The sequence below is a fragment of the Triticum aestivum genome, chromosome 3A (genome assembly GCF_018294505.1).
Source record: "Triticum aestivum cultivar Chinese Spring chromosome 3A, IWGSC CS RefSeq v2.1, whole genome shotgun sequence".
In the NCBI taxonomy this organism is placed as follows: domain Eukaryota; kingdom Viridiplantae; phylum Streptophyta; class Magnoliopsida; order Poales; family Poaceae; genus Triticum; species Triticum aestivum.
The window spans coordinates 47,383,397-47,444,344 of NC_057800.1; the positions used below are offsets into that span (position 1 = coordinate 47,383,397).

The following is a 60,948-nucleotide window of genomic DNA, read 5'->3' on the forward strand; positions in this document are numbered from 1 at the left end:
ATACTTGTATGTGTCGTACTACATAGGTATGGCCTGGATCGCTCTCGGCATAAATGGGAACTTAAGATTCTGTTGCCTGAATCTGTGCCCGCACCTTGGTTATTCCTGCTGATGACCAGGGCTCGGTTTTCGGCAGCGGTAATACTGAATCTCGCTGCTCCTGGCTCGCTCCAGCACGAAATTCTCAGTTTCATCCGTACTTGTGGGTGATGCTGTGTGAGCAAATAAGAAGATATTCTTACATGTTTACAGTACAAAGGTATATTTGCTGAGACTTGATAGAGGATCTTTCTTGACTGACATGTGGCTGAATTATTAGTGATGATCAGAGCTCAGTTTCCACAGCGGTAACAAAATCTCGCTGTTTTGTGGCTCAACTCGGGATGCATTTCTCAGTTTATCCTGACCTGTGGGTGATCTCTGGGTTGATGCTGTGTAGCCCCACATTTGCAGTACAAGGATACACATCCCCCTTGACTATTCCTTTCTTTGAAACATGATAATAGCAGTATATATTCTGCATGTGCATATATTCCGAGGATTGGGTTCATAATAATTTGGACAGCTGCTTCTCATGAGCAGAGTCTGTCGATATCTCGCTGTTGTAGTCACTGCCCTAGGCATCTCAGCATACCTGTATGTATTGTGCATTTGTGCTACTCCCTCTGTTTACTTTTATAAGACCTTCAAGATATTTCAGACAATGTACAAAACAGCCCATTTTGAGCTGTCTGAAATGACTTACAAAAGTGAACGGAGGGAGTATATACGACCCGGATCGCTCTCGGCATAAATGGGGACCTAAGATCCTGTCTGCCCGAGTCTGTTCTGGCGCCTTGGCCATTCAGATCTCAGTTTTCGCGCTTAGGTTTGCGGTTTTTTCCTGACTTGCATTGCATGTGGCTGGCAGTGAGCCATGCTGCTTCACCATTTCACCGGCTGCACGCGGCCGGTGGTGTTGTAGAATGACTGTCTATGTCTCCTTTGTGTCCTCTTTGTGGCCAAGCACCAGCAGCAGCAGCGGCGAAGCAACTGGTGACGGTGTCAACAAGTCGCCTGTCCGTCCTTGGCGCCCAACCCCCTTTTTACAAACGCAGACAGAAAGAAGAAAACTTGGTGCCTGCGCTTCTAGGTTCTCTTATCATCTCGTACGACGGACGAACGAGGTGAGGCCACGAAGTGGATCCGTGGGGCTTCTGTCAGCTGGAAAGTAGTGCCTTTTTATGCTTTCAGATGGGCACTTACGCACGAGAGAAATGCTTTGCATATTTCGCTGCGAGTGCACACGCAGAGGTGCTCATCAAATCAGAATTGCTTTTCCCCCAGCGGCTGACCTGAATTGAGCCAGCGAGTGGCAGGCCGAAAACAAGTGGTGTTACGTGTGACCCTCCCCACGGGTGGTGAGGTGCTCAATTACACGGTTGAAATGCACCCTAGCTATGTGTGCCACTGCCAACCCTTCTTCCTCCTCGTAGATGAAACGGTGTGTGCTCATAATATTCCCCGACGCGTAGGATGAATAAATTCCACGTGCTCTTCTGTAAATACTGCCCCCTCCAATTCATATTAATTATCGCTGACTTTTAGTACAAAGTTGTACTAAATTAGCGACAACTAACATAGATCGGAGGGAATAATGCATACTGAAATTCGTAAAAGAAAGAGGGGGACAAAAAATCTGAAGCGGGCGTATCAAGCCAAATTTGATGTTTGATTATTTGCAAAAAAAAGAAGATGTAAGGGCATATTTATCCCTAAGGTGTTTTGGTGATTGATGACAATGCGTTTGCGGACTAATCGTGTGCCTTGAGTATCCCAGACATTTCATCGCTAGGCACAAGACGGTTGGGTGCCCCTCGAAAACTGTTGAAGACGGCGTCTTCTTTACGGTTTTTTTGGTGGATTTGAGTCGTAGGAAAGCCGTACTATTAAGAGGGGGTCCGCGTCGGAAAGGTTTGGGTGGAATCATCACGTACACGTTTCTTCCTAGTCCCCTCCTTTCCCTTGCACCTTGGAGCTTCCTCCGTTGTTATCTCGTCACCTTGTTTCTGGCTGATGTGTTGGCTCGCGGTAGTACTGCTCCCAGGTGAGCGGTACTACCTTAGGCACCAGCGGTAGTACCGCAGGTGCCCATGGTAGTACCGCTCCCCTGGAGCTACACTACCGTGGCCCACCAGGCTAGTACCGCTCCCCCGCGGTAGTAGGGGCGGATGTAATTTTTTACATCCGCGCCTACCACGGTAGTACCGCATTCCTTTCGCGGTAGTATCGTGCTTAGCTGTCAGGCGGTAGTACCGTCCATCTGCGGTAGTACTGTGTCGGGTTTTTACTTCTTCCGTTTTTCAGCGGAAGTAAGTACGGATGTTTCCTTATCCACACTCTTCCCAGGCTAGGGGGTTCCTGCCTTGCGGTAGTACCGCAAGGGGGAGCGGTAGTACCGCGCCCGCGGAAGTACCGCCCTCAGCACTTGTGCTTCAGGTCTGCCCTAGTTGTTGCTGGTGCAGTGGTAGTACCGCAGGCCTGCACGGTTGTACCGCGTGACCTTGCGGTAGTACCGCTTGGCAGCAAGCGGAAGTAACGCGTGGCCCCATGGTAGTACCGCTGGCCTGGTGCGATAGTACCGCTGGCCGCGGGCTGGTAGGTGGATAACAGTTGGATCTTTGTCCCTCACTATAAAAAGGGTCCCCTTCTTCCCCGTTGACTTATCTCTTCCAACCCTAAGCTCCATTGTTGCTCTAAGCTCCATTTTCGCCCGATCTCACTCCCTAGCCAATCTAACTTGTTGATTTGCTCGGGAGTGGTTGAGAAGGCCTCGATCCACACTTTCACCAAGAGAAATTTGATTTCCCCCACTAATCTCTTGCGGATCTTGTTACTCTTGGGTGTTTGAGCATCCTAGACGGTTGAGGTCACCGCGGAGCCATAGTCCATTGTGATGAAGCTTCATGGTGTCGTTGGGAGCCTCCAATTGAGTTGTGGAAATTGCCCCAACCTTGTTTGTAAAGGTTCGGTCGCCGCCTCCAAGGGCACCAATAGTGGAATCACGGCATCTCGCATTGTGTGAGGGCGTGAGGAGAATACGGTGGCCCTAGTGGCTTCTTGGGGAGCATCGTGCCTCCACACCGCTCCAACAGAGACGTACTTCCCCTCAAAGAGAAGGAACTTCGGTAACACATCCTCATCTCCACCGGCTTCACTCTTGGTTATCTCATGCCTTTACTTGTGCAAGCTTATTTGTGTTATATCTCTTGCTTGCTTGTGTTCCTATCCTTGTTGCATCATATAGGTTGCTCACCTAGTTGCATATCTAGACAACCTACTTTGATGCAAAGTTTAAATTGTTAAAGAAAAGCTAAAAATTGTTAGTTGCCTATTCATCCCCCCTCTAGTCAACCATATTGATCCTTTCAATTGGTATCAGAGCCTCGTCTCTATATTAAGGACTTTACCGTCCGAAGAGTATGGTTGATACCGTAGACGGTGTGGAGGAACACTCCGGTGTGAATCCGATCTCGTCTATGGGTGATGGGGGAACCTCGGTCTCACGTGAGGAGTTCAATGTGGCCTTGGAGACATTTGAAAACCTCCATGACGACCGAGGTTGAAAGCATGTTTACTAAATTCCTTGAAGGGCTTAAACTATCCACCGCACCGTTGAAAGTGGGTAACCCCACGACAAGGTGACGGATGCTACCTCCGATAAGGGGGAAGCTAGTAGTGAAAAGGCTCCTTCTTCTAGTGGTAAGAATGGCACCGGTATCTTTGCTCATGTGGAACCACCACTTGTTTATGGTGGACCGGTTCCTTCCACTCATTTGAATCATGCCGGTCCTTCCCCTAAGATTGTGAAAAATGAGGACTTTGATTCTTGGGTTTACCGCTTTAAACGTCATTTAAATCATGTGAACACTAATCTTTGGAGAATCATTGAATAAGGTTTCTATCCGCATGATCCAAGCAACTTCACTCCTCGAGAAGCCGCGGATAATCAATTCAATGAAAATGCTCTCTTCATCATTCAAGATGCAATTCCACCCGAAGATCTACCTCATCTTCGGCCCTTCGCCTTGGCCAAAGACGCATGGCTTTGTGTTGTCTCTCTCTATCGAGGAAGCGCAAGCATTCAACGCTCCAACTATGAAATGGTGCAAGATGAGGCCGATGAGTTTGCAATGAAAGAAGATGAAGAACCTCGTGAGCTTTATCGAGTAACCAAACTCGCGGTCTCACTCCGAGATCACGGGAGCAAGGACACGGATGACAATTGGATCAAGCGCAAATTCCTCAAGGCAATGATGCCCTACCACAAGGCCATGTCCTCCGTCATTCGTCAAAGGCCGGACTTCCACACTTTGACCTCAAGCGAAGTGTTGGATGAGTTTGTGACCATGAACATTTTGGACAAGACCGCCGACAATGCGGTGCTTCGTTACCAAAGGGCAAAGAAGCCCAACCTTGCATTGAAGGCCAAGCTCTGCGTTGAAGAAGAAGAAGAAGAGGAAGAAGAGGAGAGCAACCCCGAAGATACAAAGTATGCATATCATGAACACATGGCACTCGCTTCAAGTCAATTTTGGAGCAAGAAAAACTCAAGGCCAAACTTTAACAAAAACAACTCAAGTGGCACGAAGAGCAAGCAGCGTGTAAGGACTTGCTACAATTGTGGCAATGTGAGTCATTTTGTTGCGAAGTGCCCATATGAGAAGAGGGAAGACAATGGTGGCAAGCTCATCCGAAAGGACAAGGCCAAGTCGTTCCCCAACAAGAGCAATTTCACCAAGAAGACTCCTCCCTAGGAATTGGTGGTACAAGAAGAGTACAATGAGGATGATGACGATGATGAAGATGGTGAGTCGGCTGCCATGGCCTCAGTTGCCATTGCGACGACTCCACGGGTGTCTCTCTTCGACTCACCCAATGAGAGCATCACCGCCAAGTGCCTCATGGCTAAAGCCACCAACAAGGTAACCCCCAACATCAAAACTACCATCATTAATCATCCTTCTTCGACGGATAGCATTGATGAACATGAGGGAGCTAATGTGGAGGCGAATGAGTTTGAGGCCTTCTGGGCAAACTTAAGGGTAAATCCAAGAAGCACTTTGTTGCTCTCTTGGAACAACTTGGTGAAGCCAATGACATGATCGAGGCTCACGAAGATACCATCACTAAGATGGAATGGCATAGTCGTGACTATGCCGATGAGATTTCGGATCTTTCCAATGCTCTTGAGGAAGAGTGTGGTCTTCGTTTGGCTCTTGAGGAGTCACACAACGTTGATCATGCTAAGTTAAAAAAAAGATTATGATCATGCTCTCATTGTTTCTCATGTGCTAAACTCCGAGAAGGCCGAACTTGAGGTTGATCTTGCTAGACTCAAAGAGCAGTTTGATCTACTTGACAAGGCTCACAAGGTCTTGAAGGGTGCTCATGCTAGCCTCAAAGAGTCTCATGATCAACTTCAAGTAAAGCTAACCAAGGAAAAAGCCACTTTTCCTCGTATGATGTTAATTGATAATGCAAATGCTACTAACCCGTGTTGTGAGCATGTGCATCTTGTTGAGGAGAACACTAAGCTAAAGGTGCAACTTGAGAGAGGTCTTGCGACTTGCATACTGATACGTCTCCAACGTATCTATAATTTTTGATTGCTCCATGCTATATTATCTACTGTTTTGGGCAATATTGGGGTTTATTATCCACTTCTATATTATTTTTGGGACTAACCTATTAACCGGAGGCCCAGCCCAGATTTGCTGTTTTAGGCCTATTTCAGTGTTTCGAAGAAAAGGAATATCAAACGGAGTCGAAACGGAACGAAATCAACTGGAGAAGTTATTTTTTGAACGAAAGCCATCGGATAGACTTGGACTCCACGTCAGGAGATACGGGAGGTGCTCACGAGGGTGCCCCCCCTAGGGCGCGCCCCCTGCCTCGTGGGGCCCCCGTAGCTCCCCTGACGTACTTCCTGCACCCATATATATCGTCGTACCCTAAAACTTCCAGAACGAAGAATAGATCGGGAGTTCCGCCGCTAGAAGCCTCCGTAGCCACCAAAACTCAATCGGGACCCTGTTCCGGCACCCTGCCGGAGGGGGGAACCCTCACCGGTGGCCATCTTCATCATCCTGGCGCTCTCCATGACGAGGAGGGAGTAGTTCTCCCTCGGGGCTGAGGGTATGTACCAGTAGCTATGTGTTTGATCTCTCTCTCTCTCGTGTTCTTGAGGTGATACAATCTTGATGTATCGCGAGCTTTGCTATTATAGTTGGATATTATGTTTCTCCTCCCCCTCTTCTCTCTTGCAATGAATTGAGTTTCCCTTTTGAAGTTATCTTATCGGATTGAGTCTTTAAAGATTTGAGAACACTTGATGTATGTCTTGCCGTGGAAATCTGGGGTGACAATGGGATACCACGTGCCACTTGATGTATGTTAAGGTGATCAACTTGCGGGTTTCGTGACATTGGGAACCTATGCATAGGGGTTGGCACACGTTTTCGTCGTGATTCTCCGGTAGGAACTTTGGGGCACTCTTTGAGGTCTTTTGTGTTGGTTGAGTAGATGAATCTGAGATTGTGTGACGCATATTGTATAATCATACCCACGGATACTTGAGGTGTCATTGGAGTATCTAGGTGACATTAGGGTTTTGGTTGATTTGTGTCTTAAGGTGTTATTCTAGTACGAACTCTAGGGCTGTTTGTGACACTTATAGGAATAGCCCAACGGATTGATTGGAAAGAATAACTTTGAGATGGTTTCGTACCCTACCATAATCTCTTCGTTTGTTCTCCGCTATTAGTGACTTTGGAGTGACTCTTTGTTGCATGTTGAGGGATAGTTATGTGATCCAATTATGTTAGTATTGTTGAGGGAACTTACACTAGCGAAAGTATGAACCCTAGGCCTTGTTTCCTATCATTGCAATACCGTTTACACTCACTTTTATCACTTGCTACCTTGCTGTTTTTATTATTTCAGATTACAAAAACTATTATCTACTATCCATATTGCACTTGTATCACCATCTCTTCGCCGAACTAGTGCACCTATACAATTTACCATTGTATTGGGTGTGTTGGGGACACAAGAGACTCTTTGTTATTTGGTTGCAGGGTTGCTTGAGAGAGACCATCTTTATCCTACGCCTCCTACGGATTGATAACCTTAGGTCATCCACTTGAGGGAAATTTGCTACTGTCCTACAAACCTCTGCACTTGGAGGCCCAACAACATCTACAAGAAGAAGGTTGTGTAGTAGACATCAAGCTCTTTTCTGGCGCCGTTGCCGGGGAGGTGAGTGCTTGAAGGTATATCTTTAGATCTTGCAATCGAGTCTTTTAGTTTCTTGTTTTATCACTAGTTTAGTTTATAAAAGAAAACTATAAAAAATGGAATTGAGTTTGTCTCATACGCTTCACCTTTTTAATATCTTTCGTGAGTATGATGGAAAGGATAATTGTGCTCAAGTGCTAGAAGAAGAGATCTCTAAAATGTTTGGCACTAAATATTTGAATGATGAGCATGATTGCAATGTTGTTAGTACGAATTCTTTGAATATCCATGATGCTAATGATGATTGCACTAGTTATGATGAAAATGTCTCCTATAAACATGTCAATTTTTGTGGAGTAGACTGGGTTTGCAAGTGAAGGAAATATGCCCTAGAGGCAATAATAAAGTTATTATTTATTTCCTTATATCATGATAAATGTTTATTATTCATGCTAGAACTGTATTAACCGGAAACATAATACATGTGTGAATACATAGAAAAACAGAGTGTCACTAGTATGCCTCTACTTGACTAGCTCGTTAATCAAAGATGGTTATGTTTCCTAACCATGAACAAGGAGTTGTTATTTGATTAACGAGATCACATCATTAGGTGAATGATCTGATTGACATGACCCATTCCATTAGCTTAGCACCCGATCGTTTAGTATGTTGCTATTGCTTTCTTCATGACTTATACATGTTCCTATGACTATGAGATTATGCAACTCCCGTTTGCCGGAGGAACACTTTATGTGCTACCAAACGTCACAACGTAAATGGGTGATTATAAAGGTGCTCTACAAGTGTCTCCAAAGGTACATGTTGGGTTGGCGTATTTCGAGATTAGGATTTGTCACTCCGATTGTCGGAGAGGTATCTCTGGGCCCTCTCGATAATGCACATCACATAAGCCTTGCAAGCATTGCAACTAATGAGTTAGTTGCGAGATGATGTATTACGAAACGAGTAAAGAGACTTGCCGGTAACGAGATTGAACTAGGTATTGAGATACCGACGATCGAATCTCGGGCAAGTAACATACCGATGACAAAGGCAACAACGTATGTTGTTATGCGGTCTGACCGATAAAGATCTTCGTAGAATATGTAGGAGCCAATATGAGCATCCAGGTTCCGCTATTGGTTATTGACCGGAGACATGTCTCGGTCATGTCTACATTGTTCTCAAACCCGTAGGGTCCGCACGCTTAAGGTTTCGATGACAGTTATATTATGAGTTTATGAGTTTTGATGTACCGAAGTTAGTTCGGAGTCCCGGATGTGATCACAGACATAATGAGGAGTCTCGAAATGGTCGAGACATAAATATTGATATATTGGATGGCTATATTCGGACACCAGAAGTGTTCCGGGTGATTTCGGAGAAAACCGGAGAGCCGGAGGGTTACCGGAACCCCCCTCGGGAGAAGTAATGGGCCATATGGGCCTTAGTGGAGAGAGAGGGGGCTGCCAGAGGTGGGCCGCGCGCCTCCTCCCCCCTGGTCCGAATTGGACTAGGAGAGGGGGGCGGCGCCCCCCTTTCCCTCTCCCTCCCCACTTCTTTCCCCCTCCTAGTAGGAGTCCTACTCCTACTAGGAGGAGGACTCCTCCTGGCGCGCCTATAGGGGCCGGCCGGCCTCCTCCCCTTGCTCCTTTATATACGGGGGCAGGGGGCACCCCTAGACACACAAGTTGATCTTCATGATCGTTCCTTTGCCGTGTGCGGTGCCCCCCTCCACCATATTCCACCTCGGTCATATTGTAGCGGTGCTTAGGCGAAGCCCTGCGACGGTAGTACATCAAGATCGTCACCACGCCGTCGTGCTGACGGAACTCTTCCCCGACGCTTTGTTGGATCGGAGCCCGGGGATCGTCATCGAGCTGAACGTGTGCTAGAACTCGGAGGTGCCGTAGTTTCGGTGCTTGATCGGTCGGGCCGTGGAGACGTACGACTACATCAACCAAACGCTTCTGTTGTCGATCTACAAGGGTACGTAGATCACACTCTCCCCTCTCGTTGCTATGCATCACCATGATCTTGCGTGTGCGTAGGAAAGTTTTTGAAATTACTACGTTCCCCAACAGTGGCATCCGAGCCTAGGTTTTATATGTTGATGTTATATGCACGAGTAGAACACAAGTGAGTTGTGGGCGATATAAGTCATACTGCTTACCAGCATGTCATACTTTGGTTCGGCGGTATTGTTGGACGAAGCGGCCCGGACCGACATTACGCGTACGCTTACGCGAGACCGGTTCTCCCGACGTGCTTTGCACATAGGTGGCTTGCGGGTGACAGTTTCTCCAACTTTAGTTGAACCGAGTGTGGCTACGCCCGGTCCTTGCGAAGGTTAAAACAGCACCAACTTGACAAACTATCGTTGTGGTTTTGATGCGTAGGTAAGATTGGTTCTTGCTTAAGCCCGTAGCAGCCACGTAAAACTTGCAACAACAAAGTAGAGGACGTCTAACTTGTTTTTGCAGGGCATGTTGTGATGTGATATGGTCAAGACATGATGCTAAATTTTATTGTATGAGATGATCATGTTTTGTGACCGAGTTATCGGCAACTGGCAGGAGCCATATGGTTGTCGCTTTATTGTATGCAATGCAATCGCGCTGTAATGCTTTACTTTATCACTAAGCGGTAGCGATAGTCGTGGAAGCATAAGATTGGCGTGACGACAACGACGCTACAATGGAGATCAAGGTGTCGCGCTGGTGACGATGGTGATCATGACGGTGCTTCGATGGAGATCACAAGCACAAGATGATGATGGCCATATCATATCACTTATATTGATTGCATGTGATGTTTATCTTTTATGCATCTTATCTTGCTTTGATTGACGGAAGCATTATAAGATGATCTCTCACTAATTATCAAGAAGTGTTCTCCCTGAGTATGCACCGTTGCGAAAGTTCTTCGTGCTGAGACACCACGTGATGATCGGGTGTGATAGGCTCTACGTTCAAATACAATGGGTGCAAAACAGTTGCACACGCGGAATACTCAGGTTATACTTGACGAGCCAAGCATATACAGATATGGCCTCGGAACACAGAGACCGAAAGGTCGAGCGTGAATCATATAGTAGATATGATCAACATAATGTTGTTCACCAATGAAACTACTCCATCTCACATGATGATCGGACATGGTTTAGTTGATTTGTATCACGTAATCACTTAGAGGATTAGAGGGATGTTTATCTAAGTGGGAGTTCTTTAAGTAAATTAATTGAACCTAAATTTATCATGAAACTTAGTACCTGATAGTATATTGCTTGTTTATGCTTGATTGTAGATAGATGGCTCGTGTTGTTGTTCCGTTGAATTTTAATGCGTTCCTTGAGAAAGCAAAGTTGAAAGATGATGGTAGCAATTACACGGACTGGGTCCGTAACTTGAGGATTATCCTCATTGCTGCACAGAAGAATTACGTCTTGGAAGCACCGCTGGGTGCCAGGCCTGCTGCTGGAGCAACACCAGATGTTATGAACGTCTGGCAGAGCAAAGCTGATGACTACTCGATAGTTCAGTGTGCCATGCTTTACGGCTTAGAATCGGGACTTCAACGACGTTTTGAACGTCATGGAGCATATGAGATGCTCCAGGAGTTGAAGTTAATATTTTAAGCAAATGCCCGGATTAAGAGATATGAAGTCTCCAATAAGTTCTATAGCTGCAAGATGGAGGAGAACAGTTCTGTCAGTGAGCATATACTCAAAATGTCTGGGTATAATAATCACTTGATTCAATTGGGAGTTAATCTTCCAAATGATTGCGTCATTGACGGAATTCTCCAATCACTACCACCAAGCTACAAGAGCTTCGTGATGAACTATAATATGCAAGGGATGAATAAGACTATTCTCGAGCTCTTCGCAATGCTAAAAGCTGCGAAGGTAGAAATCAAGAAGGAGCATCAAGTGTTGATGGCCAACAAGACCACTAGTTTCAAGAAAAAGGGCAAAGGGAAGAAGAAGAGGAACTTCAAAAGGAACGGCAAGCAAGTTGCTACTCAAGAGAAGAAACCCAAAACTGGACCTAAGCCTGAAACTGAGTGCTTCTACTGCAAGCAGACTGGTCACTGGAAGCGGAACTGCCCCAAGTATTTGGCGGATAAGAAGGATGGCAAGGTGAACAAAGGTATATGTGATATACATGTTATTGATGTGTACCTTACTAATGCTCGCAGTAGCACCTGGGTATTTGATACTGGTTCTGTTGCTAATATTTGCAACTTGAAACAGGGACTACGGATTAAGCGAAGATTGGCTAAGGACGAGGTAACGATGCGCGTGGGAAACGGTTCCAAAGTCGATGTGATCGCAGTCGGCACGCTACCTCTACATCTACCTTCGGGATTAATATTAGACCTAAATAATTGTTATTTGGTGCCAGCGTTAAGCATGAACATTATATCTGGATCTTGTTTGATGCGAGACGGTTATTCATTTAAATCTGAGAATAATGGTTGTTCTATTTATATGAGTAATATCTTTTATGGTCATGCACCCTTAAAGAGTGGTCTATTTTTATTGAATCTCGATAGTAGTGACACACATATTCATAGTGTTGAAGCCAAAAGATGCAGAGTTGATAATGATAGTGCAACTTATTTGTGGCACTGCCGTTTAGGTCATATCGGTGTAAAGCGCATGAAGAAACTCCATACTGATGGACTTTTGGAACCACTTGATTATGAATCACTTGGTACTTGCGAACCGTGCCTCATGGGCAAGATGACTAAAACACCATTCTCCGGTACTATGGAGAGAGCAACAGATTTATTAGAAATCATACATACAGATATATGTGGTCCGATGAATATTGAGGCTCGTGGCGGATATCGTTATTTTCTCACCTTCACAGATGACTTAAGCAGATATGGGTATATCTACTTAATGAAACATAAGTCTGAAACATTTGAAAAGTTCAAAGAATTTCAGAGTGAAGTTGAAAATCATCGTAACAAGAAAATAAAGTTTCTACGATCTGATCGTGGAGGAGAATATTTGAGTTACGAGTTTGGTGTACATTTGAAAAATTGTGGAATAGTTTCGTAACTCACGCCACCCGGAACACCACAGCGTAATGGTGTGTCCGAACATCGTAATCGTACTTTACTAGATATGGTGCGATCTAAGATGTCTCTTACTGATTTACCGCTATCATTTTGGGGACACGCTCTAGAGACGGCCGCATTCACGCTAAATAGGGCACCATCAAAATCCGTTGAGACGACGCCTTATGAACTGTGGTTTGGCAAGAAACCAAAGTTGTCGTTTCTGAAAGTTTGGGGCTGTGATGCTTATGTGAAAAAGCTTCAACCTGATAAGCTCGAATCCAAATCGGAGAAATGTGTCTTCATAGGATATCCAAAGGAAACTATTGGATACACCTTCTATCACAGATCCGAAGGCAAAACTTTTGTTGCTAAGTTCAGAAACTTTCTAGAGAAGGAGTTTCTCTCGAAAGAAGTGAGTGGGAGGAAAGTAGAACTTGACGAGGTAACTGTACCTGCTCCCTTATTGGAAAGTAGTGCATCACAGAAAACTGTTTCTGTGACACCTACACCAGTTAGTGAGGAAGCTAATGATGATGATCATGAAACTTCAGAACAAGATACTACTGAACCTCGTAGATCAACCAGAGTGAGATCCGCACCAGAGTGGTACGGTAATCCTGTTCTGGAAGTCATGCTACTAGGTCATGATGAACCTACGAACTATGAAGAAGCGATGGTGAGCCCAGATTCCGCAAAATGGCTTGAAGCCATGAAATCTGAGATGGGATCCATGTATGAGAACAAAGTATGGACTTTGGTTGACTTGCCCGATGATCGGCAAGCAATTGAGAATAAATGGATCTTCAAGAAGAAGACTGACGCTGACGGTAATATTACTGTCTACAAAGCTCGACTTGTCACAAAAGGTTTTCGGCAAGTTCAAGGGATTGACTACGATGAGACCTTCTCACCCGTAGCGATGCTTAAGTCTGTCCGAATCATGTTAGCAATTGCCGCATTTTATGATTATGAAATTTGGCAGATGGATGTCAAAACTGCATTCCTGAATGGATTTCTGGAAGAAGAGTTGTATATGATGCAACCAGAAGGTTTTGTCGATCCAAAGGGAGCTAACAAAGTGTGCAAGCTCCAGCGATCCATTTATGGACTGGTGCAAGCCTCTCGGAGTTGGAATAAATGCTTTGATAGTGTGATCAAAGCATTTGGTTTTATACAGACTTTTGGAGAAGCCTGTATTTACAAGAAAGTGAGTGGGAGCTCTGTAGCATTTCTGATATTATATGTGGATGACATATTACTAATTGGAAATGATATAGAATTTCTGGATAGCATAAAGGGATACTTGAATAAGAGTTTTTCAATGAAAGACCTCGGTGAAGCTGCTTACATATTAGGCATTAAGATCTATAGAGATAGATCAAGACGCTTAATTGGACTTTCACAAAGCACATACCTTGACAAAGTTTTGAAGAAGTTCAAAATGGATCAAGCAAAGAAAGGGTTCTTGCCTGTGTTACAAGGTGTGAAGTTGAGTAAGACTCAATGCCCGACCACTTCAGAAGATAGAGAGAATATGAAAGATGTTCCCTATGCTTCAGCCATAGGCTCTATCATGTATGCAATGCTGTGTACCAGACCTGATGTGTGCCTTGCTATAAGTCTAGCAGGGAGGTACCAAAGTAATCCAGGAGTGGATCACTGGACAGCGGTCAAGAACATCCTGAAATACCTGAAAAGGACTAAGGATATGTTTCTCATATATGGAGGTGACAAAGAGCTCATCGTAAAAGGTTACGTTGATGCAAGCTTTGACACTGATCCGGACGATTCTAAATCGCAAACCGGATACGTGTTTACATTAAACGGTGGAGCTGTCAGTTGGTGCAGTTCTAAACAAAGCGTTGTAGCGGGATCTACATGTGAAGCGGAGTACATAGCTGCTTCGGAAGCAGCAAATGAAGGAGTCTGGATGAAGGAGTTCATATCCGATCTAGGTGTCATACCTAGTGCATCGGGTCCAATGAAAATCTTTTGTGACAATACTGGTGCAATTGCCTTGGCAAAGGAATCCAGATTTCACAAGAGAACCAAGCACATCAAGAGACGCTTCAATTCCATCCGGGATCTAGTCCAGGTGGGAGACATAGAGATTTGCAAGATACATACGGATCTGAATGTTGCAGACCCGTTGACTAAGCCTCTTCCACGAGCAAAACATGATCAGCACCAAGGCTCCATGGGTGTTAGAATCATTACTGTGTAATCTAGATTATTGACTCTAGTGCAAGTGGGAGACTGAAGGAAATATGCCCTAGAGGCAATAATAAAGTTATTATTTATTTCCTTATATCATGATAAATGTTTATTATTCATGCTAGAATTGTATTAACCGGAAACATAATACATGTGTGAATACATAGACAAACAGAGTGTCACTAGTATGCCTCTACTTGACTAGCTCGTTAATCAAAGATGGTTATGTTTCCTAACCATGAACAAGGAGTTGTTATTTGATTAACGAGATCACATCATTAGGTGAATGATCTGATTGACATGACCCATTCCATTAGCTTAGCACCCGATCGTTTAGTATGTTGCTATTGCTTTCTTCATGACTTATACATGTTCCTATGACTATGAGATTATGCAACTCCTGTTTGCCGGAGGAACACTTTGTGTGCTACCAAACGTCACAACGTAAATGGGTGATTATAAAGGTGCTCTATAGGTGTCTCCAAAGGTACATGTTGGGTTGGCGTATTTCGAGATTAGGATTTGTCACTCCGATTGTCGGAGAGGTATCTCTGGGCCCTCTCGGTAATGCACATCACATAAGCCTTGCAAGCATTGCAACTAATGAGTTAGTTGCGAGATGATGTATTACGAAATGAGTAAAGCGACTTGCCGGTAACGAGATTGAACTAGGTATTGAGATACCGACGATCGAATCTCGGGCAAGTAACATATCGATGACAAAGGGAACAACGTATGTTGTTATGCGGTCTGACCGATAAAGATCTTCGTAGAATATGTAGGAGCCAATATCCAGGTTCCGCTATTGGTTATTGACCGGAGACGTGTCTCGGTCATGTCTACATTGTTCTCGAACCCGTAGGGTCCGCACGCTTAAGGTTTCGATGACAGTTATATTATGAGTTTATGAATTTTGATGTACCGAAGTTAGTTCGGAGTCCCGGATGTGATCACGGACATGACGAGGAGTCTCGAAATGGTCGAGACATAAAGATTGATATATTGGACGGCTATATTCGGACACCAGAAGTGTTCCGGGTGATTTCGGAGAAAACCGGAGAGCCGGAGGGTTACCGGAACCCCCCCCCCGGGAGAAGTAATGGGCCATATGGGCCTTAGTGGAGAGAGAGAGGGGCTGCCAGAGGTGGGCCGCGCGCCTCCTCCCCCTTGGTCCGAATTGGACTAGGAGAGGGGGGGCGGCGCCCCCCTTTCCCTCTCCCTCCCCACTTCTTTCCCCCTCCTAGTAGGAGTCCTACTCCTACTAGGAGGAGGACTCCTCCTGGCGCGCCTATAGGGGCCGGCCGGCCTCCTCCCCTTGCTCCTTTATATACGGGGGCAGGGGGCACCCCTAGACACACAAGTTGATCTTCGTGATCGTTCCTTAGCCGTGTGCGGTGCCCCCCTCCACCATATTCCACCTCGGTCATATTGTAGCGATGCTTAGGCGAAGCCCTGCGACGGTAGTACATCAAGATCGTCACCACGCCGTCGTGCTGACGGAACTCTTCCCCGACGCTTTGCTGGATCGGAGCCCGGGGATCGTCATCAAGCTGAACGTGTGCTAGAACTCGGAGGTGCCGTAGTTTCGGTGCTTGATCGGTCGGGCCGTGGAGACGTACGACTACATCAACCAAACGCTTCTGTTGTCGATCTACAAGGGTACGTAGATCACACTCTCCCCTCTCGTTGCTATGCATCACCATGATCTTGCGTGTGCGTAGGAATTTTTTTGAAATTACTACGTTCCCCAACAGCAAGTACACACCAATTAGGGAAGATAGATATTGCAAGAGGCATAAGTACTTAGAAACTAAATTGTTGCAAGAAGAGCTAGATGAATGTGCTGATAGGTTCAATATTTTCCGTGCCCCTTGTGAACTTTGCAATGAACATGGTCATTTAAAGCTCCAATGCTATTTGTTTAATGATCAAGTCGTGTCCAAACATTGTGATAATCTGATTACCCTTGAGCATCATAAAGAGCTTAGCCTTCTTTTGGGTTATGAAGAAATGAAACGTATAACTGAGGGTATTCCAAAGTTGAATCTTGATAGAGTTCTTGATTTTGATCTACAGAATATTTATATGTATTGTGCGGTGAATTGCATTGAAAATCCTTATACTGCCAATTACATAAAGAAAAGAAAACAAATAGAGGGTGAAGAGAATACTAATGAAAGGGAAGAGACTTCCCAATATCCTCCTATTATTTCTTATGATGAATCAGGTAACGAGGAGGAGCCTCCTATTCAACCAATCTCATTCATAAGGAGCTCCAAAAAGAGGATTGAACCCAGACATGATGTGGTGAAGAAGAAGAAAAGAAAAAGGAAGAGAGGTAAAAAGGTATCTCTCCCAAATAAAGTTGCTCCTATTATTGTTGTGCCTCATGAAAATGAAGATGATACACTTGATGATGATCTCGTTATGCCTATTGCTTGTTGTGATGATTATGATTTGGAAGATAATGATACTTCTTATGATCTTGAAAATCTTTTTGGTACTTGCTTGGAAGAATATAATAATTGCTATACTATCGGTGCTATCTATACTATTAATGATGAGAGTGATTATGCTTATGATATGAAAAGGCCCAAGCTTGGGGAAGCTATGTTTGATGAGGATGACATATTTGAGAATATATTGCTACAATTAATGTTTGTCCCAAGCTTGGGGAAGCTATGATTAATGAAGATGATATTTTTAGTCACCCAAGTTTTGATATGCAAGTTTATAATAATGATAGCATGCCTCCTACTTATGATGATTATTATGATGATACTTATGCTATAAAAAGTAGTGATTATATTTATAAAACTTGTCATGGTTATGATTACCCCTTCTCTGAACATTACTCTTTTAATGTGGAAACAATTTATAGTATTCGAGTTTCCTATGATACTCCCACTATTCCGAATGAGAAGAATTTTGCTTATGTGGAGAGTAATAAAATTTCTATGCTTGTAGATCATGAAAAGAATGCTTTAGGTACTGGTTATATTGTTAAATTCATTCATGATGCTACTGAAAATTATTATGAGGGAGGAATATATGCTTGTAGGAATTGCAATAATATCAAGTTTCCTCTCTATGTGCTTAAAGTTTTGAAGTTATACTTGTTTTGCCTTCCTATGCTAGTTGATTATTGTTCCCATAAGTTGTTTGCTCACAAAATCCCTATACATAGGAAGTATGTTATACTTAAATGTGCTAGTCATATTCTTCATGATGCTCTTTTTATGTTACAATTCTTATCCTTTATGTGAGCATCATTGAAATCATCATGCCTAGCTAGGGGCGTTAAACGATAGCGCTTGTTGGGAGGCAACCGAACTTTATTTTTGTTCCTTGATTTTTGTTCCTGTTTAGTAATAAATAATTCATCTAGTCTCTGTTTAGATGTGGTTTTATGCTTTTAATTAGTGTTTGTGCCAAGTAGAACCTTCGGGAAGACTTGGGGAAAGTCTTGTTGATCATGCTGTAAAAAACAGAAACTTTAGCGCTCACGAGAACTGCTGCCATTTTTATCTGTAGAGTGCTATTTAGTTAATTATTTTTGCAGATGATTAATAGATAAATTCCTCAGGTCCAGAAATTTATTTGAGAATTTTATGAGTTCCAGAAGTATACGTTTGATTCAGATTACTACAGACTGTTCTGTTTTTAACAGATTCTGTTTTTCATGTGTTGTTTACTTATTTTGATGAATCTATGGCTAGTAAAAGAGTTTATAAACCATAGAGAAGTTGGAATACAGTAGGTTTAACACCAATATAAATAAATAATGAGTTCATTACAGTACCTTGAAATGGTGATTTATTTTCTTATACTAACGGAGCTTACGAGTTTTCTGTTAAGTTTTGTGTTGTGAAGTTTTCAAGTTTTGGGTAAGGATTCGATGAACTATGGAATAAGGAGTGGTAAGAGCCTAATATTGGGGATGCCCGAGGCACCCCAAGGTAATATTCAAGGATAGACAAGAGTCTAAGCTTGGGGATGCCCCGGAAGGCATCCCCTCTTTCGTCTTCGTTCATCGGTAACTTTACTTGGAGCTATATTTTTATTTACCACATGATATGTGTTTTGCTTGGAGCGTCAATTTATTTTGTTAGGGTTTGATTGCTGTTATTTAGAACATTGTTTTGCATCTTTTATTTCAATAAAAGTGGCATTGATAGCCTTTACTATGCCTATTTTAGAAGTCCACATGTTGCTGTTTGAAAACAGAAAGTTTACCGTTGTTGCAATAATTCCCTAGAAAAGTCAGAATGTGATAAAATGTTGAAACCTTTTGCATATTAATATATTATAAATTTACTACAGTGGGAATTTTATTTCATAATTTTTGGAGCTAGGGAAGTATGGATGTTGCAGCATTCTTTACAGACTATCCTGTTTAGGCAGATTGCTGTTATGTTTGCATTGTTTGCATATGTTTGCTTCTTTAATGATTCTATTTGAGGATAGGACTATTAAATATGCAGAGGCATTTAGTATTAAATGTTGAATAATAATTTTAGTGATTTGCTACAGTAGAGTATGATAAGGTTTTGGCAATGGTTTATACTAACTTATCTCACGAGTCCTTGTTGAGTTTTGTGTGGATGAAGCTTTTGAGATTTAGGGAGACCGTGATATGAGAGGAACTAAGGAGACACAAAATCTCAAGATTGGGGATGCCCAAGGCACCCCAAGATAATATTTCAAGAAGTCTCAAGCATCTAAGCTTGGGGATGCCCCGGTTGGCATCCCACCTTTCTTCTTCAACAACTATAGGTTAGTATCGGTTGATCCTAAGTTTTTGCTTCTTCACATGATGTTTGCTATTCTTAGAATGTCATTTTATTTTGCTTTGCTTGCTGTTTAAATAGAATACCAAGATCTGAAATTATTAAATGTTAGAGAGTCTTCACATAGTTGCATAATTATTCGACTACTCATTGATCTTCACTTATATCTTTCGGAGTAGTTTGTCATTTGCTCTAGTGCTTCACTTATATCTTTTAGAGCATGGTGGTAGTTTTATTTTGAAGAAATAGATGAACTCTCATGCTTTACTTAGATCATTCTGAGAGTCTTAAATAGCATGGTAATTTGCTTAAAATCCTAATATGCTAGGTATTCAAGAATAATAAAATTCTCTTATGAGTGTGTTGAATACTAAGAGAAGTTTGATACTTGATGATTGTTTTGAGATATGAGGATGGTAATATTAGAGTCATGCTAGTTGAGTAGTTGTGAATTTTAGAAATACTTGTGTTGAAGTTTGTGATTCCCGTAGCATGCACGTATGGTGAACCGTTATGTGATGAAGTCGGAGCATGATTTATTTATTGATTGTCTTCCTTATGAGTGGCGGTCAGGGACGAGCGATGGTCTTTTCCTACCAATCTATCCCCCTAGAAGCATGCGCGTAATACTTTGCTTTGATAACTTGTAGATTTTTGCAATAAGTATATGAGTTCTTTATGACTAATGTTGAGTCCATGGATTATACACACTCTCACCCTTCCACCTTTGCTAGCCTCTCTAGTACCGCGCAACTTTCGCCGGTACCATGAACCCACCATATACCTTCCTCAAAACAGCCACCATACCTACTTATTATGGCATTTCCACAGCCATTCCGAGATATATTTCCATGCAACTTTCCACCATTCCATTTATTATGACACGCTTCATCATTGTCATATTGCTTAGCATGATGATGTAGTTGACATCGTATTTGTGGCAAAGCCACCATTGATAATTCTTTCATACATGTCACTCATGAGTCATTGCACATCCCGGTACATCGCCGGAGGCATCCATATAGAGTCATACTTTGTTCTAGTATCGAGTTGTATCATTGAGTTGTAAATAAATAGAAGTGTGATGATCATCATTCAATAGAGCATTGTCCCAAAAAAAGGGAGAAAGGCCATAAAAAGGTGATAACCCACAAGTATAGGGGATCGCAACAGTTTTCGATAAGTAAGAGTGTCAAACCCAACGAGGAGCTAAAGGTAGAACAAATATTCCCTCAAGTTCTATCGACCACCGATACAACTCTACGCACGCTTGATGTTCGCTTTACCTAGAACAAGTATGAAACTAGAAGTACTTTGTAGGTGTTGTTGGATAGGTTTGCAAGATAATAAAGAGTACGTAAATAAAAAGTAGGGGTTGTTTAGATAAAGAAACAATAAAGTAAATATAGCGAGTGTGGAAAAGTGGTGGTAGGAGTTGCGAAATTGCCCCTAAGCAATTGACTACTTTACTAGACCGATAGCAAGTATTATGTGGGAGAGGCCACTGCTAGCATGTCATCCCTGACTTGGAATTCTATGCACTTATGATTGGAACTATTAGCAAGCATCCGCAACTACTAATGTTCATTAAGGTAAAACCCAACCATAGCATTAAGATATATTGGTCCCCCTTCAATCCCGTATGCATCAATTTCTATGCTAGGTTGAAGCTTCTGTCACTCTTGCCCTCCAATACATAGTCCTATCAACATACAAACTAACCCTAGGGTGTGATCCACGCACACAATCATATGATGGTCACCAAAGGACAACAACATAACCACAAGCAAATTAAATCAATCATAGCAATTCATCAACCATCGATAGGACAACGAAAATCTACTCAGACATAATAGGATGGCAACACATCATTGGATAATAATATGAAGCATAAAGCACCATGTTCAAGTAGAGGGTACAACGGGTTGCGGGAGAGTGGACCGATGTAGATAGAGGGGGGAAGGTGATGGAGATGTTGGTGAAGATGGCGGAGGTGTTGGTGTAGATCGCGGTGATGATGATGATGGCCATGGCGGCGTTCCGGCGCCACCGGAGGAGAGGGGGAGAGGGGCCCCCTTCTTCCTCTTCTTCCTTGACCTCCTCCCTAGATGGGAGAAGGGTTTCCCTTCTGGTCCTTGGCCTCCATGGCATGGGAGGGGCGAGAGCCCCTCCGAGATTGGATCTATCTCTCTGTTTCTCTCTGGTTCTGCATTCTGTCCTGGCTCTGTTTCACCATTCCGTATATATATAGATATCCGTAACTCGATCGGCCTAAAACCTTCGCCGTGATTTTTCCCCGAATATTAGCTTTCTTGCGGCAAAAGAAGAGCGTCAACCGCCTTACGGTGGGCTCACAAGGAAAGGGCGCGCCCTAGGGGGCGCGCCCCCCTACCTCGTGACCACCTCGGGCACTGGTTCGCGTTGATTTTCCTTCCGAATTTTCCATATTTTCCAAAAATAAGCTCTGTCCGTTTTTATCCTGTTTGGACTCCGTTTGATATGGATATTCTGCGAAACCAAAAACATGCAACAGACAGGAACTGGCACTGGGCACTGGATCAATATGTTAGTCCCAAAAATAATATAAAAAGTTGCCAAAAAGTATATGAAAGTTGAATAATATTGGCATGGAACAATAAAAAATTATAGATACGACGGAGACGTATCAGCATCCCCAAGCTTAATTCATGCTCGTCCTCGAGTAGGTAAATGATAAAAAAGATAATTTTGATGTGGAATGCTACCTAGCATAATCTTGATCATATGTCTAATCATGGCATGAATAGTAAGACACGAGTGATTCAAAGCAATAGTCTATCATTTGACATAAAAACAATAATACTTCAAGCCTACTAATAAAGCAATCATGTCTTTTCAAAATAACATGGCCAAAGAAAGTTATCCCTACAAAATCATATAGTCTGGCTATGCTCCATCTTCACCACACAAAATATTCACATCATGCACAACCCCGATGACAAGCCAAGCAATTGTTTCATACTTTTGACGTTCTCAAACCTTTTCAACTTTCACGCAATACATGAGCGTGAGCCATGGACATAGCACTATAGGTGGAATAGAATATGATGGTGGAGAAGACAAAAAGGAGAAGATAGTCTCACATCAACTAGGCATATCAACGGGCTATGGAGATGCCCATCAATAGATATCAATGTGAGTGAGTAGGGATTGCCATGCAACGGATGCACTAGAGCTATAAGTGTATGAAAGCTCTAACTGAAACTAAGTGGGTGTGCATCCAACTTGCTTGCTCATGAAGACCTCGGGCATTTGAGGAAGCCCATCATCGGAATATACAAGCCAAGTTCTATAATGAAAATTCCCACTAGTATATGAAAGTGATAACTCAAGAGACTCTCTATATGAAGAACATGGTGCTACTTTGAAGCACAAGTGTGGAAAAAGGATAGTAGCACTGCCCCTTCTCTCTTTTTCTCTCATTTTTTTGTTTTTTTGTTTTTATTTATTTTTTTGGTGGGCTTCTTTGGCCTTTTTTTTTATTTGGGCTTCTTTTGCCTCTTTTATTTTTTTGTAAAGTCCGGAGTCTCATCCCGACTTGTGGGGGAATCATAGTCTCCATCATCCTTTCCTCACCGGGGCAATGCTCTAATATTGGTGATCATCACACTTTTATTTACTTACAACTCAATATCTAGAACAAAGATATGACTCTATATAAATGCCTCCGGCGGTGTACCGGGATGTGCAATGATCTAGCGTAGCAATGACATCAAAAAACGGACAAGCCATGAAAACATCATGCTAGCTATCTTACGATCATGCAAAGCAATATGACAATAAATGCTCAAGTCATGTATATGATGATGATGGAAGTTGCATGGCAATATATCTCGGAATGGCTATGGAAATGCCATAATAGGTAGGTATGGTGACTGTTTTGAGGAAGGTATATGGTGGGTTTATGGTACCGGTGAAAGTTGCGCGGTACTAGAGAGGCTAGCAATGGTGGAAGGGTGAGAGTGCGTATAATCCATGGACTCAACATTAGTCATAAAGAACTCACATACTTATTGCAAAAATCTATTTAGTTATCGAAACAAAGTACTACGCGCATGCTCCTAGGGGGATAGATTGGTAGGAAAAGACCATCGCTCGTCCCCGACCGCCACTCATAAGGAAGACAATCAATAAAAACCTCATGCTCCGACTTCGTTACATAACGGTTCACCATGCGTGCATCCTACGGGACTTGCAAACCTCAACACAAGTATTTCTCAATTTCAAAATTACTCAACTAGCACGACTCTAATATCACCACCTTTATATCGCAAAACTATTGCAAGGAATCAAACATATCATATTCAGCGATCTACAAGTTTATGTAGGATTTTATGACTAACCATGTGAATGACCAGTTCATGTCATCTCTCTAAATAGATATAAGTGAAGCAAGAGAGTTTAATTCTTTCTACAAAAGATATTCCCGTGCTCTAACAAATATAAGTGAAGCAAAAGAGCATTCTACAAATGGCGGTTGTCTATGTAAAGAGAAACAGGCAATCCAAACTTCAAATGATATAAGTGAAGCACATGAAGCATTCTATAAAGCCATACTCAAAAGATATAAGTGAAGTGCAAAGAGCATTCTATAAATCAACCAAGGACTATCTCATACCAGCATGGTGCATAAAATAAAAATGAAAACTAAATGCAAAAGACGCTCCAAGATTGCACATATCGCATGAACGAAACGAATCCGAAAACATACCGATACTTGTTGAAGAAAGAGGGGATGCCTCCCCAGCATCCCCAAGCTTAGACGCTTGAGTCTCCTTGAATATTTACTTGGGGTGCCTCGGGCATCCCCAAGCTTGAGCTCTTGCCTCTCTTCCTTCTTCTCACATCGAGACCTTCTCGATCATCGAACACTTCATCCACACAAAACTTCAACAGAAAACTCGGTAAGATCCGTTAGTATAATAAAGCAAATCACCACTATAAGTACTGTTGCAAACCAATTCATATTTTGTTTTTGCATTGTGTCTACTGTAGTATAACTTTTTCATGGCTTAATCCACTGATATAAATTGATAGTTTCATCAAAACAAGCAAACTATGCATCAAAAACAGAATCTGTCTAAAACAGAACAGTCTGTAGCAATCTGAACATTCACCATACTTATGATACTTGAAAAATTCTACCAAAATTAGGAAAAATAAACAATTTGTATAGGAAGACAGTGCAAAAATAATCAGAACCATTTGACGTTCCAGCTAAAAATGTAAAATCGCGCACTACAGCCAAAGTTTCTGTCCTGCACCGTACAAACCATCAAGCAAATGTAAACATCCTAAAGGCAAACCTTGGCACATTATTTTTATAATACAATGGAATTGTACAAGGGGATAATTATTTTTGTTGAAAAGTTTCTGTAATCAAGATTCACAAAGTTGCCGTGAGCATGAACAAAGTTCAAGGAGCTCTCCCACTTCAACAGTGCTTGTCTTTCTCACTTTCACTTTCCTTTTTGAAAAGTTTTGGGTTCCCCTCTTTATTTTTGTTGTTTTTAAACTATATGAAAGCACTCAACAGAAATAAATGACTCTCTAAAACTTCCGGGTTGTCTCCCTGGCAGCGCTTTCTTTAAAGCCATTAAGCTAGGCATATAGTGCTCAAGTAGTGAATCCACCCGGATCCCAAGGTATATCAAAGCCAATTTTAATTAACAATGATTTGTAATTTAGTAGTGAGCACAAAGCAACATATATCAAGCAATGACGAAGTCTAACTCTCTTCCTATGCATCGGCATGTCATAAAAGAACAATTCATGCACACCTAGTAAAGGCCAATGCATAGTATAAACAGTTTCTTGCAATTTTATCATGTTGGAAACATAGAGAGGTGGAGATATAGTTCCTCTCTCATAATAATTGCAAGTAGGAGCAGCAAGCACATGCATATTATATTCATCAAAATCATCATGTGCAACGGTAAAAGGCAACCCATCAATATAATCCTTAATAAGGGCAAACTTCTCCGATATAGTGTAGTTGGGAGAATTCAAAAAGATAATAGGACTATCATGTGTGGGTGCAATAGCAACAATTTCATGTTTAACATAAGGAACTATAGCAAGTTCATCTCCATAAGCATAATTCATATTGGCATCTTGGCCACAAGCATAGCAAGCATCATCAAAAAGGGATATTTCAAAAGAATCAAAGGGATCATAACAGTCATCATAGCAATCATCCTTCGGTAAGCACGAAGGGGAATTAAACAATGTATGAGTTGAAGAGTTACTCTCATTAGAAGGTGGGCACGGGTGATCAATCCGCTCTTCCTCCTTTTGTTCTTCGCTCTCCTCATCATCTTTTTCATCCAATGAGCTCACAGTTTCATCAATTTCTTCTTCCATAGACTCCTGCAAAATATTAGTCTCTTCTTGGACAGCGGAGTATTCCTCAATATATTGTTTAACATAGGTATTAGAAGCATAATTATCATAGCAATATTTAAGTATAGCAAAATTTTCAGATTTGTGAAAAGTAGCATCATACTTTTCAATCAAAGAAGCAATTTCATAAGCACCCTCAAAAGCAACAAATTCTTCAATTTGTTGAACATCATAGTAACTATAAACACCTTTAGCATAAGAAGATAAGATTCCATTATCAATAAACTCACATTGGTAGGGAAGGTGTTTCTTAGGGTTTTCAGAACAACAAGTAAAATCATATAATTCACATAAATTCCAAGCATAGCATTGCAAACGTTGAATTTGACTCCATAATAATTTCCCTTTTTCAGATATACGGTGTCGCACATAACAAGCATGCTCATCTAAAGATTTGCCCTCAACTAAGCTAGTTGGGGTTTCGGCACGAGCACAAAGGGATCGAAGATGATCCAAGTAAAAAGCTTCAGCAGTGTGATAGATTTTGAGTGGTTCTTCAACCATTGGTTCAGTAGGTACAACTATTTTTTTGGTATTTTGCGTTTCCTACCCATAACTAAAGATAGAAAACAACTATGAACAGCAAATAAAAATTACTTAGTGATAAAGCAAACAAGCACACACGAGAATATTCACCCCACGCTATTGCTCCCCGGCAACGGCGCCAGAAAAAGGTCTTGATAACCCACAAGTATAGGGGATCGCAACAGTTTTCGATAAGTAAGAGTGTCGAACCCAATGAGGAGCTAAAGGTAGAACAAATATTCCCTCAAGTTCTATCGACCACCGATACAACTCTACGCACGCTTGACGTTCGCTTTACATAGAACAAGTATGAAACTAGAAGTACTTTGTAGGTGTTGTTGGATAGGTTTGCAAGATAATAAAGAGTACGTAAATAAAAAGTAGGGGCTGTTTAGATAAAGAAACAATAAAGTAAATATAGCGAGTGTGGAAAAGTGGTGGTAGGAGTTGCGAAATTGCCCCTAAGCAATTGACTACTTTACTAGACCGATAGCAAGTATTATGTGGGAGAGGCCACTGCTAGCATGTCATCCCTGACTTGGAATTCTATGCACTTATGATTGGAACTATTAGCAAGCATCCGCAACTACTAATGTTCATTAAGGTAAAACCCAACCATAGCATTAAGATATATTGGTCCCCCTTCAATCCCGTATGCATCAATTTCTATGCTAGGTTGAAGCTTCTGTCACTCTTGCCCTCCAATACATAGTCCTATCAACATACAAACTAACCCTAGGGTGTGATCCACGCGCGCAATCATATGATGGGCACCAAAGGACAGCAACATAACCACAAGCAAATTAAATCAATCATAGCAATTCATCAACCACCGATAGGACAATGAAAATCTACTCAGACATCATAGGATGGCAACACATCATTGGATAATAATATGAAGCATAAAGCACCATGTTCAAGTAGAGGGTACAGCGGGTTGCAGGAGAGTGGACCGCTGTAGATAGAGGGGGGAAGGTGATGGAGATGTTGGTGAAGATGGCGGAGGTGTTGGTGTAGATCGCGGTGATGATGATGATGGCCACGGCGGCGTTCCGGCGCCACCGGAGGAGGGGGGAGAGGGGCCCCCTTCTTCCTCTTCTTCCTTGACCTCCTCCCTAGATGAGAGAAGGGTTTCCCCTCTGGTCCTTGGCCTCCATGGCATGGGAGGGGCGAGAGCCCCTCCGAGATTGGATCTATCTCTCTGTTTCTCTCTGGTTCTGCGTTCTGTCCTGGCTCTGTTTCACCGTTTCGTATATATATGGAGATCCGTAACTCCGATTGGCCTGAAACCTTCGCTGTGATTTTTTCTTGAATATTAGCTTTCTTGCAGCAAAATAAGAGCATCAACCGCCTTACGGTGGGCTCATGAGGGTAGGGGGCGCGCCCTAGGGGGGGCCTGCCTCGTGACCACCTCGGGCACTGGTTCGTGTTGATTTTCCTTCCGAATTTTCCATATTTTCCAAAAATAAGCTCCGTCCGTTTTTATCCTGTTTGGACTCCGTTTGATATGGATATTCTGCGAAACCAAAAACATGCAACAGACAGGAACTGGCACTGGGCACTGGATCAATATGTTAGTCCTAAAAATAATATAAAAGTTGCCAAAAAGTATATGAAAGTTGAATAATATTGGCATGGAACAATCAAAAATTATAGATACGACGGAGACGTATCAAAAGGCCAAATAAAAAAATAAAGGCCAAAAAAAGGGGGGGACAATGCTACTATCCTTTTACCACACTTGTGCTTCAAAGTAGCACCACGATCTTCATGATAGAGAGTCTCCTATGTTGTCACTTTCATATACTAGTGGGAATCTTTCATTATAGAACTTGGCTTGTATATTCCAATGATGGGCTTCCTCAAAATGCCCTAGGTCTTCATGAGCAAGCAAGTTGGATGCACACCCACTTAGTTTCTTTTTGAGCTTTCATACACTTATAGCTCTAGTGCATCCGTTGCATGGCAATCCCTACTCACTCACATTGATATCTATTAATGGGCATCTCCATAGCCCGTTGATACGCCTAGTTGACGTGAGACTATCTTCTCCCTTTTTGTCTTCTCCACAACCACCATTCTATTCCACCTATAGTGCTATGTCCATGGCTCACGCTCATGTATTGCGTGAAGATTGAAAAAGTTTGAGAACATCAAAAGTATGAAACAATTGCTTGGCTTGTCATCGGGGTCGTGCATGATTTAAATACTTTGTGTGGTGAAGATAGAGCATAGCCAGACTATATGATTTTGTAGGGATAGCTTTCTTTGGCCATGATATTTTGAGAAGACATAATTGCTTTATTAGTATGCTTGAAGTATTATTGTTTTTATGTCAATATGAACTTTTGTCTTGAATCTTTCGGATCTGAATATTCATATCACAAGTAAGAAGAATTACATTGAAATTATGCCAACTAGCATTCCACATCAAAAATTATCTTTTTATCATGTACCTACTCGAGGACGAGTAGGAATTAAGCTTGGGGGTGCTTGATACGTCTCCAATGTATCTATAATTTTTGATTGCTCCATGCTATATTATCTACTATTTTGGGCAATATTGGGCTTTATTATCCACTTTTATATTATTTTTAGGACTAACCTATTAACCGGAGGCCCAACCCAGATTTGCTGTTTTATGCCTATTTCAGTGTTTCGAAGAAAAGGGATATCAAACGGAGTCGAAACGGAACGAAATCAACTGGAGAAGTTATTTTTGGAACGAAAGCCACCAGATAGACTTGGACTCCACGTCAGGAGATACGGGAGGTGCTCGTGAGGGTGGGGGTGCCCCCCCTAGGGCGCACCCCCTGCCTCGTGGGGCCCCTGTAGCTCCCCTGACATACTTCATGCACCCATATATATCGTCGTACCCTAAAACTTCCAGAACGAAGAATAGATCGGGAGTTCCGCCGCCAGAAGCCTCCGTAGCGACCAAAAGTCAATCGGGACCCTGTTCCGGCACCCTGCCGGAGGGGGGAACCCTCACTGGCGCTCTCCATGACGAGGAGGGAGTAGTTCTCCCTCGGGGCTGGGGGTATGTACCAATAGCTATGTGTTTGATCTCTCTCTCTCGTGTTCTTGAGGTGATACAATCTTGATGTATCGCGAGCTTTGCTATTATAGTTGGATCTTATGTTTCTCCTCCCCCTCTTCTCTCTTGTAATGAATTGAGTTTCCCTTTTGAAGTTATCTTATCGGATTGAGTCTTTAAAGATTTGAGAACACTTGATGTATGTCTTGCTGTGGAAATGTGTGGTGACAATGGGATACCACGTGCCACTTGATGTATGTTAAGGTGATCAACTTGCGGGTTTCATGACATTGGGAACCTATGCATAGGGGTTGGCACACATTTTCGTCGTGATTCTCCAGTAGGAACTTTGGGGCACTCTTTGAGGTCCTTTGTGTTGGTTGAATAGATGAATCTGAGATTGTGTGACGCATATCGTATAATCGTACCCACGGATACTTGAGGTGACATTGGAGTATCTAGGTGACATTAGGGTTTTGGTTGATTTGTGTCTTAAGGTGTTATTCTAGTACGAACTCTAGAGCTGTTTGTGACACTTACAGGAATAGCCCAATGGATTGATTGGAAAGAATAACTTTGATGTGGTTTCGTACCCTACCATAATCTCTTCGTTTGTTCTCCACTATTAGTGACTTTGGAGTGACTCTTTGTTGCATGTTGAGGGATAGTTATGTGATCCAATTATGTTAGTATTGTTGAGGGAACTTACACTAGCGAAAGTATGAACCCTAGGCCTTGTTTCCTATCATTGCAATACCGTTTACGCTCACTTTTATCACTTGCTACCTTGCTGTTTTTATTATTTCAGATTACAAAAACTATTATCTACTATCCATATTGCACTTGTATCACCATCTCTTCACCGAACTAGTGCACCTATACAATTTACCATTGTATTGGGTGTGTTGGGGACACAAGAGACTCTTTGTTATTTGGTTGCAGGGTTGCTTGAGAGAGACCATCTTCATCCTACGCCTCCTACAGATTGATAAACCTTAGGTCATCCACTTGAGGGAAATTTGCTACTGTCCTACAAACCTCTGCACTTGGAGGCCCAACAACGTCTACAAGAAGAAGGTTGTGTAGTAAACATCACATACAAGGCAAGAAGAACCTCAACGACCTCTTGATCAATCAAAAGGGAGTTGTGGCCAAGGAAGGGGTGGGTACGTGCCCGAGTCCAAGAACAAGAAGAAGAATGACACGACCAAACGACCTCCTCCTCTCATGCAAACCTTTGTGAAGGAGGGAGAGAGTGCTTCCAAGGAGAAGAAGAACAATGCGAAGGGTGGCGGTGTCAAAAAGGGAAATGCCACTTCTCCCATCAAAGCCGGCGACTTTAATCCATCTTATATGTTATGTCATGCTAGTGATGGGCATGTCTATGCCAAATTCATTGGTTCTCCTCATGAGTACATTGAATGGTCTATTTGGGTTCCAAAGACTCTTGTTACTAACATTAAAGGACCCATTACAAAATGGGTACCTAAAACCAAGCATTGATCTCTTGTAGGTGTTTGCTTCCGGTGGGGGATCATGGTTGCTCGATAGCGGAGCTACAAATCATATGACCGGAAGCAAGGACTTGGTGGTGGACGTGCACAAGATTCCATCTATGCCCACCAATGTCGAGTGGGGTGACGCCTCATCTTCTAAGGTATTGGGACTTGGCAAGGTAGTCATCTCTCATGATCTCACGATCGAGAAGGTCATGCTTGTTGAGTCCCTTGCATACAATTTACTTTCCGTTCGTCAACTTGCAATCATGGGCTTTGCCACTTTCTTTGATATCGATACCGTGGCCCTCTTGTGGAGCAAGACTCTTAAAGTAGCCTTTGTTGGGCATGTCGAGAATGGTATATATGTGATTAACTTTTCGGAGCGACCCACTAAGACCGCGACATGCCTAATGGCTAAAGTTGATGTGGGGTGGCTTTGGCATCACCGTCTAGCCCATGTCAATATGAGATCTTTGCAAAGTCTTCTCAAGGGGGACCATGTCCGTGGACTAACGAATGTTAGTTTTGCTAAAGATCATGCTTGTAGTGCTTGTATCGAAGGAAAGCTACATGAGAAGGCTCACCCTCCCACGACTATCATTTACTCAAAGAGGCCTTTGGAGCTCATTCACCTGGATCTCTTTGGGCCTCCATCCTTCGATAGTCTTGGGGGTAGGAAGTATTGCTTGGTGATTGTGGATGACTACTCAAGATACACTTGGGTGTATTTCTTCAAGAGGAAGAGCGAGACCCAACAAACCGTCATTGACTTTGCAAATGAAGCACAACGTCAACACAATGCAAAGATCTTGACTATAAGAAGTGACAACGGCACCGAGTTCAAGAACTACACCTTGGATGAGTTTCTTAGTGATGAGGGGATTAAGCATCAATATTCCACACCTTACACCCCTCAACAAAATGGTGTTGCGGAGAGGAAGAACCAGACGTTGATGGATGCGGCAAGGACCATGATGGCGGAGTTCAAGTCTCCATACAACTTTTGGGCCGAAGCCATCAACACCGCATGTCATGCATCCAATCGGCTCTACCTCCGCAAGGGCTTGAACAAGACTCCATATGAGATACTCACCGGTAACAAGCCCAACCTCAAGTACTTTAGGGTGTTCGGGTGTAAGTGTGTCATTCTCAAGAAAGGTGTTCGGTTGTCTAAATTTGAAGCTAGAGCTTATGAGGGCATATTTGTTGGTTATGCTACAAACTCTCATGCTTACCGTGTCCTCAATAAATCCACATGACTTATTCAGGAGACGTGTAACGTGGAGTTTGATGAGAATAACGGCTCCCAAGTGGAGCAAAGTGGCACTTGTGATGTAGGTGATGAAATTCCTCCTCAAGCCATAAGAAGAATGGGTGTTGGCTTTATCCTACTCATTGAGGAACCCCTTGTGGCCGAAGGAGAAGGACAATGCTCCACTCAAGTGGAGCCATCACCAACCCAAGGCCCACATGCTTCCGAAGAACAACATGAAGGCCCTCATCCTCACGAACAAGACCAAGGGCAAGATCATGCTCAAGATGGTGTTGACACACCAAGTGATGCCCAAGGTCAAGTTCTCTCCTCCGAACAAGTTCAAGGACAAGAACAAGCTCAAGACGACGCTCAAGATGATCAAGTGACCACTCCTCGTCTCACCCCCGAGGAGGAATTGGAGCGTCGTGCCGCCAAGGTTGCTTCCAAGCTCTCCACCAAGGATCATCTCATGACGAATGTGCTTGGAAGCTTAAGAAAGGGGGTAAGCACTCGTAGACAATTAGCAAACTATTGTGAGCATCACGCGCTTGTCTCTTGTGTCGAACCCCACAAGGTCTATGAGGCGCTCGAAGATACGGATTGGCTCAATGCCATGCATGAAGAACTCAACAACTTCGAGCGCAACAAAGTGTGGAGATTGGTGCCAAGACCAACGGGGAACCACAATGTCATTGGAACCAAGTGGATATTTAAGAACAAGCAAGATGCCCATGGGATTATCATTCGCAACAAGGCTCGTTTGGTAGCACAAGGCTACTCCCAAGTCGAGGGTATCGACTACGGTGAAACCTTTGCTCCCGTTGCTCGTCTTGAATCCATTCGCATGTTGATTGCATATGCTTCACATCATAACTTTAAGTTACAACAAATGGATGTGAAGAGTGCTTTTCTTAATGGTCCTATTAATGAATTGGTTTATGTCAAGCAACCCCCCGGGTTCGAGGATCCCTACTTTCCCGATCATGTGTATCAACTCGATAAGGCACTCTATGGCCTTAAACAAGCCCCACGTGCGTGGTATAACCACCTTACCGAGTTGTTACAAGACCGTGGTTTTGAAGTTGGGCTAATCGACCCCACTCTTTTTACTAAGAAGGTTAAAGGGGAGTTGTTTGTGTGCCAATTATATGTTGATGATATTATCTTTGGTTCCCCTAACAAAGCTTTCAATGAGGAATTTGTCGCTCTCATGACCTCAAAGTTCGAGATGTCTTCCATGGGAGAGTTGAAGTTCTTTCTAGGGTTCGAAGTGAAGCAAAGAAGAGAAGGAACCTTCATCAACCAAGCCAAATACACTCAAAACATGCTCAAGAGATTCAAGCTAAGTGATGTCAAGCCGGCTTCCACTCCAATGCCCACCAAGTGCCAACTTGACATAGATCCCAATGGTAAAGCGGTGGATCAAAAGGTATATCGTTCCATGATAGGCTCCTTGCTTTACCTTTGTGCATCTAGACCGGATATCATGTTGAGTGTGGGAATTTGTGCATGGTTTCAAGCCGCACCTAAGGAAAGTCACTATGTGGCGGTCAAACGAATCTTTCGATATTTGGCTCATACCCCAAACTTTGGCTTATGGTACCCAAGAGGAGCAAACTTCAAGCTTGTAGGGTATTCGGATTCCGATTGGGCGGGAGACAAAGTGGATAGGAAGTCCACTTCCGGAGGGTGCCAATTCCTTGGTTGCTCTTTGGTAAGTTGGTCTTCCAAAAAGCAAAGTTGTGTGTCTCTCTCGTCCACCGAAGCGGAGTATGTGGCGGCTGGTAGTTGTTGTGCACAACTCTTATGGATGAGGCAAACTTTAAAGGATTACGGTGTCATTTGTGACAAAGTGCCTCTTTGGTGTGACAATGAAAGTGCCATCAAGATCTCTCTCAACCCGGTGCAACACTTCAAGACGAAGCATATTGAGATTCGGTATCACTTCATCCGGGATCACATTAGGCGAGGAGAGATCGAGCTCAACTATGTCAACACTCATGATAACCTTGCAGATATTTTCACGAAGCCCTTGGATGAAGCAAGATTTCGCGAGTTAAGGCATGAGCTAAATATCATTGATTCGAGCAATGTTGCTTGAACCCTTGCACACCCCACCATACTCAACTTGTTGTCTTGTTTAGATGTAGGCATGGACATAGGGGGAGTGTTGTTCTCTCAATGAACTCTCCTTCCCCCCATTATGCATAAATTGATCAAGTCTTTCACATTAGCCATGTTTGATGGTACTTGTGCTTCAAAGACGAGTTTTGGTCATGGGCCCAAGGATAATTCTTCGCGGTGCCATACCAATTGACTCAAACATAGGTGGCTCCGGCCACCGCCCTCTCTTTGGAGAGGTGGTGTCTCGTGGTTGTTTCGTGTGGTCGTTTGCCTTTCTGCCTTCATGTGTCGCGTGGTCTTGTGGTGTCGTGTTGCCTCGAAGTTTTCATGCAAAGACCATTTTTCGTGTGCTTGAAACTCGCAACTTTTTTAGCCCACGGTACTACCGCGGCTTGCCGCGGTAGTACCGCATTGAGAGGGCACAGTACTACCACGCCGGAGAGCGGTACTACCGCTCAGGTGCGGTACTTCCGCCGAGCGGTACTACCGCGATGATGCACGGTACTACCGCGTCGTCGAGTGGGCGTGGGGGTTATGACTCGGGCACGGGAGTTCCAACTCCCCATACCCATTCATGTGTCTCTCTCCCCACGTCTCTCTCTCTCTCTCTCGCTCAAGAACGGCGCCAGAGGTCCTCGCCGGATCTCCGTCTCCGGCCACTCTCCTCGGATTCCGACCGGTGGGATCGTTCCCCACCACTTCCCCTTGCCATGGAACAAGGTTTTTCCCCAAATCCCTCTCTTTCTTGGTTGTTCTCTTGCTTCTAGGTTTTTGGGGAGATGCATGTTGTTCTTGAGATTTTAGGCCAAATCTGTGCAAGGGTAGGATGCAGGAGAGTCATGTTGCGTAGGAATCATACTTGATATGTTGTCCTGTGATAGATTTGTCCAGCCGTAGTACCGCCGTGGTTTCGCGGGCTTTCTCAGATTTGAAGTTGTTCGGATCTGACGTGGTGCGGTACTACCGTGTCTCACGTGTGGTACTACCGCCCATCAGGTGCGGTACTACCGCGCTAGCTGTGGCACTAAGATCCTACTACCGCTCCCAGACCCGGTACTACCGTGACCTTACACGGTACTACCGTGACTAGGAGCAGTACTACAATCTTAGTACCGCAGCACTTGGCAGTTCTACCATAGGGGTCAAATCTCTCTCATGGCAATTATATTGTGTGCTTTCTACATGTTTCTTTTGCTTTGTTGTGGTCTTTGCATTGATCCTTCTTGCTTGTCATGTGTGTTTTGCGCTTTGTGTCTCAGGTGGTGGCTCTCGCCGTTCCAATCCCAGTCGTGACACTGGCTCCAAGCGTCTGCGCAATCCCCAAGATGAAGCACCAGAGGGCTCCAATGCCCCCAAGCGCAATGTCAAGACCACTGCCAGCAAGCAAAAGGAACCTGCTAAGGGCATGGACGAAATTTCCCTCAATGAGTATGTCGAACGCCAAAAGATCAACCCCTATGTGAATCCTCGTGCTGTCCTCAGAGGCACTGAGTTATTTTGGACCAAGCAGCAAGCTCTCATTTATCTGGATGTGATCAAGAACAAGCAGAATACCTTCGTGGATGTCAAGTGGATAGACATGAATCACATGAGGAAGGACAAGTTTCGTGACTATTTTGGAGAAGCTCTGGACTTGGTGGAGCAGTTTGCTATTGAGCCTGTGATCTCCTTTCACCTTGACTATGACCCCGAGCTTATTTGTCAGTTCTTTGCCTCAGTTTACTTTCACCCCGGGGATGAGCGGAGGATGACCTGGATGACCAACGGTCGTCAGCTATCTGCTACATGGAAGGAGTTCATGGATCTGCTTCACATTCCTGATGACAGGCTTCACACACCCGTTGGTGTTCGCCCCCACGCCAACTCTGAGTCTGCTAACAAGAACTTACTTCAGCCATTCCTTGTTGAGAAGGTGCTCCCCAATGGCAAGTCGACTTGGGTACTGAATTCCTTTCTAGATATCATGCATCGCATCTTTCGCAACACTCTGTTCCCACGCATTGGCGACAAGGACAAGGTTCATTCCTATCTAGTGGACATGTTGCTCCTGTGTGCGGAGGCACGTTCGTCTCAGACTCAGCCACTTGATGTCTCACACATCATGTGGTGTGAGCTTCGGCTTGTGGTGTTCACCCGCAAGGTACCTATCTATGGACCGTACCTATTTCTGCTACTCTCCACAACTTGGGAGAAGATGTACCCTAGTGATGAGTTCCTTGCTCCAGACTGGATTCGGCATGAGTCCATCAGTCTCCGCGTCAAGCCCAACTGGGCCAACACTACTACCCGTGCTGAGGCTTCTACTGCTAGGAGGGCTGTTGGTGAGGAGGAGGCTGGTGCGGAGAATGTTGCTGAGGACCGTGCTGCTAGGTCTACCACACCTTCCTCTGAGCCGTCGTGGGCCAAGAAGTTAAAGGACAAGATGAAGACTCTCTTCTGCATGCAGGCAAAGGGACAGTACATGACTCACATGGTAGACAAGGAGAGTCGCTGCTGCGACAAGAAGGTCATGAGGCTCTTTGGAGAGGATGTCTCTGGCGGTTCTGAGGATGTCATCACACCAGAGGCTGCATGGATGGCGAAGCAGGGGTACAAGTGGACTAGTTCTGAGGAGGACATCGAGGAGTCTGTCGCCGCCGCTGAGTCTGACGAGGGGCACGAGGAGCAGTGGGATGACTTCTCTGCCTGAGCCACCCCGTGTGTGTAGGTGTCCTCTCTGCCTTTTTGGCGTCTCGATGCCAAAGGGGGAGAGAGTGTAGGGATTTGCGTTGTGTCGTGTTTGGTGTGTTTGCTTTGTCGTTTGATCCTCGTTTGCCTTTGTTTGGTTTGTGCCTTCGAGACTTATCCTACATATGGTGTAAGACATATGCACTCTAGTCCATCTTAGTTAACTTATGTTTGTGCTATCTTGTCTAGTGTTAGCCATTCTATTGCAAGATATGATTTGTCTCTATAATATAGGGGGAGCTTTGATCCTAGTATGTGTGCCGTGCAGTCCAAAGCACCCATCTAGTTGGCACACATCTAGGGGGAGCCCGTCTATATTCTAGAGAGGAGGGGTTTGCGTTTGCTTAATATTATTTTCCTTGTGTAAATCCCGTATTGTCATCAATCCACCAAAAGGGGGAGATTGTAAGGGCATATTTATCCCTAAGGTGTTTTGGTGATTGATGACAATGCGTTTGCGGACTAATCGTGTGCCTTGAGTATCCCACACGTTTCATCACTAGGCACAAGACGGTTGGGTGCCCCTCGAAGACTGTTGAAGACGGCGTCTTTTCTACGTTTCTTTTTGGTGGATTTGAGTCGTAGGAAAGTCGTACTATTAAGAGGGGGTCCGCGTCCGAAAGGTTTGGGTGGAATCATCACGTACATGTTTCTTCCTAGTCCCCTCCTTTCCCTTGCACCTTGGAGCTTCCTCCGTTGTTATCTCGTCACCTTATTTCTGGCTGCTGTGTTGGCTCGCGGTAGTACTGCTCCCAGGTGAGCGGTAGTACCATGCTGCGACGCGGTAGTACCGCAGGTGCCCATGGTAGTACCGTTCCCCTGGAGCTGCACTACCATGGCCCACCAGGCTAGTACCGCTCCCCCGCGGTAGTAGGGGCGGATGTAATTTTTTACATCCGCGCCTACCACGGTAGTACCGCATTCCTTCCGCGATAGTACCGTGCTTAGGTGTCAGGCGGTAGTACCGCCCCTCTGCGGTAGTACTGTGTCGGGTTTTTGCTTCTTCCGTTTTTCAGCGGAAGTAGGCACGGATGTTTCCTTATCCACACTCTTCCCAGGCTAGGGGTTCCTGCCTTGCGGTAGTACCGCAAGGGGGAGCGGTAGTACCGCGCCTGTGGAAGTACCGCCCTTAGCACTTGTGCTTCAGGTCCGCCCTAGCTGTTGCTGGTGCAGCGGTAGTACCGCGGGCCTCCACGGTTGTACCGCGTGACCTTGCGGTAGTACCGCTTGGCAGCAAGCGGAAGTACCGCGCGGCCCCACGGTAGTACCGCTGGCCGCGGGCTGGTAGGTGGATAACGGTTGGATCTTTGTCCCTCACTATAAAAAGGGTCCCCTTCTTCCCCGTTGACTTATCTCTTCCAACCCTAAGCTTCATTGTTGCTCTAAGCTCCATTTTCGGCCGATCTCACTCCCTAGCCAATCAAACTTGTTGATTTGCTCGGGAGTGGTTGAGAAGGCCTCGATCCACACTTCCACCAAGAGAAATTTGATTCCCTTCACTAATCCCTTGCGGATCTTGTTACTCTTGGGTGTTTGAGCATCCTAGACGGTTGAGGTCACCGCGAAGCCATAGTCCATTGTGGTGAAGCTTTGTGGTGTCGTTGGGAGCCTCCAATTGAGTTGTGGAGATTGCCCCAACCTTGTTTGTAAAGATTCGGTCGCCGCCTCCAAGGGCATCAATAGTGGAATCACGTTATCTCGCATTGTGTGAGGGCGTGAGGAGAATACGGTGGCCCTAGTGGCTTCTTGGGGAGCATTGTGCCTCCACACCGCTTCAACGGAGACGTACTTCCTCTCAAAGGGAAGGAATTTCGGTAACACATCCTCGTCTCCATCGGCTCCACTCTTGGTTATCTCATGTCTTTAATTGTGCAAGCTTATTTGTGTTATATCTCTTGCTTGCTTGTGTTCCTATCCTTGTTGCATCATATAGGTTGCTCACCTAGTTACATATCTAAACAACCTACTTTGATGCAAAGTTTAAATTGTTAAAGAAAAGCTAAAAATTGTCAGTTGCCTATTCACCCCCCTCTCTAGTCAACCATATCGATCCTTTCAGAAGAACATTTATCGGAGCTACTTCCTCTCTATATATTTTCACATACAAAGCTCCGGATTAGGTCTTACAATAAGAGTTTTAATTACTTAACATAGTTCGTTAATGAGATTACTTTCCTTTTGCGAATGTAATGAGATTACTTTCAACACACTCTCAGCCTTAAGGAAAAAAATTATACAAAATGCCATTTAAGTTAGACCCGAGCCAAAGAAGAGCAAAATGAGATATATTAAACATTTATATGAGTAAATACAAAAGGCCATATACGTCGAGTATATCACAAGTTAAAATAAAAAGTGGAGTACATCACATTTCAAAAAACATAAGGCTCTACTTTTATATTAAAATTTTCTAATGATAAGAGCCAGATGTGCGTAGTCGTTGTCGCTTCATCAAACCTGGCGTTGTATCATGCGGTCGGGACATTGTCGCGTTAAGGTCCAGTTGGACCAACGCCCTGGAGAAAAAGCCATCATCGTAGAAGTCTTGTGTAGATCAAAAATTTCGGAAGCCGATCTCCTAAACAAACCTTCCGCCAGCTTCGCAAAGACCGCGGGAAAAGTGTCGTTGCCAAAAAGAGGAAGCATGAATCACCGGAGAACAATATGTCGTGTCAGGGAGACACCCAAAAAAATAAAACTAGGACACAACCTCATCTCTACTGTAAAAAAATGGGCAAGGGAATATCACCCCCCATTCTCAAGGGTCGGCCTTTCGCCGTTGAAGTCATTGGCTGCCCGCAACACCACCGCTGCAAAGAGCTTGAAGAAGGAGACCGTTCCGAATGACCTGAGATACACTGCCTCCTAGATCCAACACCAATAGGTGAGAAAACGATGGCTTCGATGATAGATCTAGACGAAACTTATTTGGTGTTGCCATTGCCACCTTCGAAGCCGAAGTCATGGACCGCCAAAGACTTGATGAAGACATTGGTAGATTACATAAACACCCACGAAACACAAAGTCCCACAGTTCCCCTCCCTTTGCTACTGTCGGAGCAGCCGGTGGAGGTTGGGAAACCCGGTGACGTGCAGTATGATACCCGTGTTTCCGGGTATGCAGTATGAACCCCAATACTCAGCCTTAGGCCCTGTTTGTTTCAGCTTCGCCTGGATTTTAATCACCTGTGGATACACTTCAGTGCGGAAACTGGTTATGGGAATCAGCTTCGCCACCGAAGTACACTTGGAGGTGCTTCAGGAAATTGCACTAAAAATGGCCCAAATCCAGACTCAGCTTCACTGGCAAAGCTGATTACAGTTAGTTGTTTGTTACAGATTCTAAATTCGGCTTCATTGGCAAAGCTGAATCTGGTCCCAGAATCCGAAACAAACAGGGCTTTAGTCTCCTTTAAAGTTCTACTCACCTTGTTTTAGAAATATACTACTTGTCGTGTTTTTAGTTCAAACGTTTCAAATACTCAAAAACCACGATTATCGTTTTGGCCGGTGCATTCGAAAATTAGACAATTTGCAACGAATTTCCCTCAAACCGGTCCAAAAATCACTGGAAACATTCGGTGCGCCGAGTCCACAAGCAGGGAGAGGATAAAGCATCATCGTCCACCTCTCTCTCCAACGACCGGCCTCCTCTCCTCTTCCACTCCTCTCCTCTGCTCCACCACCACCACCACTCGCTGCCCCCTCCCCGCCGCGCCGTGCATGAAACCCTAGCCCCGCCGCGGCCCCAGCCCAGCCCAGCCCCACCCGCCCGCGATGGCCAAGGCGCTGCTCTCCTCCTCGCTGCTCCCCTCGCTCCCGCGCGCCGTCGCGGGCGCCGGTGCCGCGAGGCTGCCGCCGCTCCCCTCGCTGCGCCGCCGCGCCGCGGGGTGCCGGGTCAGGGCGAGCCTCCACGGGCTCGACTCCGTGGGGGGCCTCCACGCCGCGCTCGAGCGCGCCGAGGCCGCGCTCTACACGCTCGCCGACGCCGCGGTCGTCGCCGCCGACTCGGCGGCCGGGGCGGCCGGAGGAGGAGAGGACGCCGGCACGGCCGTGCAGAAGAGCGGGGGATGGTTCGGGTTCATCTCCGACGCCATGGAGGTCGTGCTCAAGGTAAGCGTGTACGCGCTGGAGCCGTAGCCAGCGACTTTGTGTGGGCAGAAGAACTGCCATTAGATTATGCAAGTTCCTGCTGTGTCTGACGGACACTTGTGGTGCAAGCACTCTGAAACTCACTAGAACTTAGGAATTCTGGGATCTTAGCAGTGGTTAGGAGCGTAGCATTCGTTTAACTTAGGGAGGCTGGATTTCTGATGCTATCTGAAATTTGCCATACAGATTCTGAAGGATGGTCTCTCAGCAGTTCATGTGCCCTACGCTTATGGATTTGCCATCATTCTGCTCACCATTGTCGTGAAGGCTGCAACATTGCCGTTAACGAAGCAGCAGGTGGATGTTCTAACCTGATTTGAGTTAAACCAGATGGGCATTCCTTAATTATCTACCTATGAACTGAATTCAACGGTGCTGCTTATCTGTTCTTAGGTCGAATCAACCATGGCGATGCAGAATTTGCAGCCACAGCTCAAGGCAATTCAGGCGAGATACGCAGGCAATCAGGTTTGTCTTGTTTGGCTAGAACTTCAATCATGGATATACATTTATGCTTTGGTTCCAGGCATATGTCTGCATAATGCTGTGATATACTGTACATATGCTTTCCTTAATGAGATTGTTTTGATTTTATCCTTTCAGGCACAATTTTTTTTGTTAATATCTGATCTGTTGCTTCTACATAACTCTTATTAGGAAAGAATACAGCTTGAGACTGCTCGTTTGTACAAGCAAGCTGGAGTCAATCCTCTAGCAGGTTTTTGCATTTCTTTTCCTTTCCTTCCCAAACCAAGTTACTTCCCATTGTGAAATGACTCCTCTGGCACATCTCATATTTTTAGTATTATTGCCTTCTGAAAGACATCTTTTGTTATTACTGACTTTTGAAAGACAATAAACCATATTAGCTGATCACACTTTCTATTATTTTTTCTGCTTGATTGCCATTACTGCTATCACGAATTGCAAAACCAGTTAGCTTTTTACTGTACTTTCTTTTATAATGCAGCGTCTTGATCTCAATGTTTTCTCTTCCAGGATGTTTGCCAACTTTGGCAACAATTCCAGTCTGGATTGGACTTTACCAAGCCCTTTCAAATGTAGCAAATGAGGTATGCCAGATCCTACTTCTTGAAGTTTGATTCGTTAAGAGTATTTTGGACTAAGTGGATTCTCTGGCATGAAGGGTTTGTTGACAGAAGGATTTTTCTGGATTCCATCTTTGGGAGGCCCTACAACAATTGCTGCTCGTCAAAGTGGTGCTGGCATTTCATGGCTCTTTCCTTTTGTGGTAATAAAATTGCTTATTTATCGATGTATGTGAAACTGTCTACTGTTGGTTCTGGGATTGATTTTGCGTATGTCCTTCCTCTATGACTATGCTCATCACTTAGATGTTAGCAATATGATGTTACTGCAACATTGTAGTCAAGTTACACCAGTGGCTTGTTGCTACGCATAGCCACTTAGGCAGCACATTGAATTGTACTCAACCAACAACATTAGCTTTGGTGGTATTGTAGCGAGAAACAACAGGATTTCCTATGTCTAATTTTAAACCTGTACTTTAGCAGCATGACTGAGAACGTTGGGCATGTGGCATATCAATCTTGTTTAAATGATGTAGTGACATATTATTTTCTCAGCTTATTCTTGTAGAAAAGTGACAATACACTACTTTATATGCTTGCATGATTGAGATATGCTAAAGTGATACTAACATTCTGAATGAATTGTGTAGGATGGTCATCCGCCAATAGGCTGGCATGATACGATATGTTATCTTGTGTTGCCCGTGCTACTCGTTGCTTCTCAGTTTGTCTCCATGGAGATCATGAAACCACCCCAGGTGATTGCCTCTTTAATCCACCATAGCGCCGTTATACAAGCTTCCAGTGTTTAACCTTGGTACTTTTGATTGCTGCAGAGTACTGATCCATCGCAGAAGAATACACAACTTATTTTGAAATTTCTTCCATTTATGATCGGTTACTTCTCTTTGTCGGTGCCATCAGGATTGTCCATTTATTGGTATGTGCATCTTCTATTTATTCTATGATTGTGTGCAGGCATGGTTTTTGATGCTCACTCAGTTTTTGCAGTTGATCAAAATTTGTAACCTGTGTGTTGACACTCCATGTAGGTTTACAAACAATGTCCTCAGTACAGCCCAGCAGATATGGTTGCGGAAACTGGGAGGAGCAAAGCCTGCTATGAATGAGGGAGCAAGCGGAATTATAACTGCTGGACGAGCAAAACGTTCAGGTGCTCAATCAGGCCAGGGTGGAGAAAGGTGCTTTTGAACTTCAAATGACATTTGATTTAATTGTACTATGTTCGGGCTGTAAAATAAAAGAATCAACGATATTCTGAGCAGGTTTAAGCAGCTAAAAGAAGAGGAGAACAGGAGAAAAGCTGTGAAAGCACTTGGTGCAGGAGATTCAAATGGTTCAACTACATCAGAGGATGAAGAGTCAGATGATGATACTACAGAGGAGGTACTCTTTTTTTCTTTCTTCCATTCATCCGTATTGCTAGATCACTGTGTCTAGGCGAGCGGTGCTAGCCATCTGGGATTTCCTCGTAGACAGTTCATGCAAATATACGGAATTTCAGTTACTGATGTAAACCTGACAACAGGGAGGACCTGTAGAGGAAACATTCGCTACCGGCAACGACAAGAAGCTCCCTACTTACTCTGGAAAGAAGGGCAAGAGGTCAAAGAGGAAGCGCATTGTGCAGTAACGTGAGAAAGCCTAATTGGAATTCATTTTTGTCAAAACTGGTAAGCACTGTTAGCATGCCGCCCATGCTCTATAAACATAGAAAAGGGGGAGCTGGTTACAGTGGGCAGATTGTCTCTCTATCTCCGTCTTACCCATGTAATCCTTACAATCACAGGTTAATTCAGTTGACCAGTGAGCCACTGTAGATGATCTCGGATACAAATTTTGATGGTCACCTGCACGGGGGGCCAGATCTTCAGATGGGGATAGACAAAAGTTTTACTACAGGCAGGTATTTGCTGGGAAGCTGTAAGATGAAAATAGTTGGGTTCAGTCAGCACAATATGTTACGGTAGGATTGCGAGGTTAATGGATCAGGCAAGCCTGTTCCAGCCGAGGAGAGTATATGTAGAGAAGAGGTACATAAACTTTCTTGTGCTGTTCTGTAAGGCGGGCTCGGATATCGGGCAGGAATTGCGTACTTTGTACAATCTGTATTTTCTCTATCCCTCTTGTAATAACCTAATAATAACATTGTAGTTCTTGGGAGTACATGGTATGCGAATCGTACAAATTAGTCCGATGGAACTGCTGTGATTTCGTCTCGTCGCCGCAAGTGTAAAGAGATGAGACGAGGACGACCGATGGGCATTCTTGCGAGTTGAACTTCACTTGCTTGGACGACTTCCTTTTACTTGAGGAGAAAGGTTTGATGTTGGTTGGATTGGAGAGGAACATTTGGCGAGTTCAGCTGTAGCTCACTGCCTCCCAATCTTTTCATGTGGATTTTGCACTCTTTTTCTGCCGTCTGCTCTGCTCGCCCAACCACTGGGAAGGACTGCCACGCTCCCCATCGTGGTTGACAATTTGGATGTGTATCATATGCGCCTGTGTGCTGTGCTGTTTCTGAAGGCAATGTGTTGGATACATATATTCTTGGGGACTTGGTGTGGGAGTCTTCGATTTCAGTTGGCCAATCAGGGGCCAAGTTAGATCTGGGAACTCCTGTTTTATAAGGAGCGAATCATCAAGATCCAAAAGGGATTGCCAACTCATTGTTTGAGATTAGAAAGACTGTCGGTATATATATGGCGAATCTATTTAACCATGGTATACGTCCTCTGATTTCTGTATCTCATTAGTGTTTGGCTGGTTGATCAGTATAGTACACAGGTCGTGCATCGTTTGGCAAGATAGTGCGTGTATCCTGGAGTTTTGCAACAGGTAATCTGATGAAAATTCTACAAGAGTATAAGGCCCTCGACTATGTAGGCCAAAATCAATGCCAAATTCACTTTCTAGCCTTTGGGCACCGATGCCCTACGTAGCCCAGCCGGAGCCATAAAAAATTTCTGGGCCTCGGAGCAAGCAGATGCTTCGATGCCAAATTCTCCAAAGTTAGATGGAAGGGCACTGTCAACTGGATCAGTGGACTTGTTTATCAATTCCTTTATACAGAGTGGTGCCCTACACTGTGGAGCACGTGCCATAAAAATATATTTCTTCAATCATGGATGATGTTGTTATTAGGTTCGTGTTTTCTTTAGGCATTGGGGAAGTTTGACCAATATGGCACCGGCAACATAGTGAAAGGCCTTAAGTTTGTGTTTTCAACGGGACATGACATGTTCCCAAATCTCAAACGAAGGCTATATAGTAAAGAATACGGAAGCTTCAAAAATAAAAGTAAAGAACATGGAATTTTGCATGCTCGAGAGGAAAGCCGATTGCACATCAGACGAAACCACTAATTGAGGAGTACTCCTTTCAAGATCACTTCCATCTCCCCAGGTTGCGACAGGTGGCGCGCTGCATGTGGGTCACTAGTCACAACCTGTGAGTTTTTCCTTTGTTTCGTAGATTCGTTTATTAAAAATGGTTTGTCTTTTAAACCGTGCGTCCAAATTTTGAACAGTTTTCATTGTTGGATTTCTCGCATTGAGATCTTCAAAACTAGATCCCATGTTGAGAGGTTTTGATGAATTTTTTTCACGAAAAAACCGGACCGCGAGCACGTTTTTTCTCCTTTCAGAAAGCCATTTCCGAGAGGCACAGCCGTGCTCTTGCGAAAAAAAAAACAAAAAACACATTTTTTTCGTTTTCGAGTGGCACAGCCGTGCCTCTCGCGGAAGCAAAACCGTCCATGTCATGGAAGGAAAAAAAGAGAGAAAATATTTTTTTTTCATTTCCAAGAGGCACGACCATGCCTCTCGCGAAAGCAAGCAGAAGCAAAATCGTGCATCTCACGAAAAATAAAGAGAACACGTTTATTTTTCGTTTCCGAGAGACATGGCCGTGCCTCTCGCGGAAGAAAAAAACATGTTTTTTTTTTTGTTTCCAGGAGGCATGACCGTGCCTCTCGCGGAAGCAAAACCGTGCCTCTCGTGAAAAGGAAGAAAAAAAGAAAACATATTTTTTCGTGTAATTTTGTTTGGGTCCAAAAGCTAAAAAAACCGAGAAGTAAAAAAAACTAGGAAAAAAACCATCTAAAAAGCTGAAAAAAAAGCCCCAGGCGTGGCCCAACTAGTGCTGTACATCTAATAGGAATTTTGGTCAGATTTGTAGCCCTATAAAGGGGCATTTCCTAAACGGCGCCTTCAGCGCCCGTTCCTTCCTTTCTTGCAAACAGGCGCATACCCTTTCCTCTGCGTTTTTTTTTTCTGTTTTTGAACGCAAAAATGTTGTGCGATGTTTGAGGTTCGAACAACCGACCTCCTGCTGGTGATTACGATGCGCTAACCACGCGAACACCTACTACATATGGTTTTGTTTCCATAGTTCTTCTTCCTATCTTCTCTTTTCTCTTAAAAAAGTTATTTTCTTGTTCCCTTTTTATTGGAATAGTTTTGTTCTTTTTTTCTTTTTTCGTTTTTTCTTTTGCTAAATTGAATGAACGAACTTTTTTACAAAATCGATGAACTCTTTCAGAAATTAATGAACTGTTTTTTGAAATTGATGAACTTTTTTAAAATCTATGAACCTTTTTCAATTTTGAACGACCTTTTTTCAAAATAAATGAACTTCTTTTCAAAACCGATGAACTTTTATCGAAATCGATGAACTTTTCCAAAGTCGGTGAACTTTTTTCGGTATTTTGTGAACTCTTTTTGAAAATCGATGAACTTTTTCCAAAGTTGGTGAACTTTTTTCAGTATTTTGTGAACTCTTTTTGAAAATCGATGAACTTTTTACAAAGTCGGTGAACTTTTTTCAGTATTTTGTGAACTCTTTTTGAAAATCGATGAACTTTTTTCTTCAGAAATGATGAACCTTTTTCCAAATCGATGAACTTTTTGAAATTCATGTTTTTTTTTCTCAAATGATCCCAAAATCTAAGTGATAAGGTATACATAGTGCGTCCATAGTCGTTCTTATATTTTTGCCGCTGATTTCAGTCAGGGCAATTTAGTGGCTCTGGTGGTTAGCGAAGATGTACGTGAGTCCAACGGCGCGAGATCGAATCCTGAACAAAGCTATACTTTCTTCGCTTCTTGTGGGCCGGCCCAACTGCGTGCCTCGCCGGGCCTGGTGGCGCTGGCCTGTCACCCCATGCTTCGGGGGGTAAAAGAGTGGCCAGGTTGGGTGACTATGATATGATTTCAGCCCGAAGCCTGCGGTGGGGGCGCACCACTTGTGTGACCGTCTGCCTGGCTACGGCGACCCCGGTCGGTGGATAAAAATGATGGTAGGGGCGCACGCTCCCCCGGGCAGCTCCCAAGTGTTAAATTAAGGGAAAACTTTGTTTTTGCCAGCTTTTGCCAATTTTGTTTATGTCACTCTAGAATTTAATATTTCATTTTTTTCACTCTTAGCTTTTGACAATATATCACTTTTACCATTCAGTGGCAAAAGCAAAATTTTCAGAGTGGCAATTGTGATATATTGTCAAAAGCTAAGAGTGGCGAAAGTGAAATGAAAAATTGTCGGTTTTGCCACGGAATGGTATTTGTGATGCATTGTCAAAAGCAAAGAGTGGCAAAAGTGAGATGTCAAATTCTACAGTGGCATAAGCAAAATTGGCAAAAACTAGAGTGGCAAAAACAAAGTTTTCCCTTAAATTAAGGAGTTGTTCGGCAGTCCTCCGGCTCTATGAAATCTGAGAATATGTGGAGCTTCCTTTTCCCTGCTCTGTCATTTTTAGCTACAGCTCCACCAATTCCTGGAGCGGACTTGGGGAGCGGGAGAGTCTTCGAACAGGCCCTAAATCCAGCTGCTCGGATCAACTCCCACCCTCTTGTCGCCACTTTTTTCCCCTTACCTCGTTAATAGCATCTCCCAGTCTCTTTATTTCCAAAAGGATGCACGTATAGGGAGAGTTTAGGTAAAAAAAATCCCCCTCTATTCGTAAAAAAAACTATATGGATCTCTCGAAAAAAATACCCCATCTTTCCTCAATAGAGGGGGAGTTGCTGCTCTCTCAATAATTTTTCAACTCATGCCACATCATCGCCTGCTGCAGCTGCTGCCTGCCTGGCTGCCATCCACCGCATCGCCTGCTGCCTCCCCACAGGTCCCCGGAGCTCTGGCGATGTCTTGCATGGACGCAATAGAGAAAGAGAAGATAAATTAGTCACTAACAAGTGGGGATCGTATGTCGAGGTAAAGTATAACGAAAGGTTTATAAGGAAACTACAGTAGTCGCAAACCTTTCACACACACAAAAAATATTGCGAGAACCCCTAAATGCATGTGAGAGATTTTTAAGGAGACTGCTGGAGATGCTCTGAAACTCCCCCCCCCCCCCCCCCTCTTTGCAAGAATTAGTCGTTCTTACAAACCCAGGAAAAAAAACTACATCCTCATTGATTTCTATTATACAAAGTTTGTGAGGTGTCTATGCACAATTACGTTGATAGTGTGTGTGAGTGTGTGATATACATGTGTGCCCAACACATGGGGTTTGCCCAAATCAAATTTTGGGCATCGTCACAATGTTAGCAATGCCCAAGCGAGTGAGGATTTTGGGAACGTAAGTGTGGGGGCACGCAGATTCTGCGATGTTCATCTGCGCCAAGATTTGCATATTTGACGATGTATAGACGGATTTCTATTTTCACTTTTATCTGTAATGTGTTCATATATCACGCGGGTATACCTATTCATGTGGGGTTGTCTACTCGTTCCATCGGGTGCCTGAACAATGAAAACAGGAAATAATAAGAAATGCTCATATAATAAATAAGGAAAAATGATTCACCATGCCATGGTTCCCGTACTCTCCTTGCTTCTTTGTTCTTCTGTCATGTTCATCAAAACAAAATATGCACCTTGAAGAATCATTCGACTACGCGAAAGGAAATAGATGATCTTGTGTCGTCACAGATTCAAGCTTTCAAGATAAGAAAGCGCGCATCAATATATTTGGTGCGAACAGGTACAGATTCAGCTGCAAAGCTTGATTTTCATGTTTAGTGCTTGGTAAAGATGTTGTTTGTTCAAGAACAAGAGTTTTAATGTGTCGCATTGTGGGTCACTCTGATATTTTATTTTTGTATTTATAGTATAAGTGTTTTGGGTTGGTCATTTGTTATCTTCGAACATGTTTTTTGTCCGACATATTGACTATTTTAAATGTGAAATTGTATGAACTGGAATCTTATAATTTGTCTGTAAACATTGGAATCACAGTATTAAAATCTATTTTATAATAAATCAAGGTAAGAGATCGTGTATAACCGCCCCTGCATCACTCGATAGGAAGACTCGGGTGGCCACCTATTGGGCGATGGGAACTCCAGCGTGCCCAAGAGGCCAAAGACCATCACTCCATAGGATTTGTTGCAACCCTATTGGGTGATTTTTCTTTGGTGCTCGTGTTCCGACCATGTCGCCCCCCTAGGCCAACAAGCATGTGCAAGGCTTTCTACGATGAGGTGGCAGTGAGCTGGTGTGCTCCATTGTAGGTGTTGGTCATTATGGCGACCACTCCGGTCTTTGGCGGTGGCCTGTTGCAGACTGTAGTGACTACCAGAAGGTTCTTGTGAGGGCTCCTCCCTACATATCCAGTGAATATTTTTCCGTCGAAGAACGACATCCGTGCTTCCCAGATGAAATGCGAATATTCGATTCTGGGCCTCAACGTCAACATCCAAACGGTGCATAAAAGTGGTCAAACATGGGATAGCACCAGGCTGCTTGTTGGTATGGTCACTGATGTTCTGATTCTCAATACAAAGCCGATAAACCTTGTAATTTGAAGCATGTTCATGCTCCATGGGATCGAATAAAGTTGCGATTTTTTTCTTCGACCGCCTTGCACGTCTTGAAATCTACGGATAATGTCATGAATTAAGAGGGAATCCCACATGTAATAGTAGATCAACTCCATATATTGCAATCGACTCACTAATGAAGTTGAACTATGCAGTGATGCGTCGTTACTTTCAAAAAAAAAGTACTGTAAGTGCTTTGCTGCAAAAGAAATGTCGACTGATAAACATTTATGTTTTGAGAAAAGGCTGAAAAAATTGAACTCAAATTCCCGCCAGGGAGAAACTCCAACACGCGCGCGTGGGCCGAAACCCGTTCGCTCCCCGCCCACCTTCTTTCCGCCACGTCAGCGATCCGCGCCAAAACGCATCTGGGTCGTCCACCCCGCCCCGCGACGGACGGCAGATATCCTATCGATCCGCGGCACCCACCCCTCCACCAATCAGAGGCCGCCTCCCCCTCCTATAAATCCACCGCGCCCCCGCCCTCAATCGTCCACCATTCCTCCCACCTTCAAGCGCATCCACACACACACACACCACAGACCACCTCTCCCCGCCCAAGCATCCCCATCCGCATCCTCATCCATGGCCCCCAAGGCAGCCGAGAAGAAGCCGGTGGAGAAGACCCCGGCGGGGAAGAAGCCCAAGGCGGAGAAGAAGGTGCCGGCGTCCAAGGAGGGCGGCGGGGACAAGAAGGGCAAGAAGAAGGCCAAGAAGAGCGTGGAGACGTACAAGATCTACATCTTCAAGGTGCTGAAGCAGGTGCACCCGGACATCGGCATCTCCTCCAAGGCCATGTCCATCATGAACTCCTTCATCAACGACATCTTCGAGAAGCTGGCCGGCGAGTCGGCCAAGCTGGCGCGCTACAACAAGAAGCCCACCATCACGTCCCGCGAGATCCAGACCTCCGTCCGCCTCGTCCTCCCCGGCGAGCTCGCCAAGCACGCCGTCTCCGAGGGCACCAAGGCCGTCACCAAGTTCACCTCCGCCTGATTCGGTCCTGTCCCTGTGTGTGTCTTCCTGGTGGATGGATCGATGTCGCCCTGTAGTTTCCTGCTCGGACTTTGTCCTCTTGTAACTTGTGCTGGCTGTGTCTTGTGTGGGATCATATTTCATGATCTGGAGAAATAGTAGCGGTGCTTATTTCAGTTCTTGCCATGATCCTGTTCGTGCTACTTTGTCTTGGTTCGATCTGTGGTGCAAGCTCGCTTTTCTCTGTAAATCTCTGTGGACGACGACTGTGAACTTGCAGAGATGTTTCCCTGTCTCAATTCTGAATTTCAGTTTTCAGCGAATGGTTTAGTGCTCTGTTTCAGTTTGGTAAGCTCGCTTCATGAGATGTTTCCCTGTGATCATATTCTGAATTTCAGTTCTTGCCATGAACTTTACTCGATTAGTCTCTGATGGTGCCTGAGATGAAGTTAATGGTTTTAGTGCTTTGCCTTGGTCTGGAGTCAACATCTGGTGTCAAATTGTGCTGATGTTCCATGCGGAATTTGTGCGCGTTGGAAGGTCATATAATAAGCGTGCGGGAGCAAAATGAATTTGGGACAACACCGGGTTTCCCCATCTGAATATATTCAATAAAAGAGGCCTCAGAGAACATCTAAATATATTCAAGAAAAAGGGAGATCTCCAAGCCGGACACTAGGGACATCAGGTGTAGCAGGGGATCAGTTAGGGGGAGTGATCAGAAACAGAACAAGGAACTAGGCAGAGATGTTTCTCTGTTGGACTATGAATGTAATCTGAACTTGCGGGGGTGGTGAGTCTATTTCAGTTAACTGACGAAAGTGTCGGTATCTTCAGACATAAACTCAGTTCGCCTGCTCGCTCAATGGCTTTGATCGCCTGAAACGTCACTGTTGCTCATGCAGATGTTGCCTTTACTGAACATCTCTGCTCCGTCATGACATCGAGCCTTAAAAACCAAAGCTCATCTCCAAATAATCACGGTGAAATTGGTTTCTTTATACCTCTGTATTCTGTACAACACGCGGCATCAGTTGGAAGCTCAAGTTGACAGCAAATGAACACGCCGATCGCACGGTGATCGAACGAAGAAATAATTAGTCCCACCCAGGCGCGCGGCCAGACCACGAGCAGCCCGTGATTCTGATTCACTGCTCAGTGGCACACGATGGTCCCGAAGCAGTCGATCCCGTCGAACTCCGGCGCGAACCGCGGCGGCAACGTCGGCGGCGACCGCGACTTCCCCTCCTCCGGCTGCTGCTCCGCCTCCGCCGGCAGACCGCCCCGCTTCCCCTCTCGCCCTGCTCTAGCCTGGCCGTCGTCCCGCAGCTTCCTCCCCTGCCGCTGCCAGGAGAACCGAGCGCCGGCGCCGGCGCCGGGGGCGACGTCGGCCGGCGACGCGCTCAGGATGGAGAAGGCCAGCACCTTGTCCATGCTCGACTGGAGACGGGGGTGATTCCTGGCTTCCTGCAGCAGCTCCGGTGGCCGATGCTTTCTTGCACGCACGCACGCTCGTTCTGTGACTTTGCTTCAATCAATCAATTGGCTTTGCTTGCTTGCTTGCTCGGCTTGGTGAAGGGAGAGAGGGGACGCGACCCGGCTTATATACGGCGGGGCATGGTCATGGAGGAAGTTTTGGGCATGGCGGTTTCTTGCGCGCGCTGGAGGAGCCCAGAATATTCGTGGACGCGGCCGCGAGGGAGAACCGGCGAGCCAGCTCGTGACGCACGCGGTGGCGTGGCGGAGGTTCCAACCGTCTCGCGTTTCGCCCGTGTCTATATTCTTTCCCTCCTGTGCTGTCTTTTTTTTTTGCCTCCCGTGAAATTGACAATTCCGGCCATTTTTTTCTGGGTACATCTGGCCTTTTTTGAAAGAGAGAATTCTTTATTTAACACCGATATATTTGGCCAGTTTGACACATGAAACCTTTTTCTTCCTCATCTAACACTACCTCTAAAATTTATTGCTTTTGTGATACTCCGTCCATTTTAAGTACTAACGGTTTAAATGACACTTGAATGACCGTTTTACCCCCGGTGCAACTTGTGGCCAAAATTATTCATATTACTGAAGAAACAATAATTTTTTTCGGTTGTTAAATGTAAAATTAGGCAGCTGTAAACATGCATATTTTGGATTTAAATTATTTCAGAATTTAATTTAAATTTTTTGGCAAAACGTCCGCTGTAATTTCCCCACCTGAATATATGTTACTAAAAGAGGCCTCAAAGAACACCTAAATATATCATGAAAGAGGGAGATCACAAAGCCGGACACTATATGCATCAGGTATAGCTGGGGATCAACGGAGGGACGCATCCGTTGAGACAGTGTTTCAGTTCACACCTCTCAATATTCATTTCAGGAGAGCGCTAGCCGGAAACCGTTGGAAAATTTGGCTCCATCTTGTGAGAAGACTGATGGATATTCAGCTTTCTCAACAACCCGATTAGTTATGCTGGAAGCTAACTAGGAATGAAGAGTTTACGGTTAAATCCATGTATCTAGATGTTATTAATTCTAGCTCTATTCCTACTTCGAAACATGTTTGGCATGTCAAAGTACCCTTGAGAGTTAAAGTGTTTATGCGGTTTGTACACAAACAAGTCATTTTCATTAAGGATAACTTGGTAAAATGCAACTGGACTGGATCTACTTGATGTAGTTTTTATGATTGGGATGAATTCATCAAATACCTCTTTCTTGATTGCCCGTTGGCAAAAATTTTATGACGGACAATTCACATAGCCTTTAATATTACTCCTCCGAATAATATCAACACGTTATTTGGGACGTGGCTTGATGGGTTAGATTCCTAAATAGCGAGACATATTCGTGTAGGAGTATGTGCTTTATTATGGGTTATCTGGAATTGCAGAAATGATTTGGTCTTTAATAGAACAACAAATACTCATTTTTTGCAGGTTATCTTCCGTGCCACTGCGTTGATCAGTATGTGGTCGCTACTCACTCCGAGGAGGCCAGGGAGCGTTTGGTTATTGGATCTATCCGATGTGAGATGGTAGCACGGGCTATTTTCAACCGGTTTGAATGGCGATCATGTAATAGGATAGGCAATTAGTTTTTCTATCTTTATTTTGCCAGCCAGTTGTGGCTTTATTTATACTTTTTAGCTTTTTGTGAGCTTCTTTTATTCTTTTACTTGAGACTTTAAGACCTCTGTCGAACTGTTTTGCTTAGTAATAAATGTGGGCGTATGCATCTTTCTGATGCGGAGGCCGGGATCTCCCCCTTTTTGAAAAAAAGTATAGCTGGGGATCAGGAACGGGGAGTGATCAGAAACAGAACAAGGAACCAGGAAGATCCAAAATGAAGTACTAGTCGGGACCAATACCCATTCAGGAAGATCCAAACTGCAAAGTATAAAAGGGAGAACAAACAAAGCGCAAATCATCAAAGAGAGCACAAACCAATCTAATAAGGACATGTACGATGGTAGCATTACCTTGGTGATGCCTCAGTACAGCCATGTCGGTCCGGAGAGATAAGACCACCGTGCAATTTCACACCTATCCAATGCAACAGCAGCCCCATGACTTGAGCCTACTCTCCCACCGAGATGCTATTTGTTGGGTTTCGTAGTAATTTTAAAAATTTTCCTACGCACACGCAAGATCATGTGATGCATAACAACAAGAGGGGAGAGTGCTGTCTACGTACCCACGCAGACCGACTGCGGAAGCGATGACACAACGTAGAGGAAGTAGTCGTACGTCTTCACGATCCAACCGATCAAGCACCGAAACTACGGCACCTCCGAGTTCGAGCACACGTTCAGCTCGATGACGATCCCCGGACTCCGATCCAGCAAAGTGTCGGGGAAGAGTTCCGTCAGCACGACGGCGTGGTGACGATCTTGATGTACTACAGCAGCAGGGCTTCGCCTAAACTCCGCTACAATATTATCGAGGACTATGGTGGCTGGAGGCGCCGCACACGGCTAAGGAATAGATCACGTGGATCAACTTGTATGTTTCTGGGGTGCCTCTGCCTCAGTATATAAAGGACTAGAGGGGGGGAGGCTGGCCGGCCAAGCTTGGCGCGCCAGGAGAGTCCTACTCCCTCTGGGAGTAGGATTCCCCCCCCCCCCAATCCTAGTTGGAATAGGATTCGCGGAGGGGGAAAAGAGAGAGAGGGGGCCGACCACCTCTCCTAGTCCTAATAGGACTAGGGGAAGGGGGAGGCGTGCAGCCCATGTAGGGCTGCCTCTTCTCCTTTCCACTAAGGCCCATCATGGCCCATTTAGCTCCCGGGGGGTCCGGTAACCTTCCCGGTACTCCGGTAAAATCCCGATTTCACCCGGAACACTTCCGATATCCAAACATATGCTTCCAATATATCAATCTTTACGTCTCGACCATTTCGAGACTCCTCGTCATGTCCGTGATCACATCCGGGACTCCGAACAACCTTCGGTACATCAAAATGCATAAACTCATAATATAACTGTCATCGTAACCTTAAGCGTGCGGACCCTACGGGTTTGAGAACAATGTAGACATGACCGAGACATGTCTCCGGTCAATAACCAATAGTGGGACCTGGATGCCCATATTGGCTCCTACATATTCTACGAAGGTCTTTATCGGTCAGACCGCATAACAACATACGTTGTTCCCTTTGTCATCGGTATGTTACTTGCCCGAGATTCGATCGTCGGTATCCAATACCTAGTTCAATCTCGTTACCGGCAAGTCTCTTTACTCGTTCTGTAATACATCATCCCGCAACTAACTCATTAGTTGCAATGCTTGCAAGGCTTATGTGATGTGCATTACCGAGAGGGCCCAGAGATACCTCTCTGACAATCGGAGTGACAAAACCTAATCTCGAAATACGCCAACCCAACATGTACCTTTGGAGACACCTGTAGTACTCCTTTATAATCACCCTGTTACGTTGTGACGTTTGGTAGTACCCAAAGTGTTCCTCTGGTAAACGGGAGTTGCATAATCTCATAGTTATAGGAACATGTATAAGTCATGAAGAAAGCAATAGCAACATACTAAACGGTCGGGTGCTAAGCTAATGGAATGGGTCATGTCAATCAGATCATTCTCTTAATGATGTGATCCCGTTAATCAAATAACAACTCATTGTTCATGGTTAGGAAACATAACCATCTTTGATTAACGAGCTAGTCAAGTAGAGGCATACTAGTGACACTTTGTTTGTCTATGTATTCACACATGTATTATGTTTCCGGTTAATACAATTCTAGCATGAATAATAAACATTTATCATGATTATAAGGAAATAAATAATAACTTTATTATTGCCTCTAGGGCATATTTCCTTCAGTCTCCCACTTGCACTAGAGTCAGTAATCTAGATTACACCGTAATGATTCTAACACCCATGAAGCCTTGGTGCTGATCATGTTTTGCTCGTGGTAGAGGCTTAGTCAACGGGTCTGCAACATTCAGATCCATATGTATCTTGCAAATCTCTATGTCTCCCACCTGGACTAGATCCCGGATGGAATTGAAGCGTCTCTTGATGTGCTTGGTTCTCTTGTGAAATCTGGATTCCTTTGCCAAGGCAATTGCACCAGTATTGTCATAAAAGATTTTCATTGGACCCGATGCACTAGGTATGACACCTAGATCGGATATAAACTCCTTCATCCAGACTCCTTCGTTCGCTGCTTCTGAAGCAGCTATGTACTCCGCTTCACATGTAGATCCCGCTACGACGCTTTGTTTAGAACCGCACCAACTGACAGCTCCACCGTTTAATGTAAACACGTATCCGGTTTGCGATTTAGAATTGTCCGAATCAGTGTCAAAGCTTGTATCAACGTAACCATTTACGATGAGCTCTTTGTCACCTTCATATACGAGAAACATATCCTTAGTCCTTTTCAGGTATTTCAGGATGTTCTTGACCGCTGTCCAGTGATCCACTCCTGGATTACTTTGGTACTTCCCTGCTAGACTTATAGCAAGGCACACATCAGGTCTGATACACAGCATTGCATACATGATAGATCCTATCGCTGATGCATAGGGAACATCTTTCATATTCTCTCTATCTTCTGCAGTGGTCGGGCATTGAGTCTTACTCAATTTCACACCTTGTAACACAGGCAAGAATCCTTTCTTTGCTTGATCCATTTTGAACTTCTTCAAAATCTTGTCAAGGTATGTGCCTTGTGAAAGTCCAATTAAGCGTTTTGATCTATCTCTATAGATCTTTATGCCTAATATGTAAGCAGCTTCACCGAGGTCTTTCATTAAAAAACTCTTATTCAAGTATCCCTTTATGCTATCCAGAAATTCTATATCATTTCCAATCAGTAATATGTCATCCACATATAATATCAGAAATGCTACAGAGCTCCCACTCACTTTCTTGTAAATACAGGCTTCACCGAAAGTCTGTATAAAACCAAATGCTTTGATCACACTATCAAAGCATTTATTCCAACTCCGAGAGGCTTGCACCAGTCCATAAATGGATCGCTGGAGCTTGCACACTTTGTTAGCTCCCTTTGGATCGACAAAACCTTCTGGTTGCATCATATACAACTCTTCTTCCAGAAATCCATTCAGGAATGCAGTTTTGACATCCATTTGCCAAATTTCATAATCATAAAATGCGGCAATTGCTAACATGATTCAGACAGACTTAAGCATCGCTATGGGTGAGAAGGTCTCATCGTAGTCAACCCCTTGAACTTGCCGAAAACCTTTTGCGACAAGTCGAGCTTTGTAGATAGTAATATTACCGTCAGCGTCAGTCTTCTTCTTGAAGATCCATTTATTCTCAATTGCTTGCCGATCATCGGGCAAGTCAACCAAAGTCCATACTTTGTTCTCATACATGGATCCCATCTCAGATTTCATGGCTTCAAGCCATTTTGCGGAATCTGGGCTCACCATCGCTTCTTCATAGTTCGTAGGTTCATCATGATCTAGTAGCATGATTTCCAGAACAGGATTACCGTACCAATCTGGCGCGGATCTCACTCTGGTTGATCTACGAGGTTCAGTAGTATCTTGATCTGAAGTTTCATGATCATTATCATTAGCTTCCTCACTAACTGGTGTAGGTGTCACTGAAACAGTTTTCTGTGATGTATTACTTTCCAGTAATGGAGCAGGTACAGTTACCTCGTCAAGTTCTACTTTCCTCCCACTCACTTCTTTAGAGAGAAACTCCTTCTCTAGAAAGTTTCCGAATTTAGCAACAAAAGTCTTGCCTTCGGATTTGTGATAGAAGGTGTATCCAATAGTTTCCTTTGGATTTCCTATGAAGACACATTTCTCCGATTTGGGTTCGAGCTTATCAGGTTGAAGCTTTTTCACATAAGCATCGCAGCCCCAAACTTTCAGAAACGACAACTTTGGTTTCTTGCCAAACCACAGTTCATAAGGCGTCATCTCAACGGATTTTGATGGTGCCCTATTTAACGTGAATGCGGCCGTCTCTAGAGCGTATCCCCAAACGATAGCGGTAAATCAGTAAGAGACATCATAGATCGCACCATATCTAGTAAAGTACGATTACGATGTTCGGACACACCATTACGCTGTGGTGTTCCGGGTGGCGTGAGTTGTGAAACTATTCCACAATTTTTCAAATGTACACCAAACTCGTAACTCAAATATTCTCCTCCACGATCAGATCGTAGAAACTTTATTTTCTTGTTACGATGATTTTCAACTTCACTATGAAATTCCTTGAACTTTTCAAATGTTTCAGACTTATGTTTCATTAAGTAGATATACCCATATCTGCTTAAATCATCTGTGAAGGTGAGAAAATAACGATATCCGCCACGAGCCTCAATATTCATCGGACCACATACATCTGTGTGTATGATTTCCAACAAATCTGTTGCTCTCTCCATAGTACCGGAGAACGGTGTTTTGGTCATCTTGCCCATGAGGCACGGTTCGCAAGTTCCAAGTGATTCATAATCAAGTGGTTCCAAAAGTCCATCAGAATGGAGTTTCTTCATGCGCTTTACACCGATATGACCTAAACGGTAGTGCCACAAATAAGTTGCACTCTCATTATCAACTCTGCATCTTTTGGTTTCAACATTATGAATATGTGTGTTACTACTATTGAGATTCAACAAGAATAGACCACTCTTCAAGGGTGCATGACCATAAAAGATATTACTCATATAAATATAACAACCATTATTCTCTGATTTAAATGAATAACCATCTCGCATCAAACAAGATCCAGATATAATGTTCATGCTTAACACTGGCACCAAATAACAATTATTTAGGTCTAATACTAACCCCGAAGGTAGATGTAGAGGTAGCGTGCCGACTGCGATCACATCGACTTTGGAACCGTTTCCCACGCGCATCGTCACCTCGTCCTTAACCAATCTTCGCTTGATCCGTAGTCCCTGTTTCGAGTTGCAAATATTAGCAACAGAACCAGTATCAAATACCCAGGTGCTACTGCGAGCATTAGTAAGGTACACATCAATAACATGTATATCACATATACCTTTGTTCACCTTTCCATCCTTCTTATCCGCCAAATACTTGGGGCAGTTCCGCTTCCAGTGACCAGTCTGCTTGCAATAGAAGCACTCAGTTTCAGGCTTAGGTCCAGGTTTGGGTTTCTTCTCTTGAGTGGCAACTTGCTTGCCGTTCTTTTTTAAAGTTCCCCTTCTTCTTCCCTTTGCCCTTTTTCTTGAAACTAGTGGTCTTGTTGACCATCAACACTTGATGCTCCTTCTTGATTTCTACCTCCGCAGCTTTCAGCATTGTGAAGAGCTCGGGAATAGTCTTATTCATCCCTTGCATATTATAGTTCATCACGAAGCTCTTGTAGCTTGGTGGCAGTGATTGAAGAATTCTGTCAATGACACAATCATCTGGAAGATTAACTCCCAATTGAATCAAGTGATTATTATACCCAGACATTTTGAGTATATGCTCACTAACAGAACTGTTCTCCTCCATCTTGCAGCTATAGAACTTATTGGAGACTTCATATCTCTCAATCCGGGCATTTGCTTGAAATATTAACTTCAACTCCTGGAACATCTCATATGCTCCATGACGTTCAAAACGTCGTTGATGTCCCGATTCTAAGCCGTAAAGCATGGCACACTGAATTTATCGAGTAGTCATCAGCTTTGCTCTGCCAGACATTCATAACATCCGGCGTTGCTCCTGCAGCAGGCCTGGCACCCAGCGGTGCTTCCAGGACGTAATTCTTCTGTGCAGCAATGAGGATAATCCTCAAGTTACGGACCCAGTCCGTGTAATTGCTACCATCATCTTTCAACTTTGCTTTCTCAAGGAACGCATTAAAATTCAATGGAACAACAACACGAGCCATCTATCTACAATCAAACATAAACAAGCAAGATACCAATCAGGTACTAAGTTTCATGATAAATTTAAGTTCAGTTAATCAAATTAATTAAAGAACTCCCACTTAGATAGACATCCCTCTAATCCTCTAAGTGATTACGTGATCCAAATCAACCAAACCATAACCGATCATCACGTGAGATGGAGTAGTTTTCAATGGTGAACATCGTTATGTTGATCATATCTACCATATGATTCACGCTCGACCTTTCGGTCTCCGTGTTCCGAGGCCATATCTGTATATGCTTGGCTCGTCAAGTATAACCTGAGTATTCTGCGTGCGCAACTGTTTTGCACCCGTTGTATTTGAACGTAGAACCTATCACACCCGATCATCACGTGGTGTCTCAGCACGAAGAACTTTCGCAACGGTGCATACTCAGGGAGAACACTTCTTGATAATTTAGTGAGAGATCATCTTATAATGCTACCGTCAATCAAAGCAAGATAAGATGCATAAAAGGATAAACATCACATGCAATCAATATAAGTGATATGATATGGCCATCATCATCTTGTGCTTGTGATCTCCATCCCCGAAGCACCGTCGTGATCACCATCGTCACCGGCGTGACACCT

The 60,948-nt window shown here is 44.1% G+C and overlaps 4 protein-coding genes across 4 annotated transcripts in view; 3 read left to right on the forward strand and 1 right to left on the reverse strand.

Annotated features, from left to right (window-relative positions):
* LOC123060154 (uncharacterized) overlaps positions 1 to 75 on the forward strand; it is a 2,896-nt gene extending 2,821 nt beyond the window's left edge. Inside the window, exon 3 of the mRNA XM_044482732.1 lies at positions 1 to 75. This exon is cut by the window's left edge and continues 190 nt beyond it. The gene's annotated coding sequence lies outside the window, so the exon portion shown is untranslated.
* A 40,559-nt stretch (positions 76 to 40,634) lies between these two features.
* On the forward strand, positions 40,635 to 44,388 carry LOC123060155 (inner membrane protein ALBINO3, chloroplastic). Its single transcript, XM_044482733.1, has 12 exons — positions 40,635 to 41,079; positions 41,305 to 41,415; positions 41,512 to 41,586; positions 41,776 to 41,836; positions 42,118 to 42,191; positions 42,266 to 42,370; positions 42,821 to 42,928; positions 43,007 to 43,110; positions 43,223 to 43,372; positions 43,457 to 43,577; positions 43,720 to 43,864; positions 43,981 to 44,388. Exons 1-11 carry the CDS (start codon positions 40,744 to 40,746, stop codon positions 43,822 to 43,824), a joined length of 1,350 nt encoding a protein of 449 aa, XP_044338668.1. The 5' UTR covers positions 40,635 to 40,743; the 3' UTR covers positions 43,825 to 43,864; positions 43,981 to 44,388.
* A 6,112-nt stretch (positions 44,389 to 50,500) lies between these two features.
* LOC123060157 (histone H2B.4-like) lies at positions 50,501 to 51,168 on the forward strand. The gene has a single exon (XM_044482734.1). The coding sequence runs from the start codon at positions 50,603 to 50,605 to the stop codon at positions 51,011 to 51,013; it is 411 nt and encodes a 136-aa protein (XP_044338669.1). The 5' UTR covers positions 50,501 to 50,602; the 3' UTR covers positions 51,014 to 51,168.
* A 795-nt stretch (positions 51,169 to 51,963) lies between these two features.
* On the reverse strand, positions 51,964 to 52,655 carry LOC123060158 (uncharacterized). Its single transcript, XM_044482735.1, has one exon. The coding sequence runs from the start codon at positions 52,424 to 52,426 to the stop codon at positions 52,148 to 52,150; it is 279 nt and encodes a 92-aa protein (XP_044338670.1). The 5' UTR covers positions 52,427 to 52,655; the 3' UTR covers positions 51,964 to 52,147.
* Between the last annotated feature and the right edge of the window lie 8,293 nt (positions 52,656 to 60,948).

What these genes read in the sequence shown, in the direction of transcription:
- LOC123060155 (XM_044482733.1), top strand. Translation starts at nt 40,744, where the DNA reads ATGGCCAAGGCGCTGCTCTCCTCCTCGCTGCTCCCCTCGCTCCCGCGC. An exon ending in TGCCGTTAACGAAGCAGCAG is followed by an intron (nt 41,416 to 41,511) that starts GTGGATGTTCTA and finishes ATCTGTTCTTAG; the next exon opens with GTCGAATCAACCATGGCGAT. An exon ending in TCAGGATTGTCCATTTATTG is followed by an intron (nt 43,111 to 43,222) that starts GTATGTGCATCT and finishes CACTCCATGTAG; the next exon opens with GTTTACAAACAATGTCCTCA.
- LOC123060157 (XM_044482734.1), top strand. Translation starts at nt 50,603, where the DNA reads ATGGCCCCCAAGGCAGCCGAGAAGAAGCCGGTGGAGAAGACCCCGGCG.
- LOC123060158 (XM_044482735.1), bottom strand. Translation starts at nt 52,426, where the DNA reads ATGGACAAGGTGCTGGCCTTCTCCATCCTGAGCGCGTCGCCGGCCGAC.